General features: G+C 39.5%; 2 long non-coding RNA genes across 2 annotated transcripts; both read left to right on the forward strand.

Moving 5' to 3' along the window:
• Positions 1 to 20391: 20391 nt before the first annotated feature.
• Positions 20392 to 22376, forward strand: LOC148698003 (uncharacterized). Its single transcript, XR_015960315.1, has 4 exons — positions 20392 to 20594; positions 20717 to 20799; positions 21320 to 21386; positions 22185 to 22376. It is a non-coding gene; the product is annotated as an uncharacterized LOC148698003 (long non-coding RNA).
• Positions 22377 to 27545: 5169 nt separating this feature from the next.
• LOC148698004 (uncharacterized) lies at positions 27546 to 29643 on the forward strand. Its single transcript, XR_015960316.1, has 4 exons — positions 27546 to 27751; positions 27874 to 27956; positions 28498 to 28564; positions 29352 to 29643. It is a non-coding gene; the product is annotated as an uncharacterized LOC148698004 (long non-coding RNA).
• Positions 29644 to 72089: the final 42446 nt, after the last annotated feature.

A 72089-nucleotide genomic window follows, 5' to 3' on the forward strand; every position in this document is an offset into this window, starting at 1 on the left:
TCTTTTTTTTCTTCTAACGGTCCTCTTTCAGGTGAAGACTCTGTGATGCAGGACGCCACAACAGCTACAATAGTAGCTAGGAACCTCCTCACTCCAAAAGATAGTAGGCTGCTGTCAGGACGGTCCGATGAGTTGGCCGTTCAAGAGTCCCTCGCACTTAGTGTTCAGTGTGCGAGTTCTGTGTCCAACATGGGCCAACGCCTGCTTGCCCGCTCCCGTCAGGTGGAATCATTGATTGCAGAGGTGGAAAGTCTCAAGCAGGAGATCCAGCAGCTGAAGTATGAGAATAGAAGTTTGCACGTGCTTACAAACAACTATTCGACGGGCATGAAGAGGAAGCTTGATGAGCTGCAAGAGTCTGAAGGTCGGATTCACAGTGACCGTCAAAGGTTTTCGTCTTTCCTCCAGAGGCACCTTTTTCCTGGCTCATCCAGCGCTTGGCCAAGCATTGAGGCCTGGAATGCTTTATCTTCGATGCCTCCCGCTCCGATGCCTTCTGTTCCTACGCCTTCCGCTCCGATGCCTTCTGCTCCTACGCCTTCCGCTTCAAGAGTAAAGCCACGTAGTGGGGCCTCAAGCAAACAACCTTTATGAAGCACCATCTTTCTTTGTTTAGCAGTGCCTATCAATAAATCAAACATTTTCTCAATGTTACAATCATAGACTCACACAATTAATAAACAAACAAACAATAACAACTAAACAACCTAACAAGGCAGAAACGAAATAGCAACAAAGAAAAGAATTTTTTTTTTTTTTTTTTTTCTTTTTAAATTTTTATCAAATTTTCGGAGTTTTATACCAAGACACTATAAAACACACTAAAACACTCTAAAAACGCTTAAAACAGCAAGAAACAACATTCTAAGTGAAAGGCGAATAAATCCCACGAAATTCATGCAAATACAAATTGTTTACCCCCCCACACTTAAATCAAACTTTGTCCTCAATATTTTAAGCAGAAAGTCACAACAGAGCAAGCAAAGTAAAGGCAGTAAAGAAAAAGAAAGGAATAAAAATAAGTCTCTTAAAGGGGTTTCCAAGTTCTTCTCTATTCGGATGCATGGGTTGCCTCCCACGAAGCGCTTTCTTTTACGTCTTGCAGCCGGACGGTACCTCCGTTTAAGCTTGACTAGGTTCCACGGCATGGAAGGGTACCTCCTCCACGACATGCTCCTCAAACATCTCGTAATAGGGCTTCAATCGATGCCCATTCACTTTGAATTCTTGCTGCGTCCTTGAACTTTTGATTTGCACTGCACCATGAGGGAAAACATTAGTAACAACAAACGGGCCAATCCATTTAGAACGCAACTTACCAGGAAACAAACGTAGGCGAGAGTTGAAAAGTAACACTTTCTGCCCAACTGTGAAGGTCTTGGTTCGAATCATTTTATCATGGAATGCTTTGGTCTTGGCTTTGTACATCCGGGCATTCTCATAGGCTTCATTCCGAATCTCCTCAAGTTCATTCAATTGGAGCTTCCTATGAACTCCCGCTGCATCTATGTCCATGTTGAAAATCTTAACGGCCCAATGTGCCTTGTGCTCTAATTCTACGGGCAAATGACATGGCTTACCATAGACGAGCCGAAAAGGTGACATCCCAATGGGTGTTTTGTATGCCGTACGATATGCCCACAGTGCATCATCTAAACGTAAGCTCCAATCCCTCCTTGTTGGTCCAACGGTCTTCTCCAAAATTTGTTTTATTTCTCGGTTAGACACCTCGGCTTGGCCATTTGTTTGAGGATGGTAAGGTGTGGAGACCTTATGGTTGACATGGTACTTTCTTAGCAACGCCTCAATGGTCCGATTGCAAAAGTGAGACCCTCCATCACTTATGATTACTCTCGGCATTCCAAACCTAGCAAAAATGTTAGTTTTCACGAAATCTGCAACCACCTTAGAATCGTTAGTACGGGTGGCTTTTGCTTCCACCCATTTAGAAACATAATCAACGGCTAGCAAGATATAAGTGAAACCATAAGATGGAGGGAAAGGGCCCATGAAATCAATGCCCCAAACATCAAAAATTTCAACATTAAAGACAGGGGTTTGCGGCATTTGGTCCTTGGTACCTATGTTACCCATTCGTTGGCAACGATCACAAGACATACAAAAGGTTCTAGCATCCCTAAATATAGTCGGCCAATAAAAACTACACTCTAAAACCTTGAGGGCAGTGCGTTGTGTGCCAAAATGACCACCACATGCATATGTGTGACAAAAGCTTAGAATTGAGTGAAATTCAGAATCATGCACACATCTACGTATAATTTGATCTGAGCAATACTTCCACAAATAAGGGTCATCACAAACATAGAAACGTGCATCATTTTTAAGCTTATCACGTTGGTGCTTGTTTAGTTCATTTGGAATTTGTTTAGCCACCAAGTAATTCACTAAATCTGCATACCATGGTTCACTTACCTCAATGGATAGCAGCTGCTCATCGGGAAAAGTTTCAGGGATAGGTACGGCATGTTCATGCTCCTCGTGGATCATTCGGCTTAAATGGTCAGCCACTACATTCTCGCTTCCTTTCTTATCCCGGATTTCAATATCAAATTCTTGAAGAAGAAGAATCCAACGGATAAGCCTCGGCTTTGCTTCCTTTTTCGTGAGCAAGTACCTCAAAGCTGCATGATCAGAATAAACGATTACTTTAGTACCAATTAAATATGAACGGAATTTATCTAAAGCAAAAACCACAGCTAGAAGTTCTTTTTCCGTCGTGGAGTAGTTCAATTGGGCATCATTGAGAGTCCGAGAGGCATAGTATATGACATGCGGCCGCTTGTCTCTTTTTTGTCCTAGAACAGCTCCTAATGCATAGTCGGATGCATCGCACATGAGCTCGAACGGAAGGCTCCAATCTGGAGGTACAATAATGGGGGCCGAGACTAGCTTCTCCTTGAGTTGGTTAAATGCCGAATTACACTCTTCATCAAACTTGAATGGCACATCTTTTTGAAGCAATCGGCAAAGAGGGTTGGACATCTTGGAGAAGTCCTTGATAAAACGCCTATAGAACCCTGCATGGCCAAGAAACGAACGTACCTCTCTAACCGAAGTAGGAGAGGGTAAGTGACGTACAAGGTCTATTTTCGATTTATCTACTTCAATTCCTTTTTCTGAAACAATATGTCCTAAAACTATACCTTGTTTCACCATAAAGTGACATTTCTCCCAATTCAAGACAAGGTTAGTTTCAACACATCGTTTCAAAATTAAGGCCAGATTATCCAAGCAATTATCAAATGAACTCCCAAATACACTGAAATCATCCATGAAAACCTCAATGATCTTTTCAACAAAATCGGAAAATATACTTACCATACACCTTTGGAAAGTGGCCGGTGCGTTGCATAAGCCAAATGGCATGCGACGAAAAGCAAATGTTCCAAAGGGACATGTGAATGTGGTCTTCTCTTGATCATCCGGGGCTATCACAATTTGGTTATATCCAGAGTATCCATCAAGAAAACAGTAAAAAGCATGACCGGCTAACCTTTCGAGCATCTGGTCGATGAATGGCAAAGGAAAGTGATCTTTCCTAGTCATGGCATTTAGCTTCCGGTAATCGATACATACTCGCCATCCAGTCTGAATGCGTGTAGGCACGAGCTCATTCTCATCATTCTTGATAACAGTTACTCCGGACTTCTTGGGAACGACTTGAACTGGAGAGACCCAACGGCTATCGGAGATAGGGTAGATCACTCCGCAATCCAAAAGTTTGATTATTTCCTTCTTCACCACTTCCATCATCGGAGGGTTGAGACGGCGTTGAGCCTCTCGAGTTGGTTTAGCCCCCTCCTCAAGAAGTATACGGTGCATGCATGTGGTAGGGCTTATTCCTTTAATGTCGGCCAAAGTCCACCCTATGGCCGTTTTGTGCTCTCGCAGCACCCTCACAAGCTTCTCCTCCTCCATTGCCGTGAGACTTGATGAAATGATGACGGGCAATGTTTCACCTTTTCCCAAAAACACATACTTCAAATGGTCCGGCAACGGCTTAAGTTCAAGCGATGGTGCCTGAACAACAGAAGGGAGCATCTTAGTGGAAACTGAATTTGAAAGTGAGAGTGGAACCTTACCATATTGTTGTGGCAATGACTCAAGGGCTGCCACAACCTCAATTATTTCTTCACTAGAACCCATTGCAAAGAATTCCTCCTCCTTGCCGTGGCCTTGCATTGGCCCAAATCCTTCATTTTTGCGCTCTATGGCCTTAGTGATGGTTGTTTCCAGGGCGTCCTCGTTCAATTCTTCAAGGTATACCTGCGCCAAAGAATCGATAACATCAATGGAAAAACAAGAATGGTCATCAACAGGATATCTCATAGTTTCAGAAATATTAAAATCAATCACTTCCCCATCGAATTCCATTGTCAAGGTGCCTTTGTATACATCAATCTTCGTTCGGGCCGTCTTCATGAATGGCCTACCAAGGAGAATCGGCAAAGATGTAGAATGGGCTGAATCCTCCATGTCTAGGACGTAGAAATCAGCCGGAAAAATTAAATGGTTCACCTGCACAAGCACATCTTCCAAAACTCCTTTTGGATACGCGTTAGAACGATCGGCCAATTGTATAATTACACCATCTTGTTTTAATTCACCCAAATTCATAGATGCATAAATAGAATAAGGCATGACATTTATGGATGCACCTAAATCAAGCATGGCATGTTCAAAACGATTATGTCCAATCACACAAGGAATCGTGAAACTACCGGGGTCTTTGCACTTGGTAGGCAGTTTACGTTGCAAAACAGCGGACACATTCTCGCTTACCTTCACTACCTCTTTGTTTGCCCTTCTTCTCTTTGTATTGCATAGGTCCTTGAGGAATTTAGCATACTTTGGAACCTGTTTGATTGCATCGAGAAGCGGTATGTTCACTTGCACCTTCCGGAACGTTTCAAGAATGTCCTTCTCGCTTTCTTCCTTTTTTTCTTGCATGAACCTGCGAGGAAAAGGTACATTGGGCAGATTAGGACGTGAAGTACATGAATTTGAACTTAAATTACCTGATTTGGCCGAGTTAGGGTGATCTGCCTCAGGTTGTGTCGTCTCTTCATCTACTTTCTGGGCAGATTTGGGATTGTTTGGCTCGGTCCCAACTTCTTTTCCACCCCTTAGGGTGATGGCCTTGGCGGATTCGAATCCTCCCTTTGGATTGACTATGGTTGAGCTAGGAAGCTTTCCTTGCTCTCTAATCTGTCCAAGGAACTCAGAAATCTGCCCTATTTGTTTCTTCATATCCGTCATCTCCTTCTCGTTATTTGCTATTCGGTTGTTTTGATTTTGCAACCCCTGCGAAATAGAGGTTAGTAATTGCATAGCTTGATCACTTTCCAATGACGTACCTGAATGAGATGATGCCGAAGGTTGTTGGGGTTGTTGGGGTGCATACGGCTTGGAATAAAAACCAGGGGGGTTTGGCCTAAATCCTCCTTGTTGGGCAGCTTGTTGTGGTTCCCTCCATTTGAAGTTTGGATGGTCCCTCCATCCGGCATTGTAAGTGTTCGAGTATGGGTTGTTTTGATTTTGTCCTTGGAAACCAATTGCATTGGCAGATTCCCACCCACCATTCTCGATTAGTTGAGGGCACTTGTAGGATGGATGCCCTTGAATTGAGCACACGCCACAAACTTGGTGTTCTTGTGCTTTTGGACCAATCACAACCTGAGAAACAAGAGAAGTAAGATTAGCAAGTTGTGATTGAATTTCAGAAATAGCACTCACCTCATTTACACTTTGTTGCCGTGGGGCTTCCCTTTGGCCCACTCCTTCATATTGTTGAGCGTTGAGCGCTCGGTTGGCTATGAGAATCTTGGCATCCCTTGGTGTTTTGTCCACCAATGCTCCTCCCGCTGATGCATCAAGCATTTGACGTTCGATAGGAAGGAGGCCCTCATAGAAATATTGAAGGAGAAGTTCCTCCTTCATTTGATGTTGAGGACATGAAGCTACAAGGCCCTTGAAGCGCTCATAATAAGCCGGGAATGTCTCACCATGATTCTGTTGAATACCACTAATTTTTTTCCGTAGGAGAATCACTCTCGAAGTAGGGAAGAATTTCTCCAAGAAAGCACGCTTCATACTCTCCCACGAAGTTACAGTTCCCGGGGCTAGTTCGTAGAGCCAATCTTTGGCCTTGTCCATAAGTGAAAATGGAAAGGCCTTCATCTTCAATATACTCCCATCCACATTGACGGGGGTCATGCTCGAACAAACCACCTCGAACTCCTTCAAGTGTTTGTTGGGGTCTTCCATAGACAAGCCATGGAACTTCGGAATATGGTGTAACAAACTGGATTTGAGTTCAAATTCCTCAGTCTTCCCCTCTGCAGCCGTGGGGTATTGGATACAAAGAGGCAATGCATTATCCAAACCCGAGGCCGAAAGCTCCTTGATGGTTCTATTATCTGCTGCCATGGCTTGTTCTTCTTCAAAAATCTGATCTGTGGGCTTTTCTTCTACACCTACTTCGTCTTCTTCAAGCCCAGGTTGTGGTGGAGGTTGTGGTGGCTCTTGTTGACTCCTCGTTCTCCTCAAAGTGCGTTCAAAATCACCGTCAAAGCCGGAGATGTTCTCTATAATAGGCCGAGAGCGACGAGTCATACACAGTACCTAAAAAAACAAGGAAACAAACAAACTAAGAATCTGAAATAAGAATGCACGAAAAACAAAAGAAAATATAAAAATAAAGACAAAGGATTAGCAAAGTTGCTAATCCCCGGCAACGGCGCCAAAATTTGATGCGAGATTTACTTGACACTCAAATTAAACCCTCGTTTGACAATTGTAGTAGAATGGATAAGTGAGGGATCGTTCTAGACCGGGGATTAGGAGGGCTTGCTAAAACCTTCTAAATTGACTTAAAAACATAAAAACTAAATTAAAATACTCTTAACAAGACTACTATGACTCAGAAAGGCTTTGAAAAACTCAAATTGTCTAAAACAATCAAATTGACTCAAATAGAAGCTAGAACTTGATTTAGACGAATTTGCAATTGTTTATGACTCCAAAAGCTTAAAGATACAAAAATAAAACAAATATGAATGATTAAGACTTAACAAAATAGGGGGGGGGAATTGTGGTTGGACGATATTAAATTAAAAAGACAGAATATAATTAAAGGCAAAATGTAAATATGAATGTGATAAAAATATGGATGATGGAATAGCCAAGGGGTTCTTCTCCACACATGTTACACTTGCAAAACAAAATTGATTCTCAGTTGGTCTTTCGATAAGTTATGAAACTCAATGCTCCAAGTTAATTAGGTCCGCTTAAATTAACTTTCAGATTTCCCTAGATTCGTTGGATTGAATGGAATACGCATTACAACCAAATTATTCTTAATCAAAGTCCCTAACTATGGAATACGCATGATAGAGACATTCAACAAAGATCATTAAGTTCAACGGAAATCATAAGCATTGACGAGGCATTCATTACTATGGAATACGCATGAAACTTATGCCAAGAATTCGTTTAACGCGATTGTTTATAAGCAACCTCCACTACTTGTGAATATAAGTTCATAACGATTAGGTGAAACTCACTTATATTCTAGCGTCATATTCATGCATGAAAATTAAGCTTGCAATCTCAATGAACATACATAAATAAGTTATCAATCAAACAGTTAAACGAATTGAATCCACAACTTATGAAATTCCAACCAAAAGTAATCAATTCATATTGCAAATATAAACATAGTTTCGAATCACCCCCTAGCTAAAGGGGGTTTAGTTCCTCATAACTTTGAAATCAAAGAAACACCTAAACATTCCAACAACTCAAACGTGAATTGTACGAACGTTTAGGCACTCTTCTCTTCCATTCTCATACGTACAAAACAAAGAGAATTGAATTTAAACTTTGAAATCAAAGAAACACCTAAACATTCCAACAACTCAAACTTGAATTGTATGAACGTTTAGGCACTCTTTTCTTCCTCGTTGTTGTAGCACAAGGTCTAAGGTGAGCTTTGGGGATTATGTGAAGTGTTTTGGAGGGATGGGAAGTGGTTGGATAGTGGCTACAATGAAGGAGAAAAACTGCACAGAAAATGGAAGGGGAATTGCGGCAATGGATGTGTATTTGTGTTGTGTGAAGTGTTGTGAATGGAAATATAAGATATGAATTGAATGGGGAGTGAATGAATGCAAGGGTATTTATAGGAGTAGTGGAGGGAACATATGGTTGTTTGTTTAAGATGCAAGTGGCTAATTAATGATGGAAAAGTATGTGATTGAATTAAAGGATGCAAAGTGAATGAATCATGAATCATTGTGGATGAAAGGTGGAAGTGCATGTGTTGATGACTAGGTTAGTGGGTGGAAATCTGAAAATGGCATATAGGAATGGGAGCTCACGGTTTGAATGTGTAAAGTGTGTGTGAATGCATGTGAAGATAAAATAAATAATGCATGTAGGGTTAGGAAATAATGAAGAAATGCATGTGAGATGTTTGGAAAGGAAATGGGAACCCACGGCAATGAAGTTGTATTGTGTTGTGAATTATGATGAATGCATGTGAGTTAAAGAGGGAGAATGTGGTGAAATGATGAAGTAGGAAGGTGGAAATGCATGTGAGATGTTTGGAAAGGAATAAAGAATGAATGGTGGAAATGTGAGTGAATGATGTGCATGTGTGAGAATGCATGTGGAATTAAGAGGAGTATGGAAGTGAAATAAATGAATGATATGTTAAGTGATAAGTGAATGATATGTGGTGAGTGATAAGTGAATGGTTTGATAAGTGATAAATGAATTAGTTTAAAGGGCTAGGGTTTAAGTACATAGAATGGGCCTAAAATAGGTTGGTTTGTATGGCATAATGTGTTTGATTGGGCTAGAGCCATTGTTTTGTGTCTTCAAGTGCATACAAGGCCTTCAAATTCGTCCATCCTCTTGGCTCCATGGATAAGCTATCCAATCCATGCCCAAAAATGCTCCAAATGGCCTCAAAATGCACTTTCTTGCTCCCTAGGCCCTTAGAACCTGAAAACACACAAAAGAAGCATAAAGGACTAAAATAACGAGAGAAACATAACGTAAATGCACGAGAACAAGCCATTTAAGTCGCATGAATATGCTCCTATCAATAGCTTATGCTTGGAGCAAAAGGAATGGACGAAATTGAAGACCTAAAGGTGTTAGGATTCCTAATCTAAGAAGGATTCCTAATCTAAAAACGATTCCTAATCAAAGAAGGATTCCTAGTCAAAGAAGGATTCCTAGTCAAAGAAGGTTTCCTACTTGAAGTAGGAAAGTTAAGCCAAGGTTTCCTATTTTTGTTTGACCTTTCCTAATCCTAAATATCCCTAAGTTCCAGCAACTTTGAAGGTATCTTATGCATTTTAGGACACAAACCAAAGATTCCTTGCACTATCCTAGTCTATGCTGCACCTTTCTTACCCTTTTCTTCCAAAATCCGCCATATATCTTCTTTCCCCTTTTATTCTAGTCAATGCTGCAACTTTCCTTCCCTTTTCCATTGGGATTCTGATTTGTTACACCTTTTCCTTGAGGATTTGGAGCTAAAAACCTTCCCAAATTAATTACTTATTGCCTTAACCTCTCTCCCTCTATATATACATAATCTGCCACACATATTGGAGATTCTAGACATCCATACACATCCATTCGAATTATTCCTCATTCTCTCCATTCATTCAGCTATCATCCACCCCCTACCACCATCCAACCTATCCATCCATCACCATAATTCATACCTAAACACCCTTGTGCCGCAACAAAGAAGGAGAAAGAAGAGAGGAGAAGCCTTGGACGTTTTGGCCATTCAAGCTTGGATTGTTGGAGCGTTTCTAGGTGTATTCAATCATTGTTTTCAATGTTTAATTTATATTCTCTTTGTTTTGTTGTAAACATGAGGAGCTAAACTTGTTTTAGCTAGGGGAGACTTTGAAACTATGATTATATTTGCAATATGAATTGATTAATTCCAGTTGTGATTTCATAAATTGTGAATACAATTTACTTAACCGTTTGATGGATAACTTATTCTTGTTTGTTGATTAAGGGTGCACCCTTATTTTGCATGCTTGAATTTGGTGCTAGAATATAAGGGAGTTTCACATAATCGTTACAAACTTATATTCACAAGTAGTTAAGGTTGTTTTCACAATCATGTTAAGTAAATTCCTAGCATGAGTATCATGATGTCATAGTTACAAGTGCTTTGTCAATACTTATGATTTTCATAGAACGTAATGATCTTTGATTGTATCTCTATTATGATGTCATGTAAGGAGCTTTTGAAGAATGCTTTGGGTTGTCGTATGATGTCATCCAATCCAATAACTAAAGGAAAATCTGAGGGTTAATTAGTGATGTCACGGTTAATCTGGGGTGTTGAGGTTCATGGTTTATCCAAGAGCAACTGGAAATCAATTTGTATGCAAGTGTGTCATGTGTGGAGAAGGACCATCTAGCTAGCTAATCACCCATCCATATACCCAAATTCGTTCATAACTTTGTCTAGTTTAGTTTCTTTTTTGTTTTAATTCAAATTCGTCAAAACCAAAACCCCATTTTCTTTTAAGTGTCAATTAGGTTAGAATCTGAGCTATTGTGTGTTTTTAAGTGTTTTGAGTCAAAACCAATTCTATACTACAATTGTCAAAGAGAGGGTTTAATTTGTGTGCTATTATATATCACATCAAATTTTTGGCGCTGTTGCCGGGGATTAGCAACTTTGCTAATACCCCTTTGTTTCCCTTTGTTTCTGTTATGTATTTTAGTTTTAGTTTCTGATTTGTGTTTTGTTTTGTTTTGTTGATTTTAGGTACTAGAGAAGCACGACATGGCTCTTGATAATGCTTATCTTTTGTCACAGCTCATGGAAAGGTCCCAAAGAGTTGGTACATTTGATCATAATCAATCAAGGAATGACGTGTTTTCCAATACTTACAATTTGGACTGGAGTGATCATTCAAACTCTATGTGGTGGGAAGCTCAAAATGTTCAACAAGAAGGATATTGGCAGCCATATGAGGAGTTCTATTCAAGACCTATGCAGCCACCACAACCTCATATACAATATGCCCAACCAAACTCAAGTTCGTCAATAGATTATAATCAAATTCTTAATGAATTAATTTCTTTGGTGCAGGGCTCACAAAATCAAGCCAAGGAGGCTCAACAAGGAGAATATTGGCAGCCATATGAGGAGTTCTATACAACACCTATGCAGCCACCACAACCTACCCAAACAAATTTAGGTACGTCTTTGTATAATGATATGCTTATTAAGTTACTCACCAATTTGTCTCAGGGGCAAGAGAATCAAAACAAAGTGATGCAAAAGGTTAGACCACATGGAAAAGAAAATTGGGAAGATAGCGGAGTTCGTAGGACAATTTCGTGACCAAGGCAAACTCCCTAGTTCAACCATTGTAAATCCGAAGGGAGGATTTGAAACCACCAATGCTATCACGTTAATAAGTGGCAAGGAGGTTGGAACGGACCCTCAACCATCAAAATCAAATCACAAGGAAGATGAAAGATTGGAATTTGAGGAAAAGGAGTTGGACAAAGCCACGGCAAGGGTGGAAACACCTTTGCCGCAGCCACCTCAAGACCCCAACTCGCCCACCATAGGTAAGGTTGCTCCAAATTCAATTCTTTGTAACCCCATTCCACCCAATGTCCCTATTTCTTGCAGGTTCATGAATTCCAAGGAAGAAGAAAGTGAAAAAGACATCTTGGAAGGCCTTCTAAAGGTGCAAAGTAGGGAATATCAAGAATTCATCAAAGAGGACGTTCTTGAGATAAACAACCCCAAAGAAGTTGAATTTTATGACACAGGACAAGGAACAATCCTCACACCTAATCTGTCCAAGTGCAAAGTTCCTGAAACGTTCAAAGAAGATGTGTTTATCCTTGAGTTCTTGATGGAGGACATAGGTAAGCCACCTCCTCCAATTTCAATTTCGTTTTATACTAACAGGTTGTTGACGATTCAGGCACCCAATCTTGAATTTAAACCATTACCGGATCATTTCAAGTATCACCTTCCATTCAAAGATATATTCCATGCCGTGGGTTCCAATTGATGCTAAGAAGAGAGTTCATCCGACTGCAAGACGTTAAAGCAAGCGCTTCTTGGGAGGCAACCCATGCATTCAACTAGAGAGGACTTAGGCAATCCAACAATTCATTCCACAAAATCAGATTTGCATTCCTAAACTTCTCTCTTTATTGTTTTTATTTCGTCATGTTAGTTAGTTTATGTTGTTTTTTTGAATGTGAGTCTTTGTTTGAAACATTGAGGACAATGTTTGATTTAAGTGTGGGGGGGGGGGGGTAAACAAGCTATTTTTGCATGATTTTCGTGGGATTTTATCACCTATCACTTATAATGTTGTTTCTCATTGTTTTTAAGTGTTTTTAGAGTGTTTTGAAGTGTTTTCATGTCTTTTGATCAGAAAATCCAAAAATTTACAAAAAAAATTGCGAAACAGTTTTGAAAAACTCAAAAAGAGTTGTTTTAAAGTTGTTTTTGTGGGTTTGTTTGTGTCTTAGGATACCTTCCAACACAATGATGAGGATTTGGTTTTTAATTGCATGACTATTAAAGAATGTTGTAAACATGGATGGAAGTTTGATTTATGCTTTGGTTTATGCTTGGTTATGGTTATAGTTTACGAATTCACATGTAATCACAAAGAGAAAATCAGTTTTTGTAACATGCTTGAAGGAAGGAACTCAAACTAAAGCTACATCCTTGAGAGACTTGAGCCTATAACGTTGTTTGGAGAGTATAATCTGTGATTTCTTGTTTTCTAAAGTCGTTGCATGATCTCATCATTCTTTGCTTGGTTGCTACTTGGAAAGCATTTCATCATTAAAATTCCAAATACTAGAACTCATGCCCATTTCATTCAAAGCATGATATTGATTGCATAACTGATAGGAGCATATTCATGCGACTTAATTAGCTTGTTCTCGTGCATTTATGTTGTGTTTATTTAGTTATTTTAGTGTTTAAAGCCACTTTTGTGTATTTTCAGATTATAAGGCCAAAGTGTGCAAGAAGATGCAAATTGGAGTCTTTTGGAGCGAAAGAGGAATGAATGAGTTGAAGACTTGAAGAAACGACGAATTCCTACTCCAACAATGAATTCTTACCAAAACGAGGAATCCTACTCAAACAAGGTTTCCTACTTGAAGTAGGAAAGTTAACCCTAAGTTTCCCGTTTTGGTAACCTTTCCTAAACTTAAACGTCCATATTTTCTAGCCACTTTGAAGACCTTGTAGGCACTTTAGGGCACAAAACAATGGTCCTAGCCCACTTTAAACCCCTTGGCCGTGCCTTAACCCTAGTCCCTTCCCTTGCCGTGCAAGGGGGGGCACTTTTGTCCAAAGTTGTGCACTTAAAACCTATTTCCTTCTCCTAACCTAACCCTAGCCGCACTCTTTAATCAGTCCCCCTTTAATTTCTGATTTTATTTCCTAAATTCTAGAAGTCTTTGAATTTATTTTAGTTAATAAAAACAAGCTAGGGTTTATTTCTGAAATCATATATGTTTTAAACCCCTAGCCGTCACTCCTCACATTCTCCCATTTCCTCCATAAGCCGTAGCCATTCACCCTAATTCCATCCCATTTATTCCCTTTCTAGCCGTGGCCCCCATTTTATCAAAGAACATAAAATCATGCAGCCACCATCCCATTTATTTTTCTTACCTTTGCCGTGCATTCCAAAATCATGCACCCTAATTCTCATTAAGCCATTCATTGATATTTTAATAAGCCATTCATTGATATTTTAATCATCCATTTTCATCCTAATTATTCTTCTAAGCCGTGGCCCCCCATATATTATTTTACCCTAATTTCCCACTTTGGCCGTGGATCCTATCACCCAAAAACCAAGCAGCCACTAGCACCTAAAAAAAAATCAGAACCTTGCCGCAGCTTTCCCATTCATTCCAGCTTTCCCCCATCTTGCCGCAGCCTTCCTCCACCTTCCTACACCACCCCATAACCTTGCCGCACCACCCAACCTCCTTAAATCCATCCCCAACCCAAAATAACATCCAAATCATCCATTTAACCTCACTGCCGCATCAAGGAGAAGAGGAAAGAGGACTTAGACGCGCAGAAATTCAAGTGGATTCGTTGGGCGTTCTAGGTGTAATCCATCCTTTGTTCTTTATGTTTAAATTCAATTTTATTTTTCTTGTTGTGAACATGAGAGGCTAAACCCCTATTTAGCAAGGGGGTGATTCGAAACCATGTTTATGCTTGCAATATGAATTGATTACTTTTGGTTGGAATTTCATGAATGGTGAATTCAATTTGTTTAACTGCTTGATCGATAACTTATTTATGTATGTTGATTGAGAGTGCTCGCTTAATTTTCATGCATGAATATGACGCTAGAATATTAGTGAATTTCACCTAATAGTTATGAACTTATATTCACAAGTAGTTGAGGTTGCTTATAAACAATCGCGTTAAATGAATTCTTGGCACTAGTTTCATGCTCATCATAGTAACGAATGCCTCGTCGACACTTATAGTTTTCATGATGCTTAATGATCTTTGATTGTATCTTTATTGTGCTTTTCACGTAAAGGACTTTTGGAGAATGTTTTGAATTGTGTTGCGCTAACCCATCCAATTCATTAACTTAAGGAAAACTTGACGGTTAATTTAAGCGGACCTAATTAACCTGGGGTGTTGAGTTTAACCCCATTGAGCTATGTTAGCCCATGTTCTTTGTTAACCCATATCATCCTCACCTAGCCTAGATTAGGACCATCCGTACCCTTGTTCTTGAAGCATAGTAAGCATGAATGAATTCCTTTTGATTATGTGTTGCAGAAAATAAGTGTGGGGGAAGGATTATTGATATGAGTTTATGTGCCATAGGCATGGTTGAAAAAAGAAAAAAAAAAAAAAAAAAAAAAAAAGAGTTGAAAATAGTTGAAAAGTATTGGTTGTTGAAGTAAGGGCCCAAAACAATGAATTAGGCCTTAAGAGTTGTTTGAATCTCCCCTACTTGTCTAACAGTTGATCTCTGCATTCTAAATGGATTCTAAGTCTCAATTTCATTACTTTGCTTGCTATTGCTTAAAGAACTTTTGTTTATCCCTATCCTTCCTTGTTAGCCAATACCCCAAGCCCCGTTACAACCCTTGACTTCTATCTTGAGTTTTGTGCATTTCAATTGTGGAGTTTGAATTTGGTATGAGCGTATGGTGTCACTGGTTCTCGCATCTAAGTAGTAGCATTCCATTCATGAGATCATATCTACACATGTTTAATTACTCCAGAAATTGCGTTCTTTGTTATAACATATGTGAGTACTAGTCTTTCATGTTTACATCAATCTTCTCACGTATAACTAGTGTAGGGTGTGTAGTCAGAAAATCTGAGTGAAAATTGAGTGCATAACTAGTGAGGAATTGAGGGAATTCTCTAAGGCATGTTACTACATTCAAAAATGTGTTTTCATTGATTAAATGCGAACTAGTGAATGGTGACTATGATTAAGTATGTGCTTGAGGGGAAGGAAGACTAAAAGCTATGTGAGTAATGATCTTTGACATGTCATGTTTCATTGGAAATCCCTGAGGCAAACGTTGGAAGGTTTAGGTTATGTTTTGTTTGTTTTGTTTCGTTTTGTTTAGTTTAGTTGTTTTGTTTTGCTCGAGGACTAGCAAAAGTTAAGTGTGGGGGAATTTCATAGGAGCATATTCATGCGACTTAATTAGCTTGTTCTCGTGCATTTATGTTGTGTTTATTTAGTTATTTTAGTGTTTAAGGCCACTTTTGTGTATTTTCAGATTATAAGGCCAAAGTGTGCAAGAAGATGCAAATTGGAGTCTTTTGGAGCGAAAGAGGAATGAATGAGTTGAAGACTTGAAGAAACGACGAATTCCTACTCCAACAATGAATTCTTACCAAAACGAGGAATCCTACTCAAACAAGGTTTCCTACTTGAAGTAGGAAAGTTAACCCTAAGTTTCCCGTTTTGGTAACCTTTCCTAAACTTAAACGTCCATATTTTCTAGCCACTTTGAAGACCTTGTAGGCACTTTAGGGCACAAAACGATGGTCCTAACCCACTTTAAACCCCTTGGCCGTGCCTTAACCCTAGTCCCTTCCCTTGCCGTGCAAGGGGGGCCACTTTTGTCCAAAGTTGTGCACTTAAAACCTATTTCCTTCTCCTAACCTAACCCTAGCCGCACTCTTTAATCAGTCCCCCTTTAATTTCTGATTTTATTTCCTAAATTCTAGAAGTCTTTGAATTTATTTTAGTTAATAAAAACAAGCTAGGGTTTATTTCTGAAATCATATATGTTTTAAACCCCTAGCCGTCACTCCTCACATTCTCCCATTTCCTCCATAAGCCGTAGCCATTCACCCTAATTCCATCCCATTTATTCCCTTTCTAGCCGTGGCCCCCATTTTATCAAAGAACATAAAATCATGCAGCCACCATCCCATTTATTTTTCTTACCTTTGCCGTGCATTCCAAAATCATGCACCCTAATTCTCATTAAGCCATTCATTGATATTTTAATAAGCCATTCATTGATATTTTAATAAGCCATTCACTGATATTTTAATCATCCATTTTCATCCTAATTATTCTTCTAAGCTGTGGCCCCCCATATATTATTTTACCCTAATTTCCCACTTTGGCCGTGGATCCCATCACCCAAAAACCAAGCAGCCACTAGCACCTAAAAAAAAATCAGAACCTTGCCGCAGCTTTCCCATTCATTCCAGCTTTCCCCCATCTTGCCGCAGCCTTCCTCCACCTTCCTACACCACCCCATAACCTTGCCGCACCACCCAACCTCCTTAAATCCATCCCCAACCCAAAATAACATCCAAATCATCCATTTAACCTCACTGCCGCATCAAGGAGAAGAGGAAAGAGGACTTAGACGCGTAGAAATTCAAGTGGATTCGTTGGGCGTTCTAGGTGTAATCCATCCTTTGTTCTTTATGTTTAAATTCAATTTTATTTTTCTTGTTGTGAACATGAGAGGCTAAACCCCTATTTAGCAAGGGGGTGATTCGAAACCATGTTTATGCTTGCAATATGAATTGATTACTTTTGGTTGGAATTTCATGAATGGTGAATTCAATTTGTTTAACTGCTTGATCGATAACTTATTTATGTATGTTGATTGAGAGTGCTCGCTTAATTTTCATGCATGAATATGACGCTAGAATATTAGTGAATTTCACCTAATAGTTATGAACTTATATTCACAAGTAGTTGAGGTTGCTTATAAACAATCGCGTTAAATGAATTCTTGGCACTAGTTTCATGCTCATCATAGTAACGAATGCCTCGTCGACACTTATAGTTTTCATGATGCTTAATGATCTTTGATTGTATCTTTATTGTGCTTTTCACGTAAAGGACTTTTGGAGAATGTTTTGAATTGCGTTGCGCTAACCCATCCAATTCATTAACTTAAGGAAAACTTGACGGTTAATTTAAGCGGACCTAATTAACCTGGGGTGTTGAGTTTCATAATTCATCGAAAGACCAACTGAAAATCAAATTGTATGCAAGTGTGACATGTGTGGAGAAGAACCTTCTAGCTAGCATTCATCCATATTTTCATCACATTCATATTTACATTCTGCCTTTAAATTCCAAGCTGTGTATTTAGTTTAATTTTGTCAAAACCAATCCCCCTTTACTTTGTTGAGTCATAGTAGTTATAAATCACTTTAGTTTGTGTTTATAAGTGTTTTGTATCCTTTGAGTCTTTTGATTTGTTTTAGTGTTTTATTGTTTAGTTTTATATTCTTTGAGTCTAGTTTAGTGTTTTAACGTTTGTTTTACATTTTTGAGTCAGTTTCCAAGTGATTTAGTAATCCCTCCTAATCCCCGGTCTAGAACGATCCCTACTTGCATCTTTACTACAATTGTCACAAGAGGGTTTTAATTCGTGTGCTTAATTAGTTCGCATCAATAACATACAATAAGATGAAGTTGTTTAGTTAAGCCAAAGCCAAAAAGCCTATCCCTTTTCATATGTATTGTAGGATTAACCCTTTCGAGCCTTTTCAAGCCTATTTTCTTTGTTAGCCACATTATCCTTACCTAGCCTAGATTAGGACTTCCCATACCCTTGTTCTTAAAGGATAGTGAAGCACGACTTAGAATGAACTCCTTTTGATCAATATATTGCAGAAAGCGAGTGTGGGGGAAGATGATAGGGCACGGCAAAAGAAGGAAATAAAGAAAAAAAAATTCGTGGAAAATAAAAAGAAAATAGAAAAGTGTTGAAAAGAAAGAAAAAGAGTGAGAAATAAGTGAGAATGATCTCACAAGTGTTGGTTATTGAAGGAAGGGTCCAAAAGAGTGAATTTGACCCTAAATGTTGCATGAATCTTCCCTTGTGTTTAAAAGTTGATTTCTGTCATTAAAAGTGAGTTTAAGTGTCAATTTCATTACTTTGCTTCCTATTGCTTTAAGAACCTTTGTTTTTCTTTACCTTTCTTTGTTAGCCAATACCCTTAGCCTCATTACAACCCTTAACTTCTATCTTGATGTTATGTGTTCAATATGTGGAGTTTGAATTTGGTATGAGCATCTAGAATCACTGGTTCTCGTTCTAAGTAGTAGGATTCCATTCATGAGATCATATACATGTCATTGTCGTAAATCCAGAAAATGCTTTCTTTGATATAACATATGTGAGTGTTAGTCTTCATGTTTAAATCAATCTTCTCACATATACTTAGTGTAGGGTGTGTAGTTAGAAATTCTGTATGCAAATAGAGAGCATTCTAGTGAGGAATTGAGGGAATTCTCTAAGGCATGTTACTACATTCAAAATGTTGTTTTAATTGATTACATGTGACTAGTATGTGGTAACTATGATTAAGTGTTTACTCAAGTGCAAAGAAAGCTAAAAACCGTGGGAATGATGTTCTTTAATGTGTAATGTTCGTTGGAAATCCCTAAGGTATATGTTGGAAGGTCTAGAGTGTGTTTTATTTAGTTTTGTTAGTTTTGTTTGTTTTATCTTGCTCGAGGACTAGCAAAAGCTAAGTGTGGGAGAATCTCCGAGCATACCAACCCTAATTTTCCTCTCTCTCTTTCCTTATATATACATATAGATATATGTATACATATAAACATCTCAATCTTATATAAAAGCATCAGACTTTAGATTGCATGCACACTAGCTAATTCCTTTGCACGATATTAAACAGGAGCATTTGCTCCTATTTATACTACAAATGAGGCAGCTAACACTAGCCTCTAAGTGGACCAAATGGACGGCAGAAAGTGGTAGGTTTGCTCATGGATGACTTAAGCCATTAATTCGACAGCTCCTACTATATAACCATGAGTCATACACACACATGTTGACTGCATGTTAATTCAAGGCCACCTCCAGCTTAGTGCATGCAAACTCAAGCTAAACATGTAAAGAAAGCTCCACGCAAGTAACTTAGTGGCAATTAGTTGTCCTACTCCCATTTAAGGTATTGTACAAACATGCAAAGGTTACAACCCTATACATGTACACATATATACAACTTAAAAAAAAATTACGGGATCTCACAGCCTCTTCGAGAAACGAAATCTTCAACTAGAAGCTTCTTAGTAAAACCTTGTTGTAAGAATCCAAGTGCCTTTGTGCCAAGATGACAAGTCAGTTTGAGCTAGGACGCCAATCCTTGAAATGTCAAATGCACATGGCACTGCTCCTGTGTGTTTACCAGTACGATCTCTCCAAGTGCAACAAATTTGGATGCCAATAAGAAGTTCTCTTTATATAGCCAATAATATGTTGTGAAGATGAAACTACTATACACATGAGAAACTATGAATATTTCCGTATTCAATTTGGTCGCACTAGGAAAAAACAAGAAGCCAATTTTGTTAAATTTTATCCCCGCTGCCAAAATTGGCTATATTTTTTTGGGAAATACCATACCCCAAAATGGGACAATTTCTTAATCCTAGGATAGAAATAGGACAAATCGGCCATGTACACCATGCACAAAATTGAAATTATACTAAAATACCCCATATAAATGGGTTTTTCCTCACTTTCTCTCGCCCATTTTCTGATTGCTCTCTTTCTTTACTCTCTCTCCCTTAGTCTCTTCTCTGAGCTCCCGAAGAGATGGAAGTCCAAAAAGAGGCGACAAAAGTGAGGGTTTTGGGTTCACCTCATACCTCTGATTTTGAACAAAGTGATATGAGAGAGAGGTGAGAAGAGTGTGACATCCCGTCCCGGAAATATCGAAACGCATGTGTGAAATTACGACTTTGCCCCTAGTTCGTTTTTGTCACGTTATGGGTTGTTTTGTATGGTGTGGCATGTGTTGGACCACACACACACTCCCACACAGAGACACTGTCCCTCTCTCTCTCTCTCTCCTTTTGTCTTCTCTCTGTCTCTCCCGTGCTCCCTTCCTCCCTTCTCCATTGAAACTGTACGGACAAACCCCAAAACCCCTCAAACCTTAGCAGATTGAGGGAACCAAGTACACCATCAAGCTCGTGAGGCTGAGAGGAGTCCAGTGGTGCCATTTTCAGGTAAGAACTTCGATGTTTTCACGTCGATATTGCCATGTCCGTTTTAGTTACTGTTCATGCAAGATTAATTTAGTGAGTTTTTGGGCATTTGAAGCTTATAGTTGTGTTTGTGAGGTTCCTAGGAGCTTGGGAGTAACTCGTTGGGTGAATTTGGACGTCAGGATCGTTGGATGTGGAGTTGGCCGAGTTTTGAAGATTTGGACAGGTATAATCTCGTAATTTTAGGCCTTAAAACTTGTTGGGACATGTTCTACTAGCTCTAGGGTTGATTTTGGTGCAAGAAACGTGGAAAAAGGTGGAAAAACGAGCGAGAAATCGTGATTTGCAGGTTTTCCGGCGACGGTGCCGGCGACGGCGACGACACCGGCGTCGGGGACTGATTGGTGAAGGAGACGGAATATTCCGTCAAAGTTGACGAAATATTCCTGACGCCGTTAACGGCATCTGGTTAGGTTTAACGGAATATTCCTGACGGCGTCAGTTGACACCGTCAGTGTGCATGGCACGTGGCCGCGCGTGGGGGGCGCATAGGTCCGTGCCTTGGCCGGCGCGTGGGGGCGCGTGCGGCGGAGGAAAATTATTTTAAAAATATGGTTGTGATCCTGAGGTTGTGTAGAGCACGTTGGTATACTCATTTGTCCATTTTGAGCAATGTATGAGAAGTTATTACGAGAAATGGGTTATGTGCTTTAAAGTTAACGTTTTTATAGTTGTTTCGCATCTAGGTGACACGTACCCCGAGGACGAGCGTGCACACGCGAGGCAGGGGGGCTACGACCCTTCTACATACCAGTGAGTGGGCTTTTGTTTTCCGTATATACCTATATACATTTATATTCCCAGAAATTGAGTAAAAAGGGTTATTTGCCTTATGCCATGCATGTTATTATTATCGTTTATGCATCATTGCACGCATTAGTAGTGGCATACATATATATGCATATTGGGTGCTGTGGATGCACAGGTAAGTGCCAGGTAAGTGGTATTCATGTTTATTTTCAGCAGTAGTTTGAGAGACTTAGAGAGCTCATAACCTGCACCCCCGGTGTTAGTGCTCCCGCCCAGAGTAGGGCACAGTCCTTCACGTGATGTTCACCTCCCGCACCACACGCTCAGCTTGGATCCAAGTTAGGTGCATAGGCCTGTCGTACAGACCACATTAGGTGGTTCCGACTCGTAGGTGACCCGCGATTATTCGCACAACCTTCACGTGATCGTAGCACTAGAGCGTCTATATATGTTACACCCAGGCCTGTCGTACAGACCACTTTAGGTGGTTCCGACTCGTGGGCAGGTTCAGACATTGAGATTGAGATTTGAGCTCTAGATGCAGCCGTACAGGTCACGTTAGGTGACTCCGGCTGCCAGATTATATGATATAGAGATGTTATACCTGAGCACTTGCATATCGTTATGAGATTTCGGCATGGCATATTATCCAGCATGATTGGCATATCTGTTCATACGTATATATGTTTATTTTCTGGGAAGTATACAGGTTTTACGGCGAGGGGATAGAAAGTATTTCTATAAATGGTTTTCAAAAGATTTGTTTTTGCCCACTCACGCTTTTGTTTTGCGCCCCTCCAGGTTCTAGTTGCTTAGCCGTTGCAGTGGTTTCCCTTGAGGGCTTTCCGGCGTTCTGACAGACACTCCCCATTGTAGGGTCGCCTTCGGGCGTACTACTGTTGTCGTTTTTGTTGGGCTGCTATAGACCTGCTCTGAAATTGTATCTCACTTACTAGCACTTATTTTAGTACTTTGTATGCTAGTTTCTAATTATTCGTACTTTTATATTGCTACTTTATTAGCTTCCGCACGTGCACATGGCTACGTCACCATCGTGTGACGGCCAGCACGCTCCGATCTCGATCGGGGTGTGTCAGTTTGGTATCAGAGCCTAGGTTTGGCAGTCTTGTGTCCTTGTGAGTATTCTAATGATTTTGGTGTCTTCTGTCAGAACTATGCCGCCTCGTCGGGAACCCCGTCGCTCTTCTGAGCCTAATTTCCCCGAAATTACTTAGTTGGGGGAAGCTTTTGCTACAGCCCTTCAGTCAGTGATGCGCCCTCCCCAGAGGACTCCTCTGGAGACTATGTACAATCTGAAGTTGGATAAGTTTAAGGGCAGTGAGGGGCACGAGGGCGCAGAGCGCTGGCTAGAACACATAGAGAAGACTTTCCGTGTACTGCATAATCAGGGGAACTTGCCTATGGAGAGGTGGGTCGAGACGACCGCATGGTTTCTGGATACGAACTCGGCAGCTTGGTGGGAGCAGGAGCTCCGTAGGTTGACTCCAGATCAGAGGACGGATTGGAATGTTTTTACGGATTTGTTCAGGAGGAGATATGTGCCCCCTGAGTACATCGATAGAAAGAAGCAGGAGTTTACCGAACTGAAACAGCGGAAGATGTCGGCGAATGAATACTATCGCAAGTTTACGGACTTGTCTTGTTACCATCCTGATGTCGCTGGTAATCCGGCGGAGATGCTCCGTCTTTTCCGTTTGGGCACGAGGAAGAAGTGGCGTTCTATGGCGTCTACTGTCCACAGCGAGACTTACCGGGACTTCTATGAGATACTGTTGAGGATCGAGGACTCTGAGAATATGTCGAGCGACACTGATGCAGAGAAGGACAGCAACCAGAAGAAAGATGACAAAGGCAAGGGTCAGGCATCGCTCGGGCCCCGTCAGACTCAGAACATCAAGAGGGGTGGTGCTAGCTCGAGTTCTTCGAGTGGCAGCTTCAGTGCCACTGGACAGGGCCGTGGAGGTAGATTTTCTGGTGGCGCTGGAGGCCAGAGGCAGGGCGATGGTGGGCGAGGCAGAGCCCCAGTTTGTCGTAGGTGTAACAACCGGCATTTCGGCGAGTGTAGACGCGGCAGCAATGGTTGCTTCACATGTGGACAGGTGAGACATAGAGCGGCGAATTGTCCCCAGGGTCAGCAGCAGCAGAAACCACAGCAGACCTTTATGCCGCCACCTGCACCACTCCAGCAGATCCAGGGTCCTAGTAGTTACGGCCAGACGGGTCGAGGTGGTGCTTACCACTATCAGGGTGATGCTGTCCCTTATACTCCAGGGCAGTATCAGTACCCTCAGGATCCCTATTCCCAGGGTGGCTATCCCCAGTATTCAGGCGGCTATATGCCGTATCCTCCAGCCCCAGCGGGTGGTTCTCAGTGGTATCAGGGAGGACAGTATCAGCAGGGGGAGATTGCCACTAGTAGTGCAGGGTCTTCGAGACAGTCGGGCCAGCCCAGTCAAGGGCGTGGTGCTCAGGGACGCGGCGTTCAGGCGAGCAGAGGCCGCGGCGGGCGTCAGCAGGGACAGGGGCGTCTTCACAATATTTCTCTGCAGGACGCTCAGAACAACCCAGACTTGATTATGGGTACGTTGAACATTCTTGGTTGTTTCGCTAGAGTCTTAATTGATTGTGGAGCTACACATTCCGTAATTTCTCATACGTTTGCTCAAGTGACGCAACCTCGCCTCACACCTCTAGGGTATGATTTAGAGTTTGTTATGCCTAGAGGAGAGAGTTGCGTTGTAGATTGTGTGTACCCAGGATGTCCAGTGATCGTAGAGGGTGTTGCCTTGTCAGCCGATCTTATCCCGTTAGATATTGTGGACTTTGATGTGATTCTGGGCACGGATTGGTTGCATTTCTATCGTGCCAACATTGACTGTTACGGGAAAGTAGTTACGTTTCACCGACTTGGACTACCTGTGGTTACTTTCGTGGGTGAGCAGAGTGGGGTGAGACATGGCGTTATTTCGGCGCTGCGAGCGAAAAAGTTATTATCTAAAGGTTGTCAGGGGTACCTAGCTCACGTGGTGCTAGATGAAGCTGTTCCTAACAGAGTTGAGGATGTGAGAGTGGTCAGACACTTCCCTGATGTATTCCCCGAGGATTTACCTGGTTTACCCCCAGATTGAGACGTAGAGTTCACTATTGAGTTACTTCCAGGTACTAATCCTATTTCTTTAACTCCTTATCGTATGGCTCCCGCGGAGTTAAGGGAATTGAAAGTTCAGCTGCAGGAGTTAGTGGATAAGGGATTTATCTAGCCTAGTACTTCGCCTTGGGGCGCTCCAGTTCTGTTTATGAGGAAGAAGGATGGAACTTTGAGGCTGTGCATCGATTACAGGCAACTCAATCGGGTGACGATTAAAAACCGTTATCCATTGCCTCGTATCGATGATTTGTTCGATCAGCTGAGAGGTGCTTGTGTGTTTTCTAAGATTGACCTGAGGCCTGGCTACTATCAGCTAAAGATTAGTAGGGATGATGTCCCTAAGACGGTGTTCAGGACTCGTTACGGTCATTACGAGTTTCTGGTTATGCCCTTTGGGTTGACGAATACACCAGCCACCTTCATGGATTTGATGAATCGGGTGTTCCAGCCCTACTTGGATAGATTTGTTATTGTCTTCATCGACGATATTCTGGTGTATTCTAAGTCGAAAGCGGAGCATGTTCAACATCTTACTTTGGTGTTGAAGAGGTTGAGGGAACACCAGTTATATGCTAAGTTTAGCAAATGCCAGTTCTGGTTAGACCAAGTTGCGTTCTTGGGGCACGTCATTTCTGCTCAGGGTATTTTGGTTGACCCTCAGAAGGTTGCAGCAGTAGAGAGTTGGGAGCAACCGCGAACCGTCACTGAGGTGAGAAGTTTCCTTGGTTTGGCGGGGTATTATCGGAGATTCGTTAAGGATTTTTCGGTGATTGCCTTGCCGTTGACGAGGTTAACGAGGAAGGATGTTAAATTTGAGTGGGATGATAGGTGTGAGCAGAGTTTCCAGCGGTTGAAGCATTGTCTCACTCATGCACCTGTTTTGGCACTCCCAGACGATAGTGGTGATTTCGAGGTTTATAGCGATGCTTCCTTGAATGGTCTGGGATGTGTATTGATGCAGCATGGTAGGGTGATTGCTTATGCTTCGCGGCAGTTGAAACCTCATGAGACGAATTACCCTACACATAATTTGGAGTTGGCTGCTATCATTTTTGCGTTGAAGTTGTGGAGACACTATCTTTACGGAGAGAAGTGCAGGATCTTTACAGATCACAAGAGTCTCCAATATCTTTTTACTCAGAAGGAGCTTAATCTTCGTCAGCGGAGGTGGTTAGAGTTGCTCAGCGATTACGATTGCACGATTGATTATCACCCTGGTCGTGCGAACGTAGTGGCTGATGCACTTGGCAGGAAGTCACAGGGCCGCATTAATGCGTTGTACGCTAGTCGTGTTCCTCTTTTGGCTGACTGGCGTGCTACGGGTGTAAGGTTAGAAGCAGAAGATCGAGAAGTGGCGTTACTTGCTAATTTCCAAGTTAGACCGATACTTGTTGATCGGGTGCTTGAAGCTCAGGTAGCTGATCAGGAGACTCAAGAACTTATTCAAGCTAGAGAGCAAGGAAGGAGGCGAGACCTCAGAGTTCGTGATTCGGATGGCATGTTGATGCTAGAGGGTAGAATGTTCGTGCCAAATGATGTGGATTTGAAGAAGGAAATTCTCGATGAAGCACATATCTCGGCTTATGCCATGCATCCAGGAGCTACTAAAATGTATCATACCATTCGACCATTTTATTATTGGCCGAGTATGAAGAGGGAGATAGCCGAGTATGTGAGCAGGTGTGCTGTTTGTCAGCAAGTTAAAGCAGAGAAGAAGAAGCCGTTTGGGTTGTTGCAGCCGCTTCCCGTTCCAGAGTGGAAATGGGAAAATATCACCATGGATTTTGTGTACAAGTTGCCGCGTACACAAAATGGCTTTGACGGCATTTGGGTGATCGTTGATCGACTCACTAAGTCGGCTCATTTTATTCCAGTGAGAGAGAAGTATTCTTTGAGCCGTTTAGCGGAGTTGTTCATCTCGAAGGTGGTGAAGTATCATGGTGTCCCAGTGAGTATTGTTTCAGACCGAGATCCACGATTTACATCGAAGTTTTTGGTAGCTTTCCAGGAAGCTTTGGGTACGAGATTACTTTACAGTACGGCGTATCATCCACAGACAGACGGACAGTCAGAGAGAACTATTCAGACCTTGGAGGATATGCTGCGAGCTTCGGTGTTGCAGTTTGGTGATGCTTGGCACCAGCGGTTAGATTTGATGGAATTTGCTTACAACAACAGTTTTCATTCGAGCATTGGCATGGCGCCATTTGAGGCCTTGTATGGCAGAGCTTGTCGCACATCGTTGTGTTGGTCAGAGGTTGGCGAGAGAGTTTTAGTAGGTCCAGAGATTGTCGAGGAGACTACTCAGAATGTTCAGGTGATCAAGTCTAACCTGAAAGCAGCTCAGGACAGGCAGAAGAGTCTAGCGGATCGGCATGCTACGGACAGAACATATGAGGTCGGAGATTGGGTATTTCTGAAGCTTTCCGTGGAGAGGTGTTGTGCGGTTCGGAAAGAAGGGGAAGTTGAGTCCCAGGTACATCGGACCATACGTGGTCACAGAACGAGTTGGTGAGGTAGCTTACAGGTTGGAGTTGCCTCCGGAGTTGGCTAGAGTGCATAACGTCTTTCATGTGTCTATGCTCCGACACTATGTTGCTGATCCATCTCATGTGATACCTCCTCAACCGTTAGAGATTAATCCAGATTTGACGTATGACGAGGAACCGGTGACGATCATTGATTGGAAAGAGAAGGTTCTGAGGAACAAGACGGTGAATTTGGTGAAAGTTTTGTGGAGGAATCATTCAGTTGAGGAAGCTACGTGGGAGGCAGAAGACCGGATGAGGGATTTGTATCCTCGTTTGTTCTTTGGCCACTAGGGATTGTTACTTGGTTGTTTTGAATTTCGGGACGAAATCCTTTTAAGGTGGGAAGGTTGTGACATCCCGTCCCGGAAATATCGAAACGCATGTGTGAAATTACGACTTTGACCCTAGTTCGTTTTTGTCACGTTATGGGTTGTTTTGTGTGGTGTGGCATGTGTTGGACCACACACACACTCCCACACAGAGACACTGTCCCTCTTTCTCTCTCTCTCCTTCTGTCTTCTCTCTGTCTCTCCCGTGCTCCCTTCCTCCCTTCTCCATTGAAACTGTACGGACAAACCCCAAAACCCCTCAAACCTTAGCAGATTGAGGGAACCAAGTACACCATCAAGCTCGTGAGGCTGAGAGGAGTCCAGTGGTGCCATTTTCAGGTAAGAACTTCGACGTTTTCACGTCGATATCGCCATGTCCGTTTTAGTTACTGTTCATGCAAGATTAATTTAGTGAGTTTTTTGGCATTTGAAGCTTATAGTTGTGTTTGTGAGGTTCCTAGGAGCTTGGGAGTAACTCGTTGGGTGAATTTGGACGTCAGGATCGTTGGATGTGGAGTTGGCCGAGTTTTGAAGATTTGGACAGGTATAATCTCGTAATTTTAAGCCTTAAAACTTGTTGGGACATGTTCTACTAGCTCTAGGGTTGATTTTGGTGCAAGAAACGTGGAAACAGGTGGAAAAACGAGTGAGAAATCGTGATTTGCAGGTTTTCCGGCGACGGTGCCGGCGATGGCGACGGCGCCGGCGTCGGGGACTGATTGGAGAAGGAGACGGAATATTCCGTCAAAGTTGACGGAATATTCCTGACACCGTTAACGGCATCTGGTTAGGTTTAACGGAATATTCCATTAGTTCAACGGAATATTCCTGACGGCGTCAGTTGACACCGTCAGTGTGCATGGCACGTGGCCGCGCGTGGGGGGCGCATAGGTCCGTGCCTTGGCCGGCGCGTGGGGGCGCGTGCGGCGGAGGAAAATTATTTTAAAAATATGGTTGTGATCCTGAGGTTGTGTAGAGCACGTTGGTATACTCATTTGTCCATTTTGAGCAATGTATGAGAAGTTATTACGAGAAATGGGTTATGTGCTTTAAAGTTAACGTTTTTATAGTTGTTTCGCATCTAGGTGACACGTACCCCGAGGACGAGCGTGCACACGCGAGGCAGGGGGGCTACGACCCTTCTACATACCAGTGAGTGGGCTTTTGTTTTCCGTATATACCTATATACATTTATATTCCCAGAAATTGAGTAAAAAGGGTTATTTGCCTTATGCCATGCATGTTATTATTATCGTTTATGCATCATTGCACGCATTAGTAGTGGCATACATATATATGCATATTGGGTGCTGTGGATGCACAGGTAAGTGGTATTCATGTTTATTTTCAACAGTAGTTTGAGAGACTTAGAGAGCTCATAACCTGCACCCCCGGTGTTAGTGCTCCCGCCCAGAGTAGGGCACAGTCCTTCACGTGATGTTCATCTCCCGCACCAGACGCTTAGCTTGGATCCAAGTTAGGTGCATAGGCCTGTCGTACAGACCACATTAGGTGGTTCCGACTCGTAGGTGACCCGCGATTATTCGCACAACCTTCACGTGATCGTAGCACTAGAGCGTCTATATATGTTACACCCAGGCCTGTCGTACAGACCACTTTAGGTGGTTCCGACTCGTGGGCAGGTGCAGACATTGAGATTGAGATTTGAGCTCTAGATGCAGCCGTACAGGTCACGTTAGGTGACTCCGGCTGCCAGATTATATGATATAGAGATGTTATACCTGAGCACTTGCATATCGTTATGAGATTTCGGCATGGCATATTATCCAGCATGATTGGCATATCTGTTCATACGTATATATGTTTATTTTCTGGGAAGTATACAGGTTTTACGGCGAGGGGATAGAAAGTATTTCTATAAATGGTTTTCAAAAGATTTGTTTTTGCCCACTCACGCTTTTGTTTTGCGCCCCTCCAGGTTCTAGTTGCTTAGCCGTTGCAGTGGTTTCCCTTGAGGGCTTTCCGGCGTTCTGACAGACACTCCCCATTGTAGGGTCGCCTTCGGGCGTACTACTGTTGTCGTTTTTGTTGGGCTGCTATAGACCTGCTCTGAAATTGTATCTCACTTACTAGCACTTATTTTAGTACTTTGTATGCTAGTTTCTAATTATTCGTACTTTTATATTGCTACTTTATTAGCTTCCGCACGTGCACATGGCTACGTCACCTTCGTGTGACGGCCAGCACGCTCCGATCTCGGTCGGGGTGTGTCAAGAGTGAGCTGGGTTTTGTACCATATTTTCTGTTTTGGCCGGAAAGTGTCGTTTTTCAAGCGACTGAAGCTTCGGCAGGCATAGTAAGGCAAGGTGTTTAGTTCTAAGTTCCTTCATCAATGATTTATGGAATAAATTGGTTGCTTGTAAGATGAATTAAGACTTAGAAGTTAAATTAGGGTTTGTGTTTCATGTTGGGGCATATGGGCTATGGAATAAATTTGAAGTTTTGATGAGCTACAAGACTGGGATGGAACAATTTCTGGTTCAAGTGTCCAACTGCAAAAATTTGTGAAAATTTTTCCGTAATGTGCATGTGGTGTGCATGGCTACATCTTAATATGAGAAGTAGGAATGTTCACTAGTTATGAAGCACGTATGTTGTGCCTTATAATTTAGCGAGTATGACTACAACCTAGTTGGCCTCAGCAAAAAACAAAATTAAGAACAACTTAGTGGACGTTAAGGGTCATGCATGCCTGTGAAATAGCAAATGAGTATTATGTTTTCCACGTGCACGGTTAAGCGGTGGTTGATATTGTAGACATGGAAATCTTGTTGCATACAAATGATGCATCACAAAGCTCCACGTGACATATGACTCATTGATAGGAGCATATTTAGGCGACTTAGTTAGCTTGTTTTCTTACATTTATGTTGTTAGTTCATAGTTATTTTAGTATTTTGAGCTATTTTCGTGTGTTTGTAGGTCCAAATGGCTAAAGTAGCAAGAAAGTGCATTTTGGTGCATTTTGGAGCAGTTTTGGGCTTGGAATGGATAGCATATGCTTGGAGCAAGGTGGATGGACGAAATTGAAGACCAAAGAAGGCTAGGAATCTGCTAAAGAGATAGAAGAAATTAATTCAAGATTTGGAAGTAAAGAAATCAGCCACAAAGAAGGAAACATGAGTCAAACTTCCTTATTTTGACTTTGTTTCCCTAAATCTTTCCTACATAAGTTCCAGCTACCAAAGAGGGTCCCTAATTAATTTAGGACACTTAAATACAAGTTCGAGAAGCCTTAATCCCAGCCAAAGGGGGATGCCGCACCCAACTTAGCCTTTATCCTTCCTCGCCGTGCAAGGGAAACAACATTCCCTTTCCTATTCTCCTTGCCGCAAGTTTCCTATCCCTTTTCCCTTGGGATTCTGACTTTAATTCTCCTTTTCCTTGTGGATTTGGGGTCTAATTCTTTCCCAAAAACATTTAATTAAAGCTAGGATCCTTTCCCTAAAATATATACCCTTTGCCGCACCTATAGAGGGAATCTATTCATATACATACACAACCAGCCATCATTCATCCTTCTACACATTATCCCTCAGCCTTCATCACTTTCCATACACCATTCCGCACCTCTTCTTCCACCATACTGATGCGAGATTTATACGCGCACAAATTAAACCCTCTTTTTATCAATTGTAGTATAGGTGCAAGTAGGGATCGTTCTGGACCGGGGATTAGGAGGGATTGTTAATCACTTGGATTTGACTCAAAAACTTAAAAACACAGTTTAAAACACTAAACTAGACTCAAAGAATACAAAATTAAAGTTTAAAACACTAAGACAAACCAAAAACTCAAAATGCTTTAAAAACACAAACTAAATTGAATTCTAACTAATTTGACATTAAAGTAAAGGGGGATTTAGGTTTTGACAAAATTAAACTAAATGAACAAATTGCAATTAAAACAGAATGTAAATATGAATGTGAATAAAATATGGATGATGGAATAGCATGAAGAAAAACTAGTTAGAGGGTTCCTTATCCACACATGAACATAAGCATATAATTTGACTCCCAGTTATGACTTCAACAAACGATGAATGACAATGCTCCAAGTTAATTAGGTCCGCTTAAATTAACCTTCAGATTTCCCTAGATTCATTGGATTGAATGGGATACGCATTACAACCAAATTATTCCTAATCAAAGTCTCTCACATGGAATACGCATGATAGAGACATTCAACAAAGATCATTAAGTTCAACGGAAATCATAAACATTGACTAGGCATTCATAACTATGGAATACGCATGTTAATCCAGCCTAGGGTTTACTAAACACAATCGTGACTAGCGATTTTTACTACTCATGAATATAAGTTCATAACGATTAGGTGAAATTCCCTTATATCCTAGCATCAAGTCTTAGGCATGCAAATTAAGTGTCGACCCTCAATCCACATACATAAACAAGTTCTTAATCAAAACAGAAAAGTAACCCACATCTAAAGTTCATGAATTCATAACTGGAGTAAATCAAATCATAACCAACATATGTCCATGGCTTCAAATTCGCCTCTAACTAAAAAGAAATTAGTTTCACATGTTTAACATAATTGAATAACACGTTAAATTAAACATGAAAACAGAAACAAGAAAAGAAAGAACAAATGGATGGAAAGTTAGCTACGGGGTTCATCTCCACATATGTTATACTTGCATAATAAAACGATTTCCAATTGCATTTCAACAAATCATTAATTCTCAACGCCCCGGGTCAATTAGGTCCGCTTAAATTAACCGTCAAGTTTTCCTTAAGTTAATGAATTGGATGGGTTAGCGCAACGCAATTCACAACATTCTCCAAAAGTCCTTTACGTGAACAGCACAATAAAGATACAATCAAAGATCATTAAGCATTATGAAAACTATAAGTGTTGACGAGGCATTCGTTACTATGATGAGCATGAAACTCGTGCCAAGAATTCATTTAACGCGATTGTTTATAAGCAACCTCCACTACTTGTGAATATAAGTTCATAACGATTAGGTGAAAATCACTTATATTCTAGCGTCATATTCATGCATGAAAATTAAGCGCGCATTCTTAATAAACATACATAAATAAGTTATCAATCAAACGGTTAAACAAATTGAATCAACAACTTATGAAATGCAATTAGAAGTAATCAAATCAAAATGCAAGCATAAACATATATTTCGAATCACCCCCTAGCTAAAGGGGGTTTAGTTTATTATAACTTTGAAATCAAAGAAATACCTAAACATTCCAACAACTCAAACTTGAATTGTATGAACGTTTAGGCACTCTTCTCTTCCATTCCTCATATGTACAAACAAAGAGAATTGAATTTAAACATTGAAATCAAAGAAACACCTAAACATTCCAACAACTCAAACTTGAATTGTATGAACGTTTAGGCACTCTTCTCTTCCTCGTTGTTGTAGCACAAGGTCTAAGGATAGTTTGATGGTGTGAATGGTTTGGGGAGTGGTGTTTGGATTAATAGGGAAATGGAAAAATGGTGTTTGGATTACAAGGGAAATGGAAAAATGGTGTGTTGTGTATGAAATGAGATGTCCATGAATGAATGAATGCAAGGGTATTTATAGGAGTAGTGGAGGGAACATATGGCTATGTCATTTGTAGGTGAAGTAGGTGGATGTTGTAGGTGAAGTAGGTGGATGTTGTAGGTGAAGTGGATGTTGTAGGTGAAGTAGGTGGATGTTATGTTAAGTGATAAGTGATAAGTGATATGATATGTGGTTATGATATGATAAGTGGTTAAGTGGTGATGATAAGTGATAAGTGATTAAGTGATATGATATGTGGTGATGATAAGTGATAAGTGCATGTGGGTTAACTAATGAAGGAAATGCATGTGCAATGACAATGTGTTAGAATGGATGTGTGTTATGCATGGCATGATTGGGATTAGGAAAGGTTTAAATGTCCTAAAACTAAAGAGAACAAGGTTCCAACACTTTGGCTCCAATTAGGTCTTCAATTTCGTCCAACACTTTGGCTTCAAGCATAAGCTATCCGTCCTTAGCCCAAAAGTGCTCCAAAAGTCTCCAAAATGCATCTTTTTGTTCCTTTAGCCCTTTGGACCTACAAACACACGAAAATAGCTTAAAGTACTAAAATAACTAAAGAAACATAACGTAAATGTACGAGAACAAGCCATTTAAGTCGCATAAATATGCTCCTATCAAATACCCCCACACTTAGCTTTTGCTAGTCCTCGAGCAAAACAGAAAAACAAAACAAAAAGAACAAAACACAACCTACACCTTCCAACAATCGTATCAGGGACTTCCAATGCACATGACAAGTTAAAAATCATTATTCTTACAGATTTGAGCCATCTTTACACTTAAGTACATTCTTAATCATAGTCACCACATACTAGTTCACAATTAAGCATTTAAAACCATGTTTTGAATGTAGTAACATGCCTTAGAGAATTCCCTCAATTTCTTACTAGATGTACTCTCGTTTTTCACACAGATTTTCTGACTACACACCCTGCACTAGGTATATGTGAGAAGATTGATGTAAACATGTAGACGAACACTCACATATGTTATAATAAGGAAAGCATTTTCTGGAGTTAATAAGCATGTTTAGATATGATCTCATGAATGGAATGCTACTACTTAGACGCGAGAACCAGTGACACCATAAGCTCATACCAAGTTCAAACTCCACAATTGAAATACATAACACTCAATATAGAAGTCAAGGGTTGTAACGGGGCTTGGGGTAATTGGCTAAAAATGAAAGGTAAGGATAACAAACGTTCTTCAAGCAATAGTGAGCAAAGTATTGAATTAGGCACTTAGAATTTCCTTTAGAATGCAGAAGTCAACTTTGATCACCCAAGGGGGAATTACACAGAACTTAGGGCCATATTCATTTTTTTTTGGACCCTTTCTTCAACCATCAACGCTCGTGAGTTCATTTTCACTTATTTTCATTTTTTTTTTAAGCTCTTTTTTCTTTCTTTCTTTCTTTTTTCTTTTTTTTTTTTTTTTTTTTCTTTTCTTTTTCTTTTCTTTTGAATCTCAAAACATAAACACTTAAACATTCTCTCCCCCACACTTATTTTCTTTCATAATGTAACTCAAAAGGAATTCAATTAAGTCATGCTCACTATCTTTTAAGAACAAGGGTGGGGATTGTCCTAAACTAGGCTAGGTGAGGAAAATGTGGGTAAACAAAGAATAAAGGCTAAACAAGGCTCAACGGGGTTAAAACTTACAACATATACGAAGTATGGGAAGTAAGGCTATTTGGCTATGGTGGTGGTCACTACACAACTTCTTCTTGAATATGTGTTATGCAAATCAATAACATGCTTTGAATGAAATGGGCATGAGTTCTAGCATTTAGTTCTATCATGATACAATTGCATTCTAAGTAGCAACCAAGCAAGGAATAATGAGATCATGCAACAACTTTAGAAAATAAAGAATCACAGAAAATAACTCTCCAAAGAAAGTAATGGCTCGAGTCTCACAGGGATGTAGCGTTTGTTTGAGTTTCTTCCTTCAAGCATGTTACAAAAACGAATTTTTCTTTTATGATTGCATGTGAAGTCATACATTATAACCATAACCAAGCATATACCAAGAGTAAATCAAACTTTTCTCTATGTTTATAACTCTTTCTAACCGTCATGCAATTATAAACCAAATCCTTATCATTGTGTTGGAAGGTACCCTAAGACACAAACACACAAAAACGACTTTTAAAACAACTCTTTTTGGGTTTTTCAAAACAATTTTTCAAATTTTTATGGGATTTTCGAATTATAAAACAAAACACACTAAAACACTCTAAAACAACTTAAAAACACCTTAAAACAGCAAGGAACAACATTAGAAGTTATGGTGGATAAAACCCTACGAATTTGCATCAAAACACTTTAGTTACCCCCCCACACTTAAATCAAACATTGTCCTCAATGTTTTAAGCATAGATTCACACAAAACATAAGTAAACACACAAAAAGCAACTAAACATTTTAAACATGGCATAATGTAATTAACAAAAAGAAGAGTTTAGGGACGCAAATCTGGTTATGGAGTGTAAATTCCCTCTTCTCCTTGGTGATTGCATTGAGGCTTTGATCTTTGTGATTCCACAGGCTTACTCTTGAACTGGTTTCTGCCCATCGTTGATTTTCCTTTGTGCTACTTCTTGAACTGGGCAGCAGGATGGTTCTTTTGGTTTCCCCCGAAGGTCTGAGCTTCCTCCTGTTATCTGTTTCTTTGTTCAATCTTTGTAGGAGTGGTCCCTTCTCTGGAAGTGTATCAACCGTTGAAGATGACTACTCGAGAGCAACGCTAGGTAAGCAATCAGGAATAGATTCCAGGCAGTTGGCTCCAGATCGGAAGACTGACTCCAAGTGCCGGCTGATTGCTTCTTTTACTTTGCCATGCAAGTAAGAACAAGGACAAAGAAAAAGACAGGGAAAGAGCATGATATTGATGCGAAAATAGTTAAACACACAAATTAAACCCTATGGATGACAATTGTAGTAAATGAGCAAATAGGGATCGTTCTAGACCGGGGATTAACTAGGGATGCTAATCAATGTGAAATTGACTCAAAAACGTAAGAACACAATATAAAACACTTACTAGACTCAAAGAATGCAAAACTAAACTTTAAAACACTAAAACAAACCAAAAGACTCAAACATCACCCAAAACACTCAAAACTGCCTTAAAAACACTTTCTGGGCAGTTTTGAGCACTTTGGTGAATTTGGACGAATTTGTGTAACAAATTGAATCAAAACACTTAAAAACACAAACTAAGACACTTTCTAACTAAGTTGGACACTAAAGTAAAGGGGGATTAAGGTTTTGACGAAATTAAATTAAAAGCACAGATTAATAAACTAGGCAGATTGTATAAACGGATTTGAGAAACAAGATGATGGATGGATTAGTTAGAGGTCCATTCTCCACACATGACACATTTATATATGAATCGATTCTCCAATTGTTTTTCATTAACTATGATGCTCAACACCCCAAGTTAACCGTGATGCACTAATTAACTCTCAAATTTTCCTTAAGTTATTGAATTGGATGATGCATGCGACAATTCAAATCATTCTCCAATGGTTCTCAACATGAATGCATAGAAGAGATACAATGAGAGATCATTATGCTCTATGAAAATTATAAGTGTTGACAAGGCAATTGTAACTATGAATGCATGATACTTTTGCCAAGAATTCAATTAACGCGGTTGTGACTAGCAACCTTCACTACTCATGTTTATAAACTTGTGACGATTAGGTGAAACTCGTTTATAAACTAGCATCGAGTTTATGCATGAAGACTAAGTATGCATCCCTAATCAACATACAAAAACAAGTCTTTAATAAACATGATAATTGAATTGCAATCACAAATTAACAAATCACAATTGGAAGAAATCAATTCATATTTCAAACATGTTCATGGCTTCAAACTTTCCCCTAACTAATTAGGGGTTTAGCCACTCATGATTACAACAAACTTAGAGAGTAATAACAAAGTAAACATTGAAAACAAGAATCGAAGTACACCTAAAAATTCCAACAACTCAATCTTGAATTGTATGAACGTTTAGGCCTCTTCTCCTCTAGTTGCTGCGGCACAAGGGGTTTTGGTGAGTTTTGGGGGTTATGGATGATGTAGAAGGATGTGTTTAGGGTAGGGATGGATGTAGGGGAAGGTAAGGAGTGTTTTTGTGCAGAAAATATGAAGAATGGTGAAGTATGGTAGTGCTAGAGAGAGGGGAGGAATTTCTGGCGTGAATGAATGTGTATGAGAGATGGTTTTCTGAAATGGAAGAGTGTGTTGTTTGTGGCTGCAATGCATGCTTATTTATAGGTGAAATGGGGGGAACATGATGACTAGGAATTAGGTGGAAAGCTGAAATGGTGATGGGAGATGCATGTGGCTGTTTGTGCATGTGATTAAAGGGTGGAAATGCATGTGCTTTGACAGAAATGAAAGGGAATGCACGGTTTTGGTTGATTTCTGGTGGTTGTGAGGTGGAAATCTAGGTGGAAATGCATGTGGATTAAAGCTATGTGAATGATTAAGGTGAATGTGCATGAGTGCATGTGAAATCTGCCAAGATGCATGTGTTATGAAGTGGATTTTCTGCAAAGGCAAGGTGAATGTGCATGTGATTAAATTAAAAGATGGAATGCATGTGAAAGGTTGGAGATTGAATGTGTGTTGGTGTGATTGAATGATTAAAGTGCAAGTGGCTGATTTATGAAGGGGAAATGCAAAGGGGAAATCTGGAAATGGGATAGGAGCCACGGCATTGTGTGGTGTTTGTTTGAATGTTTGCAATGATGAAATGGATGGGAGTGGTTTGATGAATGAGTGGATGGAATGATGAAAGAATAAAGGGAATGATGAAAGGGGAACAAGTGCATGTGGCTGCAATGATGGTGAAAGAATGTGTGGATGCATGGTTGTGTTGGTGATGAATGTGAACTCTTTGTTCTTCATTTTCATTCCTTTGGTCTTCAATTTCGTCCATCTACTTGGCTTTAAGCATATGCAATCCATTCCAATCTCTAATTTGCTCCAAAAGGCTCCGAAAGGCATCCTTTTGCATCCTTAGCCATATGAACCTATAAACACACGAAAATGACTTTAAACACTAAATTAAGTAAGAAAACACAACATAAATGCATAAGAACTAGCTAACTAAGGCGCATAAATATGCTTCTATCAAATTCCCCCACACTTAGCTTTTGCTAGTCCTCGAGCAAAACAAAGAAACAAAACATAACCTAAACCTTCCAACGTTCACCTCAGGGATTTCCAATGGTACATGACATGTTAAAAATCATCATCCCCACAGATTTGAGTCATCTTTATAATTGAGAACATACTTAATCATAGTCACCACTTACTAGTTCACAATTAATCGATTAAAAGAATGTTTTGAATGTAGTAACATGCTTTAGAGAATTTGCTCAATCCTTACAAGATATGCACTCAATTTTCACTCAGATTTTCTAACTACACACCCTATACTAGTTATATGTGAGAAGATTGATGTAAATATGAAAACGAATGCTCACATATACGTATAACAAAGAACGCAATTTATGGAGTTAATAAGCATGTTTAGAAATGATCTCATGAATGGAATGCTACTACTTAGATGCGAGAACCAATGACCATATGCTCATACCAAATTCAAACTCCACAAATTGAAACACATAACACTCAAGAATGAAGTCAAGGGTTGTAACGGGGCTTGGGGTAGTGGTTAACAAAGAAAAGATAAGGAGAACAAGCGTTCTTCAAGTAATAGTAAGCAAAGTAGTGTACTTAAGACTTAGAATTCATTTAGATTGCAGAAATTAACTTTAAAACACAAGGGGAAGACTTAGACAACTCCTTAGGGCCGAATTCATTGTTTTGGACCCTTACTTCAACAAACAATACTTTGGAATTCTTTTTCACAACTTTTCAACTCTTTTTCATACTTTTCACGCCTTTTTTTTTTTTTTCTTTTTCTTTTCTTTCATGCCGTGCCTATGGCACACAAATTCTCACACAAGAACACTTCCCCCACACTTGTTTTCTGCCAACATAAATCGAAAGAAATTCAATTCGAATCATGCTTTACTAAGCTTTAAGAACAAGGGTGTGGATGGTCCTAATCTAGGCTAGGTGAGGATAATGTGGGTTAACTTAAACATAAAATGACATGGGATACACGGCAATATGGCTAAGGTGGTGGTCACTACACAACTTCATCTTGAATCTGTGTTATGCAAATCAATAACATGCTTTGAATGAAATGGGCATGAGTTCTAGCATTTGGAACTAAATGATGAAACGCCTCTAAGTAGTAACCAAGCAAAGAATAATGAGATCATGCAACGACTTAGAAAACAAAAATGCACAGATTCTAACTCTCCAAATAAACGTTTAGGCTCAAGTCTCACAAGGTTGTAGCGTTAATTTGAGTTCCTTCCTTCAAGCATGTTACAAAAACTGATTTTTTATTTTTTATTTTTTATGATTGCATGTGAAGTCATAAGTTATAACCACAACCAAGCATACACAAAGAGTAAATCAAACTTTCATCCATGTTAATCACTCTCTTTAACAGCCATGTAATTACAAACCGAATCCTCATCATTGTGTTGGAAGGTACCCTAAAACAAAAACAAACACACAAAAACACTTTGAAAACAACTCTTTTTGGGTTTTTAAAACAAATTTTTCAAATTTTTATGTGATTTTCGGATTTTTACTTCAAAATACACTAAAACACACCAAAACTGCTTAAAAACACTTAAAAACAGCAAGGAACAAGTCTATAAGTAAAGGGTGATAAAATCCCATGAATTTGCATCAAAAACACTTAGTTACCCCCCCACACTTAAATCAAACATTGTCCTCAATGTTTCAAGCATAAAATCACACAAAACACAAAGAAACACAGAAACAGCAAGTAAAACAACTAAATAGGCAGATTCGAAATAAACAACAAAGTGAAGGGTTTAGGAACGCAAATCTGGAATTGGAGTGATTCCTTGAGCTTCCTTTGTTGAATTGCATGGGTTGCCTCCCAAGTAGCGCTTTCTTTAACGTCTTGCAGCCGGACGAAGACACGTTCATGCTCCATTGGAGCCCACGGCATGGAGTGGGATCTCCTCCACGACATGCTCCACAAAGTTCTCATAGTATGGCTTCAATCTATGTCCGTTCACCTTGAACTCGTGGCCACTTTTTAAGCTTTGGACTTGGACTGCACCATGAGGAAAAACATTAGTAACAACAAGAGGTCCAATCCATTTAGAACGTAACTTACCAGGGAATAACCGAAGTCTTGAATCAAAAAGCAACACTTTCTGCCCCTTGGAGAACGTTTTGGTACGAAGCATCTTATCATGATAAGCCTTCGTCTTGTCCTTGTAGATGCGAGCATTCTCGTAAGCCTCGTTCCTAATCTCCTCAAGTTCATCTAATTGGAGCTTCCTATGAACTCCAGCAGCGTCTATGTCCAAATTGAAGGTTTTCACAGCCCAATGTGCCTTGTGCTCTAACTCAACGGGCAAATGACATGGCTTACCATATATAAGCCGAAAAGGTGACATGCCAAGGGGAGTTTTGTAAGCCGTACGATAGGCCCACAATGCATCGTCCAAGCGCAAACTCCAATCTCTTCTTGAGGGTCCCACGGTTTTCTCTAGGACTTGTTTGATCTCCCTATTTGAAACCTCCGCTTGCCCATTAGTTTGAGGGTGATAAGGTGTGGAAACCTTATGAGTAACGTTGTACTTCTTGAGCAAAGCTTCAATGGTGCGGTTACGAAAGTGAGAACCCCCATCACTAATTAAAACTCGTGGCATCCCAAACCTAGCAAAAATATTAGATTTCACAAAATCTGCAACAACCTTAGAATCGTTAGTACGGGTGGCTTTGGCTTCCACCCATTTGGAAACATAATCGACAGCTAGCAAGATATAAGTGAAACCAAAAGATGGAGGGAAGGGGCCCATGAAATCAATACCCCACACATCAAAAATTTCCACAAATGAGAGAGATTGTTGTGGCATTTGGTCCTTAGGCCCTATGTTACCTGTTCTTTGACACTTATCGCATGTTAAACAAAACATTTTAGCATCTTTAAAGAGATTAGGCCAATAAAATCCAGATTGTAACACCTTTAGGGCTGTCCTTTGGGTGCCAAAATGTCCCCCACATGCATAAGTATGGCAGAATGTAAGAATGGAATTAAATTCAGATTCGGGCACACATCTACGCACAATCTGATCTGGGCAGAATTTCCATAAATATGGATCATCCCAAACATAAAAACGTGCATCATGAACAAGTTTATCACGTTGGAACTTGTTTAGGGTACTAGGAACTTGCTTAGACACCAAGAAATTGACCAAATCGGCATACCAAGGGGTTCTTACCTCAATGGACAGAAGTTGCTCATCCGGAAACGTTTCTAAAATGGGGGTGGACTCTTCCTCACGCACCATTCTACTTAGGTGGTCAGCCACCACGTTTTCACACCCTTTCTTGTCTCGGATTTCAAGATCGAACTCTTGAAGTAGGAGCATCCAACGAATGAGTCTTGGCTTAGCCTCCTTTTTGGTGAGAAGATACTTCAAGGCTGCATGGTCAGTGAAAACAATTACTTTAGTACCAAGAAGATATGATCTAAACTTATCTAAAGCAAATACAACCGCCAAGAGTTCTTTTTCGGTTGTAGAATAATTCAATTGAGCATCATTTAAAGTGCGGGAAGCATAATAAATAACATGTGACTGTTTATTTTTCCTTTGACCCAAAACAGCCCCAAGTGCATAATCCGAGGCATCACACATCAATTCAAATGGAATGGACCAATCCGGGGGAGTTATGATGGGTGCCGTGGTTAGGAGCTCTTTGAGATGCTTGAATGACTTCTCGCATGCCTCGTTGAACTCAAAAGACACATCTTTTTGGAGGAGGCGGCATAGGGGTTGTGCAATCTTGGAAAAGTCCTTGATAAATCGTCTATAGAATCCTGCATGACCAAGAAAAGAACGAACCTCTCTAACCGAAGTAGGAGAGGGTAAGTAGCGTACAAGATCTACTTTAGACTTATCAACTTCAATTCCTTTTTCAGAGATTATATGACCCAAAACAATACCTTGTTTAACCATAAAGTGACATTTTTCCCAATTTAAAACAAGATTTGTTTCAACACAACGTTTCAAGATTAAAGTGAGATTATCCAAACAATGATCAAATGAATCACCAAAAACACTAAAGTCGTCCATGAATATCTCAATAATCTTCTCAACATAATCAGAAAATATGCTTACCATACACCTTTGAAACGTGGCAGGAGCATTACACAAGCCAAATGGCATGCGTCGATATGCAAACGTTCCAAAGGGACAAGTAAAAGTGGTCTTTTCTTGATCATCCGGAGCAATGACAATTTGGTTATAACCGGAATAACCATCAAGAAAACAATAAAAGGAATGACCTGCTAACCTTTCCAACATTTGATCTAGGAACGGCAATGGGAAGTGGTCCTTCCTTGTGGTGGAATTTATCTTCCTATAATCAATGCATACCCGCCAACCGGTTTGAATTCTCATAGGCACAAGCTCATTCTCGGAATTCTCCACAACCGTTACCCCAGATTTCTTAGGCACACATTGGATAGGTGAAACCCAACGACTATCGGAGATAGGATAAATAACTCCACAATCTAGAAGTTTAATTATCTCCTTTTTCACAACTTCCATCATCGGAGGGTTAAGACGGCGTTGAGCCTCTCTAGTTGGTTTGGCCCCCTCCTCAAGAAATATGTGATGCATACAAGTTGTAGGGCTTATACCTTTAATATCGGCCAATGTCCAACCTAGGGCAGATTTGTACTCCTTCAATACACGAACTAATTTCTCCTCCTCTTGTGCCGTGAGGGAGGAAGAGATGATGGCAGGTAGTGTCTCGTTTTCCCCCAAGAAAATGTACTTCAAATGACTTGGTAAAGGTTTGAGTTCAAGAATAGGTCCCTGAATTATGGATGGAAGCAATTTGTTAGTCGAAATGGGAATGGACTCACGGTTAGGAAACTTTCCCTCATGTTTAGGTAATGACTCAAGGGCAGCAACTACTTCAAGGAATTCCTCACTAGGAGGCACGGCATAGGTTTGTTCAAGTGTGCCGTGGGTTTGCATATAGCTTGCCTCCTTGGTTTTGACTTCTACACCTCTTGTAATGACCTTTTCAAGTGCATCGTCATTCAAATCTTCAAGATATCCCTGCGCCAAAGAGTCAACAATATCAATAGAGAAACATGAATGATCTTCACTAGGATACTTAATGGAATCAGAAAGATTGAAATTAACCACTTCCCCATCAAATTCCATGGACAAAGTTCCATTAAACACGTCAATCTTAGTCCGGGCCGTCTTCATGAATGGCCTTCCAAGTAGAATGGGTAGCGAGGGTGCATGATCCGATTCATCCATCTCAAGAACATAGAAATCCGCCGGAAAGATCAAATGATTAACCTGCACTAAAACATCTTCCAAAACTCCTTTTGGATAAGCATTAGATCTATCGGCCAATTGTATGATAACACCATCATTTTTCAACACTCCTAGGTTCATAGATGCATAAATGGAATATGGCATAACATTTATAGAAGCACCTAAATCAAGCATGGCAGATTCAAATCTAGTGTTACCAATGACACAAGGAATGGTAAAACTACCCGGATCTTTGCATTTGGGAGGTAGTTTGCGTTGCAAGATGGCGGACACATTCTCACCTACCTTCACCACTTCCTTGGTCGAAATCCTCTTCCTAGTGATGCAAAGCTCTTTTAAGAACTTGGCATACTTAGGGACTTGCTTGATTGCATCAAGGAGCGGAATGTTGACTTGAACTTTCCTAAAGGTTTCCAAAATGTCCTTTTCACTCTCCTCCTTCTTTGATTGCCTAAACCTGCTAGGAAAGGGCACGTTTAGTGGAATAGAACTTGACAAGGTCGAATTTGGACTTACCTTAGGCATGTTGGACGGTTTTGGCACAATAGGGGGCTGCGGCAAAGATTCTTTCACCCTTGCCGTGGCCTTTATTCCTTGTTCCTCCTCTTCTTGCAGCAACACGTCCTCTTCTTGACTTGTTTTGGACGTGCTTGGGGTGGTTCCGACCTCCTTACCACTTCTCAACATGATTGCCTTGGCAGATTCGAATCCTCCCCTTGGATTGACAATGGTTGAGCTAGGGAGCTTGCCTTTGTCTCGGAATTGTCCTACAAATTCCGCAATCTGCCCAATTTGTTTCTCCAAGTGATCCACCCTTTTGTCTTGGTTTTGCATGGCTTTGGTTTGATCCTCTTGCCCCTGAGACAAATTGGTAAGTAATTTAAGAAGTGTTTCATTTCCCAACGACGTACCTTGATTGTTTTGGGCAGGTTGTGCTTGGTTTGGATTGGGGCCGAATGGCTTGGTGTAGAACCCCGGGGGTTGTTGTCTAAAGCCTCCTTGTTGTTGAGGTTGTTGAGGTTCCCTCCACTTGAAGTTTGGATGGTCTCTCCAACCCGGATTGTATGTGTTGGAATATGGATCATTCCTTGGTTGATTGTGGCTCGGAAATCCAATAGCATTTGCACTCTCCCATCCCCCATTCTCAATCAATTGTGGGCATTTTTCCGAAGGGTGTCCTTGGATAGAACATACACCACATACAATCGGTCCTTGTATCTTCATTCCTTCGGCCATTTGAGACACAATAGAAGTAAGATTAGCTAATTGAGTTTGAAGGTCGGATTGAGAACTTACCTCATTCACTTGTTGCCGTGGGGGGTCCCTTTGCCCAAGTCCTTCATATTGTTGTGCATTTAGAGCACGGTTTGCAATTAGGGTCTTGGCTGCCATAGGAGTTTTGTCCACCAATGCACCTCCCGCCGAAGCATCGAGCATTTGCCTTTCAATGGGAAGAAGGCCCTCATAGAAATATTGAAGGAGAAGCTCCTCCTTCATTTGATGTTGAGGACATGATGCAACAAGGGCTTTAAAACGCTCGTAGTATGCCGGAAAAGTTTCTCCTTGACTTTGTTGGATTCCGCTAATTTTCTTCCTCAAGAGAATGACTCTTGAAGTAGGGAAGAACTTCTCCAAGAATGCTCTCTTCATGCTCTCCCAAGAAGTAACGGTCCCGGGTGCCAATTCATAAAGCCAATCCTTAGCCTTTTCCACAAGAGAGAATGGAAAAGCTTTCATCATTAGAATGTTCCCATCGACATTTATGGGTGTCATGCTCCAACAAACAACCTCGAACTCCTTGAGATGCTTGTTGGGATCTTCCATGGAAAGCCCATGGTATTTCGGAATGTGGTGCAACAAGCTTGACTTCAACTCGAATTCATCGGTCTTGCCTTGGGCAGCCGCGGGGTATTGAATGCATAATGGTGCGGCATTGGCCAACCCCGAGGCCGAAAGCTCTTTAATGGTCCGATTGTCTGCTGCCATAACTTCTTCTTCCACACTTTCAAACTCAGATTCGGCCTCTGAACTTGAACTAGGTTCACTAGGTTCGGGATGCCTCCTCTTTCTTCTCAAATCACGTTCAAAATCGTCGTTAAAGTCTAAGATATGTGCATGCACAGTTTGAGAACTCCGCGTCATGCACTAGTACCTAAACCAAGAAAACAAAACAAAATGAGAAAACTAGGTAAATTACACTAAAAACATACGGCAAAAACACAAGGGATTAGCAATTTTGCTAATCCCCGGCAACGGCGCCAAAATTTGATGCGAAAATAGTTAAACACACAAATTAAACCCTATGGATGACAATTGTAGTAAATGAGCAAATAGGGATCGTTCTAGACCGGGGATTAACTAGGGATGCTAATCAATGTGAAATTGACTCAAAAACGTAAGAACACAATATAAAACACTTACTAGACTCAAAGAATGCAAAACTAAACTTTAAAACACTAAAACAAACCAAAAGACTCAAACATCACCCAAAACACTCAAAACTGCCTTAAAAACACTTTCTGGGCAGTTTTGAGCACTTTGGTGAATTTGGACGAATTTGTGTAACAAATTGAATCAAAACACTTAAAAACACAAACTAAGACACTTTCTAACTAAGTTGGACACTAAAGTAAAGGGGGATTAAGGTTTTGACGAAATTAAATTAAAAGCACAGATTAATAAACTAGGCAGATTGTATAAACGGATTTGAGAAACAAGATGATGGATGGATTAGTTAGAGGTCCATTCTCCACACATGACACATTTATATATGAATCGATTCTCCAATTGTTTTTCATTAACTATGATGCTCAACACCCCAAGTTAACCGTGATGCACTAATTAACTCTCAAATTTTCCTTAAGTTATTGAATTGGATGATGCATGCGACAATTCAAATCATTCTCCAATGGTTCTCAACATGAATGCATAGAAGAGATACAATGAGAGATCATTATGCTCTATGAAAATTATAAGTGTTGACAAGGCAATTGTAACTATGAATGCATGATACTTTTGCCAAGAATTCAATTAACGCGGTTGTGACTAGCAACCTTCACTACTCATGTTTATAAACTTGTGACGATTAGGTGAAACTCGTTTATAAACTAGCATCGAGTTTATGCATGAAGACTAAGTATGCATCCCTAATCAACATACAAAAACAAGTCTTTAATAAACATGATAATTGAATTGCAATCACAAATTAACAAATCACAATTGGAAGAAATCAATTCATATTTCAAACATGTTCATGGCTTCAAACTTTCCCCTAACTAATTAGGGGTTTAGCCACTCATGATTACAACAAACTTAGAGAGTAATAACAAAGTAAACATTGAAAACAAGAATCGAAGTACACCTAAAAATTCCAACAACTCAATCTTGAATTGTATGAACGTTTAGGCCTCTTCTCCTCTAGTTGCTGCGGCACAAGGGGTTTTGGTGAGTTTTGGGGGTTATGGATGATGTAGAAGGATGTGTTTAGGGTAGGGATGGATGTAGGGGAAGGTAAGGAGTGTTTTTGTGCAGAAAATATGAAGAATGGTGAAGTATGGTAGTGCTAGAGAGAGGGGAGGAATTTCTGGCGTGAATGAATGTGTATGAGAGATGGTTTTCTGAAATGGAAGAGTGTGTTGTTTGTGGCTGCAATGCATGCTTATTTATAGGTGAAATGGGGGGAACATGATGACTAGGAATTAGGTGGAAAGCTGAAATGGTGATGGGAGATGCATGTGGCTGTTTGTGCATGTGATTAAAGGGTGGAAATGCATGTGCTTTGACAGAAATGAAAGGGAATGCACGGTTTTGGTTGATTTCTGGTGGTTGTGAGGTGGAAATCTAGGTGGAAATGCATGTGGATTAAAGCTATGTGAATGATTAAGGTGAATGTGCATGAGTGCATGTGAAATCTGCCAAGATGCATGTGTTATGAAGTGGATTTTCTGCAAAGGCAAGGTGAATGTGCATGTGATTAAATTAAAAGATGGAATGCATGTGAAAGGTTGGAGATTGAATGTGTGTTGGTGTGATTGAATGATTAAAGTGCAAGTGGCTGATTTATGAAGGGGAAATGCAAAGGGGAAATCTGGAAATGGGATAGGAGCCACGGCATTGTGTGGTGTTTGTTTGAATGTTTGCAATGATGAAATGGATGGGAGTGGTTTGATGAATGAGTGGATGGAATGATGAAAGAATAAAGGGAATGATGAAAGGGGAACAAGTGCATGTGGCTGCAATGATGGTGAAAGAATGTGTGGATGCATGGTTGTGTTGGTGATGAATGTGAACTCTTTGTTCTTCATTTTCATTCCTTTGGTCTTCAATTTCGTCCATCTACTTGGCTTTAAGCATATGCAATCCATTCCAATCTCTAATTTGCTCCAAAAGGCTCCGAAAGGCATCCTTTTGCATCCTTAGCCATATGAACCTATAAACACACGAAAATGACTTTAAACACTAAATTAAGTAAGAAAACACAACATAAATGCATAAGAACTAGCTAACTAAGGCGCATAAATATGCTTCTATCAGATATGAGATACTTTTGCTTTTGACCTTGATGATATGAGATACCTTTGCTTTGAAGAAGCGGTGAATGAATCAGCACATGCTTCAATCCGCCGTTTCCTCCTGGGTCATATGTACTCCAAGCATCTGGTATCATCTTTGGGGAAGAAGAAAGAATTGAGTATTTTGAAAGGCTTTGCTGGGAGTGCGCCCTCAGAGGTGAGGGAGAGTTGGGCATTTTCTTCAGGTTTGCCCTGCCATAAAAGACGAAGGTCGACATATATAGAGATAATATCAAGTGGTGGTACTTTTTACCCTTGTCGACAAACGTTTTGATCCCGCAAATCCGGTTCTTTGAAATAGTGGCGCCTCTTCGATCTTTGAATACGCCTCTTCGATTTCTGAGCAGGCGCCCCTTCGATTTCTGAACGACGCCCCTTCGCTTTCTGAACGACACGTGGTAGTGCAGATGCGGCTCCTTTTGACAAAGCTGCACGCGTCTTCTGAAAAGCAGAGAAAGCGTCGCCGAACTTTGCGCTTGTCGGCTAAAGATGTGTAGATGCGATGATGGCCTCCACGTGTTTTCAGCTTTGTCAGAAATCTTTTGACAAAGTTGAACGCGTTTTCTTGAAAAGCCGAGGGGGCGTCGCCTAAATTACGCCGGAAAATCCGGCTCTTTGAATCGGTGGACGCGTCGTCTTGGCTTTTTATAGAGCTATCAATCACCCCAACACACACACTCTGAAGATTTCCCATTCCTGAAACTCGACTCTGGCCCTTTGTGAAATTTTAACTCCATCCACCCCTTCTCTTTGAACATCGTTGAAAAAAAATGGCAAACTCATCGAACCTTAGCTTAGATTTGAGTCTCAGCAGCGATCCGGTTGCGCCCCGTCAAGGTAATGTATGGCGCCCTTCTTTTTTATCTTCTAACGGTCCTCTTTCAGGTGAAGACTCTGTGATGCAGGACGCCACAACAGCTACAATAGTAGCTAAAAACCTCCTCACTCCAAAAGATAGTAGGCTGCTGTCAGGACGGTCCGATGAGTTGGCCGTTCAAGAGTCCCTCGCACTTAGTGTTCAGTGTGCGAGTTTTGTGTCCAACATGGGCCAACGCCTGCTTGCTCGGTCCCGCCAAGTGGAATCGTTGATGGCAGAGGTGGAAAGACTTAAGCAAGAGATCCAGCAGCTTAAGTACGAGAATAGAAGTTTGCATGTGCTTGCAAATAACTATTCGTCGGGGATGAAAAGGAAGCTTGATGAGCTGCAAGAATCTGAGGGTCGAATTCACAGTGACCGTCAAAGGCTTGCATCTTATCTCCAGAGGCACCTTTTTCCTGGGTTATCCAGCGCTTGGCCAAGTATTGAGGCCTGGAATGCTCTAGCTCCGATGCCTCCCGCTCCGATGGCTTCCGCTCCGATGCCTCCCGCTTCTATGCCTCCCGCTTCTATGCCTTCCGCTTCTGTGCCTCGTAGTGGGTCTTTAAGTAAACAACCTTTGTAAAGCCTCCATCGTTCTGCCATGTTTTTTTTTTTTTTTTTTTTTTTTTTTTTTTTTTAAAATGCATTGGGTTGCCTCCCAAGTAGCGCTTTCTTTTACGTCTTGCAGCCGGACAAAGAACCCAATCACTCCAGGATATGTTTACGAATCGGATGAGAACTCCGAGTCATAAACTAGTACCTAGAACAAGAAACAAAACAACATTAAGAATCTGGAATAAAAACAAACGAAAATAAAACAATCCAAGGGATTAGCAAATTTTCTAATCCCCGGCAACGGCGCCAAAATTTGATGCGAGATTTATACGCGCACAAATTAAACCCTCTTTTTATCAATTGTAGTATAGGTGCGCACAAATTTTCCTTATCCACACATGAACATAAGTATATCCCTACTTGCACCTATACTACAATTGATAAAAAGAGGGTTTAATTTGTGCGCGTATAAATCTCGCATCAAATTTTGGCGCCGTTGCCGGGGATTAGGAGGGATTGTTAATCACTTGGATTTGACTCAAAAACTTAAAAACACAGTTTAAAACACTAAACTAGACTCAAAGAATACAAAATTAAAGTTTAAAACACTAAGACAAACCAAAAACTCAAAATGCTTTAAAAACACAAACTAAATTGAATTCTAACTAATTTGACATTAAAGTAAAGGGGGATTTAGGTTTTGACAAAATTAAACTAAATGAACAAATTGCAATTAAAACAGAATGTAAATATGAATGTGAATAAAATATGGATGATGGAATAGCATGAAGAAAAACTAGTTAGAGGGTTCCTTATCCACACATGAACATAAGCATATAATTTGACTCCCAGTTATGACTTCAACAAACGATGAATGACAATGCTCCAAGTTAATTAGGTCCGCTTAAATTAACCTTCAGATTTCCCTAGATTCATTGGATTGAATGGGATACGCATTACAACCAAATTATTCCTAATCAAAGTCTCTCACATGGAATACGCATGATAGAGACATTCAACAAAGATCATTAAGTTCAACGGAAATCATAAACATTGACTAGGCATTCATAACTATGGAATACGCATGTTAATCCAGCCTAGGGTTTACTAAACACAATCGTGACTAGCGATTTTTACTACTCATGAATATAAGTTCATAACGATTAGGTGAAATTCCCTTATATCCTAGCATCAAGTCTTAGGCATGCAAATTAAGTGTCGACCCTCAATCCACATACATAAACAAGTTCTTAATCAAAACAGAAAAGTAACCCACATCTAAAGTTCATGAATTCATAACTGGAGTAAATCAAATCATAACCAACATATGTCCATGGCTTCAAATTCGCCTCTAACTAAAAAGAAATTAGTTTCACATGTTTAACATAATTGAATAACACGTTAAATTAAACATGAAAACAGAAACAAGAAAAGAAAGAACAAATGGATGGAAAGTTAGCTACGGGGTTCATCTCCACATATGTTATACTTGCATAATAAAACGATTTCCAATTGCATTTCAACAAATCATTAATTCTCAACGCCCCGGGTCAATTAGGTCCGCTTAAATTAACCGTCAAGTTTTCCTTAAGTTAATGAATTGGATGGGTTAGCGCAACGCAATTCACAACATTCTCCAAAAGTCCTTTACGTGAACAGCACAATAAAAATACAATCAAAGATCATTAAGCATTATGAAAACTATAAGTGTTGACGAGGCATTCGTTACTATGATGAGCATGAAACTCGTGCCAAGAATTCATTTAACGCGATTGTTTATAAGCAACCTCCACTACTTGTGAATATAAGTTCATAACGATTAGGTGAAAATCACTTATATTCTAGCGTCATATTCATGCATGAAAATTAAGCGCGCATTCTTAATAAACATACATAAATAAGTTATCAATCAAACGGTTAAACAAATTGAATCAACAACTTATGAAATGCAATTAGAAGTAATCAAATCAAAATGCAAGCATAAACATATATTTCGAATCACCCCCTAGCTAAAGGGGGTTTAGTTTATTATAACTTTGAAATCAAAGAAATACCTAAACATTCCAACAACTCAAACTTGAATTGTATGAACGTTTAGGCACTCTTCTCTTCCATTCCTCATACGTACAAACAAAGAGAATTGAATTTAAACATTGAAATCAAAGAAACACCTAAACATTCCAACAACTCAAACTTGAATTGTATGAACGTTTAGGCACTCTTCTCTTCCTCGTTGTTGTAGCACAAGGTCTAAGGATAGTTTGATGGTGTGAATGGTTTGGGGAGTGGTGTTTGGATTAATAGGGAAATGGAAAAATGGTGTTTGGATTACAAGGGAAATGGAAAAATGGTGTGTTGTGTATGAAATGAGATGTCCATGAATGAATGAATGCAAGGGTATTTATAGGAGTAGTGGAGGGAACATATGGCTATGTCATTTGTAGGTGAAGTAGGTGGATGTTGTAGGTGAAGTAGGTGGATGTTGTAGGTGAAGTGGGTGGATGTTGTAGGTGAAGTAGGTGGATGTTGTAGGTGAAGTGGATGTTGTAGGTGAAGTAGGTGGATGTTATGTTAAGTGATAAGTGATAAGTGATATGATATGTGGTTATGATATGATAAGTGGTTAAGTGGTGATGATAAGTGATAAGTGATTAAGTGATATGATATGTGGTGATGATAAGTGATAAGTGCATGTGGGTTAACTAATGAAGGAAATGCATGTGCAATGACAATGTGTTAGAATGGATGTGTGTTATGCATGGCATGATTGGGATTAGGAAAGGTTTAAATGTCCTAAAACTAAAGAGAACAAGGTTCCAACACTTTGGCTCCAATTAGGTCTTCAATTTCGTCCAACACTTTGGCTTCAAGCATAAGCTATCCGTCCTTAGCCCAAAAGTGCTCCAAAAGTCTCCAAAATGCATCTTTTTGTTCCTTTAGCCCTTTGGACCTACAAACACACGAAAATAGCTTAAAGTACTAAAATAACTAAAGAAACATAACGTAAATGTACGAGAACAAGCCATTTAAGTCGCATAAATATGCTCCTATCACATACCTCCTTGCCATTCATCTATCCTTCACCCTAACACACCACAAACCACTTTCACACCCTTAGACCCTTGTGCCGCAACCTAGCAAGGAAGAAGGAGAGGAGAAGCAGCCTTGGACGTTTTTGCATTCAAGTTGGATTGTTGGAACGTTTTTAGGTGTAATCTATCTTTTGTTTTCAATGTTTAATTTAAGTTTTCTTTGTTTTGCTGTGAACATGAGAGGCTAAACTTGTTTTAGCTAGGGGATACTTTGAAACCATGATTATATTTGTGATATGCATTGATTAATTCTAGTTGTGATTTCATAAATTGTGAATGCAATTTACTTAACCGTTTGATTAAGAACTTATTCTTGTATGTTCATTAAGGAGGCCTACTTAGTTTGCATGCTTAAATTTGATGCTAGAATATAAGGGAGTTTCACATAATCGTTACAAACTTATATTCACAAGTAGTAAAAGTTGCTTGTCACAATCATGTTAAGTTAAATTCCTGGCATAAGTATCATGATGTCATAGTTACGAATGCCCTGTCAATGCTCATGATTTTCACGAAACTTAATGATCTTTGCTTGTGTCTCTATTATGTAGTTCATGTAGGGAACTTGGGAAGAATAATTTGGTTGCCGATGCGTTGTCCATCCAATTCAATGACTTAAGGAAAATCTGAGGGTTAATTAGTGATGTCACAGTTAATCTAGGGTGTTGAGGTTCATGGTTTATTGAAAAACCAACTGGAAATCAATTTGTATGCAAGTGTGTCATGTGTGGAAAAGGATCCTCTAGCTAGCTAATCACCCATTCATTCAACCAATTTCGTATTAAACTTTGTTTGAGTTTTTAAGTTACTTGTTTTATTTTAAATTCATCAAAAACCCAATCCCCTTTACTTTGTTGTGTCAAATTAGTTAGAATCTGTCCTATTGTGTGTTTTTAAGTGTTTTGAGTCAAAACTAATTCAATTTTCGTCCAAAGTGAGTCCTAGTGTCTAGTTTAAGTCTATTCGATTGTTTTGTGCTATTTTGAGTCTTTTTAGTTTGTTTTGAGTCATAGAAGTCTAGTTAAGAGTCTTTGAGTTTAGTTAAGTGTTTTTAAGCTTAGTTTTGTATTTTTGAGTCAATTTTTATTAGATTAGCAATCCCTCATAATCCCCGGCCTAGAACGATCCCTACTTACATCTTTACTACAGTTGTCAAAGAGAGGGTTTAATTTGAGTGCTATTACTTACATCTTTCGACAAAAGCTGAAGCGCTCCCTTGAAGAATCAATAACCACTCGTGCCAATTCTTTCAAGACTTTGTTGTAAGCTCAAAAGTTGTAACGACATTTGTTTCAAGATCAAGTTGCCAAGAACCATGAATCAACAAAATTCTACATCAACTCTACCTTCGCCGTAGACCTAAACCTGAGGTGAAGACTATCCATGCATTGTTCCAAGCTCAAAACTTGAAGCAATCGTTTAATCGTTCGTCTGAGATCGAGTCATCGCGACCTTTGGATCAACAACCTACGCATCTACATCAAATTTGAAGACTGAATCTGAGCGAAATTATAAACAGAGATTGTAACCTACAAATTCAAATCAATATAAAATTACTTTGTACACGTGTTCTTATTTCATTCGTTACAGAATTTTCATGTTACAAATTTGGCAAGCCCAGTGGGACCTTTTTGCCTCTCATCTCTGTCTTCAAATCCGCAAGAAACACACATGACATCAAGAAAGGATCAAGATGTTCTCTACTATGCTTTCCACCCCTACCAACTCTGCCGAAGAAGCAAGAGCACTTGAGGCACGAGCTCATGATCACCCTGGCCTCGCTAAGGGCGCCAAGGGAAGAAAGCTTGAGGAGGTACCTCGACTCGTTGACTTCTGATGTCGACTCAAACAATAACTCATATCTCATAGCCATGCAAGTCATGACTACTGGTGCGACTTCCATTGAGGAGCAGCTAGCTCAAATGAATGAAGCAATTAGAAGACTAACAAGGACTGTGGAGGAAAATGACTTGCAAATTGCTGCACTCGTTAACTGACTGGAGGCGCAGCATAACGAAAAAGCTAATCGCAACCCAAAGGTTGATCTACAAAAGAAGGAAACTGATGAAGATGAGGAGTCTTCGATAGAAAAAGCCGAGGAGAAGCTAGACCAAACAACGACGCTCATAGGATCTCTCACTATCCAGTAGTTATAGAAGATGATCACTAGCATCATCAATGTGCAGTACGAAGGGAGCTCACATGACTTCATGTTGTATTCAAAGCCTTACTCTAAGGTAACATCTTTGATTGGTACACTGACATTGAGCCCGAGATCAACAGCTGGGATCAGCTTGAAAGGGAATTCCTTAACCACTTCTACAACACATGTTGCACCATAAGTATGCTAAAGCTGACGAGCACGAAGCAGTGGAAGGATGAACCTGTCGTCGACTACATCAATAGATGGTGCTCATTGAGTCTGGATTGCAAAGATCGGCTCTTTGAAACCTCCGCCTTTGAGATGCGTGTTTAAGGCATACATTTGGGGTTACATTAGATCATCCAGGGCATAAAATCGAGAACATTTAAGGAGCTGGAAACTCGTTCCCACGACATGGAGTTGAGTATTGCCAATCATGGGAAAAAAGAGCCAATCACCGACTTAGAAAAGGACAAGGTGTTTGCTCTGAAGATGGACAAGACTGGGAAGAAGTCTACTAAGGAAGCTTTTACCATCAACATTACTTCCATCAAGACCTCATCCGCACCTATCAAGATTTCCTCCAAAAGCAAAACGAATGAGGTAAAGAGAGGTGAGACTTCTCGCACCCAAGACGGATATAAAAATACCTTGAGGAGTAGAAAACATACCCTTTTCCTGACTCTAACATGGCTGCAATGCTAGACGACTTGTTGAAAAAGAAGGTGATTGAGTTACATGAATGCAACTGCCCCGAAGAGATGAATCGTGTGTAATGATCCTAGGTACTGTAAGTACATCGTAAGTCATCCTATCAGTAAGTGATTCATCCTCAAGGAGCTCAGCTTGAAGCTAGGACAATAAGGGCATATTAAGCTTGACCTTGAAGACACGGCTGCAACACATACTACTATAATTATGTTTGGATCCTTTGATCTCGTGCCTTTCCAAGTGACGCCTGACCACTCTCATCCATTCTCAAGCTACATGGCACTTTATGCACAACCATCGCTAGGGGCAAGCGACCAAAGTGCACCTACCAATGATGAAGAAGGGTGGACACTGGTGACCTACAAAAAGACAACGAAGCTAAGACCACAAACCACATGGCTGAAGGTGGAACAAGGGAGAAAGCATCGCTACTGCGACAATAGGAAGCCCAAAAGAAATGTAAGAGCTGCTAAGCCAATGTACGATGGGGAAACCTATGAAGCAAGAGCCACGCATTCCTGTCTCCTTGCACGAGTACTTTTCGAAGGATTTCTTCCAACAATGCACTGCCATTGCCTGTCACATGGTTGAAATAGAGATAGAAAAGCCCTCAAAAGGCAAAGCTATCACTAATCCCTTGTTATTTCTTTTTGTTTATTTTCGTGTGTTTTTGGTTTTAGTTGCTGACTTTGTTTTGTTTTTGTTTTGTTTTTAGGTACTAGTTTATGACTCAGAGTTCTCAACTGATTCGTAAGAATATCTTAGACTTTGACTACGATTTCGAGCGAACTTTGAGAAGGAAGAAGAATCAACAAGAGCCCTAACCACCTCAACCTGCACCAGATCTTGAAGAAGATGAAAAACAAGTGGGAGAGGAGGCCACGGCTCAAATTTTTGAGGAAGAACAAGCTATGACAGCTGACAATTGAACAATCAAGGAGCTTTCCGCTTCGGGATTGGACAATGCCATGCCTCTATGCATTCAATATCCAAGGGCAGCCCCAGACAAGACCGACGAGTTCGAATTAAAGTCTAGCTTACTGCACCATATTCCTAAGTTCCATGAGTTGTCCATGGAAGATCCTAATAAACATTTGAAGGAGTTTGAGGTTGTTTGCTCAAGTATGACCCCGGTGATTGTTGATGGGAGCATTTTGAAGATGAAGGCTTTTCCCTTTTCTCTCTTGGAAAAGGCTAAAATTGGTTGTATGAACTAGCCCCCGGAACTGTCACATCATGGGAGAGTATGAAACGGGCGTTTTTGGAGAAGTTTTTCCCAACTTCTCGAGTCATTCTTTTACGCAAAAGAATTAGTGGCATTCAGCAAAACCAAGGTGAATCATTTCCAACTTATTATGAACGTTTTAAAACTCTTGTTGCTTCATGTCCACAGCACCAAATGAAGGAGGAGCTTCTTCTTCAATATTTCTACGACGGGCTTCTACCAATTGAACGCCAAATGCTAGACGCCTCAGCGGGAGGAGCTTTAGTGGACAAAACACCCATGGCTGCCAAGACTCTCATTGCCAACCGAGCTTTAAATGCTCAACAATACGAAGGTGTTGGTCAAAGAGACATACCACGGCAGCAACAAGTTAATGAGGTAAGTGCTATTTTCGAACTTCAAAATCAAATGGCTAATCTTACTTCTCTTCTTTCGCAGGTGGTTAGAATACCAAAGGTACAAAGTGTGGCTGTTTGTGGTGTCTGCTCAATGAATGGACATTTCACGGATACGTGCCCTCCATTGATCGAGAACGGAGGGTGGGAATCTACCAATGCCGTGGGTTATGGGAGTCAAAACCAACCAAGCTGTGATCCTTTCTCTAATACATACAATCCCGGTTGGAGAGATCATCCAAATTTCAAATGGAGGGAGCCCCAACAACCCCAACAACAAAGTGCATTTAGGCAGCAAACTTCAGGATTCTACGAAAGGCCGTATGCACCCACACAACCCCAAGCACAACCTACCCAATCCAAATTAGGTTCGTCCATAGATAATGATCAAAATTTTCAATTACTAACTTCTATGGCGTAGGCAATGCAAAATAGGGACAAAAGGGTTGATGAATTAGAGAAGCAAGTAGGGCAGATTGCAGAGTTCATGGGCTAATTCAGAGAACAAGGCAAGTTGCCTAGTTCAACTGTTGTCAACCCAAAAGGAGGATTCGAATCGGCCAAAGCAATCATGTTGCGAAGTGGAAAACAAGTTGGAACAACCTTACAACCATCTAAATCAACCCCAACTGAGGACGAAAAGTTGCAATTTGAGGACAAGAGCAAGCCATGACAAGGGTAGCTAAATCCATGCCGCAGCCACCCAAACATTCCCATTCGTCTTCCAAAGGTAAGGAGGTTCCAAATTTGATTTCTATGGACACAAAAATCAAATGACAATGTTGCATTCAAGCTTAATTAGTTAAACCTTTAATTAATTAAAGAAAGGGTGATTATGAATCTAAGCCTACGATAATTGAGCTATGTGAAAGGCCGTCTCTCTTTTGGTTGTAATTTGATATGATCAAATGTTGTAAAAGAGCATAAGCTCTTCTTTACTTTAAAGTAATTTGTTTTGATCAAATGTTGTAAAAGAGCATAAGACACACCTTAATATGATTAAACATGTAACTAAAATCAATCACCATCCCTAGACCGAGATCCAACACTAGCCTCGTGTTGGATCGAATCAAAGGTTCATAGTCATCCCAAGGCCCTAAGGCAACTATGTGATAGGAGCATATTTATGCTACTTAGCTATGTTGTTTCCTTGCATTTAGTTAGTTAACTACTACTTATTATAGTCTTTTAAGCTATTTTCGTATGTTTTTAGGTCCTAATGGCAAAAGGAGCAAGAAAGTGCATTTTCGAGCCATATGGAGTAGCTTTGGGCATGGATTGGATAGCTTAACTATGGAGCAAAGTGGATGGACGAAATTGAAGTCAAGAGAGGCTAGGAAAGGCTACAAATCTGGAGAAAGAAGTTCAAATACAAAGAAGATAAGGAAAGAGCAAGAAATAAGGAAAATTATCCAACCTTATCTTATCCAAATCGGTTTGTGCCTTAATTCTAGCTATTTAGAAGGGATTAGATATACATTTAAACACATAAACTCAGATTCTAGAAGCCTATCCCTTATGTGCTGCATATATGCCATTCCTTGGAGGTTTAGGAGTTGTAATCCCTTTCCTACAAAGGTGCCGCACCCCTTAGCCTAAGTTCTTCTAGAAATCTGCCCTTTATCCCTTCTAGAAGTCTAATTTCTGCCACAAAATACCTAGGTTCTAGAATCCCTACAAATGCCTTGTCAATGCACGAATGCCTTGGTATAAGTATCATGCTTTTCATAGTTACGAATGCCTTGTCAATGCTTATGGTTTTCAAAGAACTTAATGACCTTTGATATGTTTTTCTATCATGCTTTTCATAGTTAGGGAACTTGATAAGGATAATTTGGTTGTGATGCGTATCACATCCAATACAATGAATTAAGGAAAATCTGAAAGTTAACTTATGCTTTTCATGGTTAATTTGGGGCATTGTCATTCATATTCTAAAAGAATAATAACTGGAAATTGGTTTATATGCATATGTCATGTGTGGAGAAGGACCCTCTAACTAGCCTTTCACCCATTTAATTCAACCAAACTCGTTTTTGCAAAGTGTTTTATACAAAGTTTCTGTTTTAAGTTTTAAATTCGTCAAAAACAATCCCCCTTTCATTTAGTCTTGTTATTTGAGTCAAAATCTGTTTTCTTTTAGTCTTTTGAGTCAAGTTAAGTTTTATTTTCGTCAAAATCACTTGTTAGGTCTAGAATTGAGTCTTTTTGATTATTTGTTGCTGTTTTGAGTGTTTTAAGTTAGTTTTGAGTCTATGGAGTCGAGTTTAGTGTTTTTGAATCTTATTTGTGTTGATTAGCATCCCTAGTTAATCCCCGGTCTAGAATGTGTTGGAAATGTGCCCTAAAACCAATCATATGATGATACTTTATGGACATTTCACATGTTAAACTAATCTAGTTTAATATTAAGGGCAAACATTATTGTTTGAGCCGTCTCATATAAATGTTATATGCTTAAATGATAAGTCCAAAGAATATGTGATTGGGAGAATGCGATCTAAAGAAGTTAGATTCATGAGACCATTCTTTCGTAGACACATCCTAAACGTTCCTGATCATAGGATTGTCAATTGGGCATTGACAGTCCGTTAAGATCAGTACGTGCTATGTCTTTTCTCAGGGAGAGTGACTAGTCTCGAGTCATTGGTGTGTGTGACATCAAGACAAGTACGTAGGTGCTCAATAGAGAATGAGTTCACTGAACACGATCAACGAAGAGTTCTCATATTCATGTCACATGAAAACTCATGGTTGGGATAATGCAAATTAGTCTTTTGACCTGAGGCATCACAGTTGTCTTGTGGTTAGGTCCTTAATCTTTGATTATGTCAAAGTCACTCCATCAGGAGGGTGTCCACGACATCGTTGGGGTTAAGCCACTTAGCCATGGAGGCAAGTGAATGCGCAACAAGGGATCTCTAACCTTCAAACTGTTTGAGGGAGAATACTCTATGATATGATTAAGAATCTTTGGCCAAAGTATGAATGAGATTTAGGAATGTGTTCCAAATCACATTCAAGGTAATCATATAAGCACAAGACTCACATTGGATAGTAGACATGAATAAACTATCAAACCAAACAATGTGGTCAAGAGTATTGTATTAGAGAAAGACCGTATTGCATTTGTAATCCTAAAACTGAATAGGTTCTCCACCTCTTCTGATTAGCTTGGGTAACCATGACATGCTGCTAGGCGTCAACCATGGTTTGTGGAAGCCCTAAAAGTGTATTATCACTAACGGGAGAATTGAAAGTAAGTTTCAATTCACAATCGATTTGAAAGAGTTTGAATCGCCCACTGCCTCGCTAAAAGGAACCTAATGGATCGTACACCGTGTAAGGTAGAGATTGAAGATTCAACGGAGATGAGTAAGAATAATTAAATGGTTTAATTATTTATGGCAAGGATTAATTAATATGATTATTAATCAAACGAATAAGTTCGTTAAAAGACCTCGGGATAGTTTTGGACCTTAAGGCCCAATGGGCTTCGAACGTCAAGTCCATTGACTTAAGTTGTGTGACAACTTAATGAATAATGATTCACAAAGGCCCAAATAGCCCAATGAATACCCTAAGGCCGGCCATTTAGAGAAAGAGTGGGTTTTGGACTTATTTACAAGTTTGCCACTCAAATGAATTAAGGTATAAGTGTGACTTAATAGCCAAAATTCATTTAGGGTTTTTTTTTGGGGAAATTGGAGAAACACAAACTCTCCTTTCTCTCTAGAAATGGCCGGCCACCCTTGAGGAAAACATCTAGCAATCTTACTTCCTCAAGGTCACTCATTTCTTCTCCAATCTTACCTTGGTGTGGAGACTTAGAGGTTCTCAATTTTGGGAACTTGGAGAAACCTTTTCATCCATCCAAATCCATGGATCTAAGATGCAAGGAATGAAGGCCCTCTCTTTGGGTGATTAGCCTTTGCTTATGCAAAGAGGAATCTACAAAGGTATTGATTTCTCAACTCACTTTGTTTTGAGTTGAGTCTTGGTTCACTTATCTACTAGGCTTTGAAGTTCATGGGTTAAGTTTTGTTTTTGAGTGCATATAAACATGATTCCGCCTTTTAATTGTTAATTGCATGTTGTTGATGTTGCTCAAATGAACTTGTTTTTCACAAATCTTCCTTCAGAATGATCCCTACTTACATATATACTACAATTGTCACAAATAGGGTTTAATTTGTGTGTCAAGTTAATTTTCACATCACTATGTAGTCCATCAATGAATGCAAAGCTTATGTTAGTAGTACCATATACTTTTGCTTTAAAAATCGTTTTACAAGCATAGTGGGAGTATCATATACTACAAAATCAAACACATGGATCAATAGTTGTGATAGGACCAAATTGTTTTAATGTGATTAAAATGCATGCTTATATGTGATGAGACCTAAAAATCCTCAACCAAACCATTATTAAGTTGATAAGTGTGAGAGTACTTTGAACACTCTTTCATGGCCTTCCACCGTGGTAGGCTCCAATCATTTATGACTCATACACCGTATTCTTCCAGTTCTGGGGTATACAAGTATGTGCTTACATTCAGGAGAAGCCTATAAGCATATAATGAAGTGAAGATAGGCAACGAGTATGGTCAATATGATATTCTTCTGAGGCCATTCTTGAACCTTTACTTGAACTAGCATGGTGGGAATGACTTAACAAAGTGCAATGGTGCCAATATAATATTCTTCTGAGGCATCATTCTCTAGAGGCCAAACCAGATGGATAATTACAAAAGTTGTAAATGGCTAAAGTGTTATCCTCCCATCATTATTGTTGCTAGCCAATATGATATTCTTCTGAGGTGGGCTTGCTAATGGTGAGTCTCCTATACCCTACTAAGAGTTTCTTCCAAAACTCTCGAATTCCGATAAGGGATATGGAATTTGCCAAAAATAGTGGGTGGTGCTATTTGATTTAGAGACCCATATCAAATGGCTTAAAATCAATCAAGTTATATTCGTTTTGTATTTATTTACCGATATATTTGCAAATGCTATCCAAAACTTGACAAAGAAAAGTCGAAGGCTTTAGTTTCCAGACTTGGTGCCACAATCCCATTAATTGTCTTGAATGGATTGTATATGTACCTAAGTAGTCTCATCCTCACAATCTTCCTATTGATAATCTATCATTGGAAGAACATGTTAGATAAGTCTATCATAAAAGAGGACAACACTTTTAGTGTCACAATTCTTCCATTACAAATCGTTGTATGAAGAAACAAGAGTTGCTTTGAACAACCCTTAGTTAACGCAAACACTAGTGCTTGTTTCTTTGTTAAATGAACAAGGAACTTAAGAAGTAAGTACAAGGGCATGGACACTTTATGTGCCATGATTCTTCACTTACAAATTGTTGTATGAAGAAATGAAAGTTGCCTTGAACAACTCTTGAAAGTTTGCAATTATGTTTAGAACATAATGGTTGATTGACAAAAATTGTCCACCAACATGGACTTATGATGATTTTGAATCATTGAGTGTTGAAGTGCTAAACCACTTCAGGAGACGGAAACTAGAAGTTGATTTGTACTTTTCACTATTCAATCACACTATTCACACATCACCACCATACCAATCACTTTATCAAATTTAAAACTTACACTTCAACAACCCACACACTCCTTACATCACTCCATAACCGGCCACCTTATAAAGTAGGGTACTTTTGGGGCTTTAATGCAATTACATAAAGTTTTGATACTTTTGTGTATTTGCACTTTGACCCAAAAGTTTAAGCTTTTACGTAAAGGCCCAAAAACACTAAAGGACAAATTGTTTTGCTCCTTTAATGAAGTTTTTATAATTGTTGAAATTTTTGAGTTCTAGTTGTAATTACATGAAGTTGTGGACTCTTGTGTTTTTACAAAGTGATCCCAAAAGTTTATGTTTTTCGAGTTGTGGCCCAATAGTCGTGGTCATTGCATTTTCGGCCCAAATTATGATGAGAACAAAATGGTTTGGTCTCTTTAATGAGAATTGGATTTTCATTTCATTTAGTTCCATTTTAAATCAATTCTATGAATCCGAAAACCAATTATTTAAGTTGCTTTCTTAGTTAATGTGATTGATTAAGAAAAGGGTGATTATGAAACAAAGGCCTCGATAATTGAGCTATGTGATTGGCCACTTTACATTATGAATGTTTGGTTAAGTAGTTTAGATTTGAATGTAATTGATTAGTTCAAATGTGTTGTAAAAGGGCATAAGTCCTTCAAATGTGTTGTAAAAGGGCATAAGCCCTCCTCTTTATTTCATGTATTCCTTTTTGTTTATTTGTATGCAAATTGGAATAGTTGGGTCCAATGCCCAATAGGAAATGATGGTTTAATTAGATTAAACACAAAACTAAAATCAACAACTACTTACCTTAGACCCAAGGTCCAACACAAGGCTCATGTTGGATTAAGTCAAACAGTTCATAATCATCCTAAGACCTAAAATGACTATATAGTCCATATAAGGATGCAATGCATTCGTTAGTAGTTCCATATAGTCTCGCTTGTTTCATCGAAATAGTGGGAGTATTATATACTACTAATTCATATAAACTTGGACCAATGGTTGTGATAGGCCTAAGTTCTTTTAATAAGATTAAAATGAAATTGATGTAGCCCAACACTACTCCCTCAAAACGAATATTAAGTTGATAAGCAAGAGATGCTTTGAACTTCTCTTCGTAGGCCTTCCACCATGGTGGGCTCCAATCATTGGTGACTCATACACCGGCTTCACCCTATCATGGGGAAGTTCAAAGTATGTGCTTACATTCAGGAGGAGTTCATATGTACATACATGATGTGTAAGGTAGGCAACTAGGATGGCCAACATCGTATCATTGTGAGGCTATTCTTGAACCCCTACACGAATTAGCATGGTGGGAATGACTTAACTAAGTGCAATGGTGCCAACATCATATCATTGAAAAACATTATTCTCTAGAGGCCAAACAAGACGGGCAATTACAAAAGTTGTAAATGACTAAAGCGTTATTCTCTCATCATTATTTTTGCTAACCAACATCATATCATTGTGAGGTGGGCTTGGTAATGGTGAGCCTTCCATACCCCGCTAAGAGTTCAACATAACTCTCGGATTCCATTAAGGGATGTGGAATTTGCCAAAAATAGTGAGTGATACTATTTGATTTAAGACCCAATCAAGTAGATTTAAAATCAACAATCTAATACGATTTCTGTTATGTTATGTAGTTAATGACATGCCTAAAATTGCACCTACCATTATACTTGACAAAAGGGGCCTTAGGGGCCAACATTTCTTTGCTTGGTATCATCACATTGAGAATGTCTCAAAGATGAATGACATATCGTATGTGCTCAAGCAATCCCCTCCTCATTTACCTCCTATGAAACTAGCTTCAAAGGAAGAGTGTCAAAATTATACTAGACACTTTGAGGATGACTTACAAGCCAAATGCTTAATCCTCACTTCACTTAGTGAGGAGCTTAAGAAGCTACATAAGCACATGGACACTTCTTGTGCCATGGTTGATAGTTTGCATAAGACGCATGGCATTGAGACAAGTAACATACAATTCTCAAATGTTTGCAGTCTATTGAATGCCAAAATGGAAAAGGGGACATCGGTCCAAAAACGTGGACAAAAGATGGAAAGTATCTTTCAAGATCTTGAGAGTTTAGGAACTTCCATCGATGGAAAAATGGCCCAAGACTTTTTCCTTGCATCTTTCTCGGATGATTTCACTAAGTTTATAGTGACCTATAAAGTGAATAGATTCGAACATACTAATGTGGTCGAAACTAACACACAAATTAAACCCTGTAAATTATGCAATCGTAATATGAGCAAGTAGGCATCTTTCTATTATGGGGATTAGAAGGGATGCTAATCAACACAAACTAAACTTATAAAACTGAAAACTAAGTTAAATCAACAACAAAACAATAAGGGGGAGGTTTTTAGACGAATTTAAGAAACTAAAGTAAATTGCATCAAACAAAGTAAAGTATGAATGAAAATTGGGTGAAAGGCTAGCTAGAGGATTCTTCTCCACACATGAACCGTATGCATACAAATCAATTTCTAGTTATTATTCCTATAAACCATGAATGACAATGCCCCAAATTAATCGTGAACAGCACTCATTAACTCTCAGATTTTTCTAATTTCATTGAATTAGACTTAGCGACGCAATCAAATTATTCTTATCAGGTTCCCTATATGAATAGCATGATAGAGATACATATCAAAGATCATTAAATTCTGTTAAAATCATAAGCATTGACAAGGCATTCGTAACTATGAACTACATGATACTCCTATCAGGAATTTACTTAACACAATAATGACTAGTGACCTTTACTACTTGTAAATATAAGTTCATAACGATTAGGTGAACTTCCCTTATATTCTAGCACCAAATCCCTGCATGCAAAAGTGTGCACCCTTAATCAACACACAAGAACAAGTTCTTAATAAAATAGATAAGTAAATCACACTCATGTTTTATGAAACAATAACTGGATGTAATCAATTCATATAAAACATATGATTATGGCTTCAAATTCATCTCTAACTAAAAAGGAATTTAGTTACACATGTTTGTCATAACTAAATAAAAACAAGGATAGAAACAAGGAATTTAGTTACACATGTTAAGTTAATTTTTGCGCCAAAATTTGATTCGAAAATTAACTTAACACACAAATTAACCCTCTTTTGACAATTGTAGTATATAAGTAAGTAGGGATCGTTCTTAAACCGGGGATTAGGAGGAATTGCTAACCACTTTAAACTGACTCAAATAACTAAAACTAAACTTTAAAACACTTAACTTAAAAGACTCAAAACAAGTTCACAAGATTAAAAATAAGCTAAAAACACTCAAAACTGCCTAAAAAACCCAAACTGGGCAGATTTGACTCTAAACACAAATTTGGACGAAATTTGGTTCTAACTTGACTCAAAACACTTAAAAACACAATCTAAAACATATTCTAACTAGTTAGACACTCTAACATCAAGGGGGGATTTGGTTTTGGACAAAAATAAAGTAAACAAAACAAGAATTTAAACTAGGCAGATTTCACGAATTTGATGGAATTAAGTGGATGATGGGCTAGCTGGGGGATCTTTCTCCACACATGACATAATTGCATACAAAACAATCTCCAGTTGCTTTTTCAATGAATCTTTAACCTCAACACCCCAAGTTAATTAGGTACGCTTAAATTAACCTTCAGATTTTCCTTAAGTCATTGAATTGAATGGAATTAGCGCATTGCAATCAAATTATTCCTCAAAAGTTCTCTACATGAAAGCGCATAATTGTCACATCCCGGCCCGGGGCAGACTACTTCCCGGGCTCGCTCCACCACCATAGCACGATATTGTCCGCTTTGGGCTTACCATTCCCTCACGGTTTTGTTTTTGGGAACTCATGAGCAACTTCCCAGTGGCTCACCCATCATGGGATTGCTCTAGCCCCTTCTCGCTTAACTTCGAAGTTCCTACGGAACCCGAAGCCAGTGAGCTCCCAAAAGGCCTCGTGCTAGGTAGGGATGGGAATATACATTTAAGGATCACTCCCCTGGGCGATGTGGGATGTCACAATAATAGAGAAACAATCAAAGATCATTAAATTCTATGAAAATCATAAGTGTTGACGAGGCATTCGTAACTATGAAAGCGCATGATACTTATGCCAAGAATTTACTTAACATGATTGTGACTAACAACCTTTACTACTTATGGATATAAGTTCCCAACGATTAGGTGAAGTTTCCTTATATCCTAGCATCTAATTTATGCATGCAAATTATGTGTGCACTCTCAATCCATATACATAAACAAGTTTTAATTCAAATAGATAAGTAAATTGAATTCACAATTCATGAAATCACAACTGGAAGTAATCAAATCATAATGCAAATATAGCCATGGTTTCGAAATTCCCCCTAGCCAAAAGGGGATTAGTTCCTCATACTCGCAAAGCAAAGATTCTTGAAATTAAACATTGAAAAACACAAGAAAGATTACACCTAAAACGTTCCAGCAACTCCAAGTCGAATGACATGCACGTCTAGGGCTCTCCTCCTTCTTCCTTGCTGCGGCACAAGATGTGGGTGGTGGTTTTGGGGTTATGAATGATGTATTCTTGCTTAGGATGATGAATGATGGCTGATTATGGTGGTAGAGTGCGGCAGGTTGTGTATGGAAGTGTATGGAGTGAATGAAGGATGGAGAATGGAAGCTAGGGCTTGCGGCAAGGATTTTCTGAATGGCATAAGGGGTTCATCCGAATTTGTGGCTGAAAATATGTTTATATAGTCCTAGGGTTAATTAGATTAGGGTTACACTTAGCAAATTTATTGGATTAGGGCCCTAGGGTTCGGCACAAGTGAGTTAAATCCACTTAGGAAAGGGTTTGGCCCAATTAGTTTCATAAAAGGATTTGTGTAACCCAAATCCACAAGGAACAAGGCCCTATAAATCAGAATCCAAAAGGAAAAAGGTTTAGGAAATTCGTCCAAAATTGGGCCTTCTAGAAACTAGGTGTTTTGTGGCTGATTTTGGGTTTTCTAGAAGAGATAAAAGGGGGAACGGTGCAGCACCCTTTTAGGGTTAGATAAGGCTTCTAGAAATCATGGTTTTAGGTCCACTTGCAGCTAGGATTAAGGTGGAACAAGATTAGGTTAGGATATGATAAGATAAGATAAGGTTTGGATAAGATAAGGTTGGATAAGGTTGGATAAGGTTTTGGATAATGTTTCCTCTTTTGAGCTGATTCCTTATCCTCTTTGTCTTTAACTTAATTTCTTCATCTTCTTATTAGATTCCTAGCCTTTTGAACTCCAAATTCGTCCATCCATGTTGGCCTATACATGTGCTATCCATTTAGTGCCCAAAATTGCTCCAAGGTGCACCAAAATGCACTTTCTTGGTACTTTAACCCTTTGGACCTACAAACACACGAAAATGAGTTGAAATACTACATTAACTAAGAAATAACAACACAAATGCACAAGAACAAGCTAACTAAGTCGCATAAATATGCTTCTATCAAATTCCCCCATACTTAGCTTTGGCTAGTCCTTGAGCAAAACAAACAAACAAAAGAAACAAAACAAACAATCTAAACCTTCCAACGTTTGCCTCAGGGATTTCCAACGAAACATAACATGTCAAAGATCACCACTCACATAGATGTAAGCAATCCTTACCCTCAAGCATACTTAATCACAGTCACCATTCACTAGCTCACATTTAATCAATTAAAACAACATTTTGAATGTAGTAACATGCCTTAGAGAATTCCCTTAATTCCTCATCGGATATACTCTCTACTTTCACTCAGATTTTCTGACTACACTCCCTACACTAGGTATATGTGAGAAGATTGATGTAAACATGTAGACGAACACTCACATATGTTATAACAAGGAAAGCATTTTCTGGAATTATGACAATGACATGTATATGATCTCATGAATGGAATGCTACTACTTAGACGCGAGAACCAGGGATACCATATGCTCAAACCAATTTTAAGCTCCACATATTGAAACACATAACAATCAAGATAGAAGTCTAAGGGTTGTAACGGGGCTAAGGTATTGGCTAACAAGGAGAGGTAGAGGATACAAACGTTCTTAAAGGAATAGTGAGCAAAGTAATGAATTAGACACTTAGAATTCCCTTTAGAATGCAGAAAACTACCTTTTAAACACAAGGGGAGATTCATGCAATACTTAGGGTCAAATTCAAACTTTTGGACCCTTTCTTCAACAATCAATACATGTGAGTTCATTCTCACTTATTTTCAACTTTTTTTCTTTTTTTTCTTTTTTTTCTTCTTTTTTTTTTTTCTTTTTCTTTTTCTTTTTCCTTTTTCTATCCATGCCTCCTTTAAGACTTTGTGCGCACACACACACATAAAATCCCTTCCCCCACACTTATTTTCTGCAAGAATGTCACTCAAAAGGAATTCCTTCTAAGTCATGCCCCGCTATACTTCAAGAACAAGGGTATGGAAAGTCCTATTCTAGGCTAAGTAAGGGTGATGTGGTTAACAAAGAAAATAGGCTAAACAAGGTTCAACGGGGTTTAAACCTACAATACAAATGACAATGGTGGATTCGGCTATTTGGCTATGGTGGTGACTACTAACAACTTCATCTTGTTATTGAAGGATTATTTTGGAAGATGACATGTTCATTTAAGCAACATCATTAGCATGAAATTAACAAATTAAAGGCGGAATCATGCTAGCATGCACTTAAAAACAAAACATTACCCATGAATGTTCAAAGCCTAGTAAAATGGTGAACCAATAATCAACTCAAAACAAAGTGAGTTGAAATATATACCTTTGTAGATTCCTCTTTGTATTTAAACAAAGGCTAATCACCCAAAGAGAGGGCCTTCATTCCTTGCATCTTAGATCTATGGATTTGGATGGATGAAAAAAGGTTTCTCCAAAGTTCCCAAAATTGAGAACCTCTAATGATTCATCACCAAGGCATAATGAAGAAGAAATGAGTGACCTTGGAGGAGTTTGATTGCTAGATGATCCCTCCAAGGTGGCCGAAATTTTAGAGAGAAATGAGAGCTTGTGTTCTCATCCTTTCCCCAAAAACAACCCTTCATGAATTTTAGGCTATAAAGTCCTTTATATAGTCCCTTCAAATAAGTGACCTAATGGACCAAAAGCCCTATTCTTCTAACATGGCCGGCCTATAGGGTTTATTGGGCTTTCAAGCCCTTTGTTTATTCAAGTTGTAATACAACTTGAGTTAATGGGCTTGACATTCAAATCCCATTGGGCCTTGCGGCCCAAAACTAACCCGAGGTCTTTAACAAACTTATTCGTTTGATTAATTAACATATTAATTAATCCTAGCCTTAGATAAATAATTAAACCATTTAATTATTCTTACTCATCTCCGTTGTTTCTTCAAACTCTACCTTACTCGGTGAACGATTAATTAGGTTCCTTTTAGCGAGGCAGTGGGCGATTAAAACTCTTTCTAATCGATTGTGAATTGAAACTTACTTTCAATTCTCCCGTTAGTGATAATACACTTTTAGGGCTTCCACAAACCATGGTTGACGCCTAGCAGCATGTCATGGTTACCCAAGCTAATCAGAAGAGGTGGAGAACCTATTCAGTTTTAGGATTACAAATGCAATACGGTCTTTCTCTAATACAATACTCTTGACCACATTGTTTGGTTTGATAGTTTATTCATGTCTACTATCCAATGTGAGTCTTGTGCTTATATGATTACCTTGAATGTGATTTGGAATACATTCCTAAATCTCATTCATACTTTGGCCAAAGATTCTTAATCATATCATAGAGTATTCTCCCTCAAACAGTTTGAAGGTTAGAGATCCCTTGTTGCGCATTCACTTGCCTCCATGGCTAAGTGGCTTAACCCCAACGATGTCGTGGACACCCTCCTGATGGAGTGACTTTGACATAATCAAAGATTAAGGACCTAACCATAAGACAACTGTGATGCCTCAGGTCAAAAGACTAATTTGCATTATCCCAACCATGAGTTCTCATGTGACATGAATATGAGAACTCTTCGTTGATCGTGTTCAGTGAACTCATTCTCTATTGAGCACCTACGTACTTGTCTTGATGTCACACACACCAATGACTCGAGACTAGTCACTCTCCCTGAGAGAAGACATAGCACGTACTGATCTTAACGAACTGTTAATGCCCAATTGACAATCCTATGATCAGGAACGTTTAGGATGTGTCAACGAAAGAATGGTCTCATGAATCTAACTTCTTTAGATCGCATTCTTCCAATCACTGATGCGGGATTTATACGCGCACAAATTAAACCCTCTTGTGACAATTGTAGTAAAGATGCAAGTAGGGATCGTTCTAGACCGGGGATTAGGAGGGATTACTAAATCACTTGGAAACTGACTCAAAAACGTAAAACAAATGTTAAAAACACTAAACTAGACTCAAAGAATGCAAAAATAAACAATAAAACACTAAAACAAATCAAAAGACTCAAAGAATACAAAGCACTTATAAACACAAACTAAGACACTATCTAACTAAATTAGACACGAAGGTAAAGGGGGATTGAGGTTTTGACGAAATTAAACTAAATACACAGATTGTAATTTAAAGGCAGAATGTAAATATGAATGTGATGAAAATATGGATGAATGCTAGCTAGAAGGTTCTTTTCCACATATGTTACACTTGCATAATAAAAAGATTTCCAATTACATTTCAATAATTTATGAAACTCATCACCCCGGGTTAATTAGGTCCGCTTAAATTAACCGTCAAGTTTTCCTTAAGTTAATGAATTGGATGGGTTAGCGCAACGCAATTCACAACATTCTCCAAAAGTCCTTTACGTGAACAGCACAATAAAGATACAATCAAAGATCATTAAGCATTATGAAAACTATAAGTGTTGACGAGGCATTCGTTACTATGATGAGCATGAAACTCGTGCCAAGAATTCATTTAACGCGATTGTTTATAAGCAACCTCCACTACTTGTGAATATAAGTTCATAACGATTAGGTGAAAATCACTTATATTCTAGCGTCATATTCATGCATGAAAATTAAGCGCGCATTCTTAATAAACATACATAAATAAGTTATCAATCAAACGGTTAAACAAATTGAATCAACAACTTATGAAATGCAATTAGAAGTAATCAAATCAAAATGCAAGCATAAACATATATTTCGAATCACCCCCTAGCTAAAAGGGGGTTTAGTTCCTCATACAAAACAAAGAGAATTAAAATTAAACATTGAAATCAAAGAAACACCTAAACATTCCAACAACTCAAATTTGAATTGTATGAACGTTTAGGCACTCTTCTCTTCCTCGTTGTTGTAGCACAAGGTCTAAGGATAGTTGGTTTGGGGGAATGGAAGTGTGGAATGGATTAATAGGGAAATGGAAAAATGGTGTTTGGATTACAAGGGAACTCACGGCAAAGAGAAGGAATGGAAGTGTTTGTGGTGTGTTGTGTATGAAATGAGATGTCCATGAATGAATGAATGCAAGGGTATTTATAGGAGTAG

The sequence above is a fragment of the Pyrus communis genome, chromosome 3 (assembly GCF_041283825.1).
Source record: "Pyrus communis isolate YQ-2024b chromosome 3, ASM4128382v1, whole genome shotgun sequence".
NCBI classification, from domain to species: domain Eukaryota; kingdom Viridiplantae; phylum Streptophyta; class Magnoliopsida; order Rosales; family Rosaceae; genus Pyrus; species Pyrus communis.